General features: G+C 38.9%; 1 protein-coding gene and 1 long non-coding RNA gene across 2 annotated transcripts; both read left to right on the forward strand.

The window, feature by feature from the left end:
- The first annotated feature begins 18,586 nt into the window (after nt 1-18,586).
- On the forward strand, nt 18,587-54,258 carry LOC137183812 (uncharacterized). The gene is made up of 4 exons (XR_010928542.1): nt 18,587-20,051; nt 48,764-48,839; nt 52,541-52,583; nt 53,013-54,258. It is a non-coding gene; the product is annotated as an uncharacterized lncRNA (long non-coding RNA).
- Nucleotides 54,259-64,505: 10,247 nt separating this feature from the next.
- lrrc4ca (leucine rich repeat containing 4C, genome duplicate a) lies at nt 64,506-66,513 on the forward strand. The gene has a single exon (XM_067589348.1). It carries the CDS (start codon nt 64,547-64,549, stop codon nt 66,491-66,493), a length of 1,947 nt encoding a protein of 648 aa, XP_067445449.1. The 5' UTR covers nt 64,506-64,546; the 3' UTR covers nt 66,494-66,513.
- Nucleotides 66,514-72,089: the final 5,576 nt, after the last annotated feature.

Here is a 72,089-nt window from a genome sequence, read left to right on the forward strand (position 1 = left end):
TTTTTCTAATACCAACTTTAACTTATTTTGCCTCTCACCACATTGCTTCACCTTTTATTATTCTGTCATTTGACAGTACAGTACCCAGTGGTCAGTGACAGCAAAAGCTGATTCACTTTACATGGATAAAAGCAGAATGAAATATATAACATTAATTAGCATTCCATGCTACACCTCTGCTGTTTTCTGTTTTTGAACTGCTTTGTTTAGGTATACCTTGGATCTTGTCCAATTGCCAGTCAGTCTACACTTTGGGTGAGAGTAGCTTTGCCAGTTGATAGAAAGACAATGAATGTTGGTCAAACATGGTAAGAGGCAGGCTGAAAGCACTTATTTAATGTTCATCTGCTTTGGCGAGTAGAGCTCTCTCCTTCTTCCCGTGTCTAATTATGTGAGATTTGGTGGTATCGATTTGTAATGCCTGTTACACATAAGGCTCTGGCCCCTCAGGATGTTGTCTGTGGAGTGTTTGCCCACACCATGTAGTGATTATCGTCCCGCCGACTCTGTTGTTCAGGATATGAATAAGTGTCTACACTACAGGTAAGCCATTATCTTCCATGATGTGTCTCTCTTGAGGTTTTGTGTGTGAGCAAAGGAGCAGCAAAGAGAAAAAGAAAGAGAAAATAAGGAGCAGTGAAGCACATTAATTCTACATCGAGATGTATTTCCAAAGGGTTTATATGTTAGGGCAACCTAATCTCACATTAAAATATATAATAGCTACATTGATCCACAGCGCAAAATGTATTAGTATCACACTAACGGCTCTAAAATTTTGAGATGCCCACAATTTTTTTGTCTATTCTTTTCTATTGGCTTGTGTCCACGTCACGTGATTGTCAAGTTTCTGTCTGCGAAAATAAAAAGAAGTGACTGATATTCCTTTTATTTTCAATAGAAAATGCAATTTTTAAAAATAGTTTAGTTTAGATGACATTGATTGTTATGGTGGTTTCTATGGACGCTGCACAATGAAAAGACAATCAAACAAGATGCAACTGCGTGAAACCACGCAGTTGCATCTTGTTTGATTGTCTTTTCATTGTGTAGTTATCTGAGCTGTTATGTTATTTGTGTTATTTTATTAAACTGTTTGATGATGTTCTTTCAATGAAAAAAAAATGTAGATTTTAGAGCACCCCAGGAATGAATTGAATTTGAAATCCAGAATTTGAAGCTTTGCGATTGGTTGACCAGAGGACCCGCTGCCCAGAAGTAGGCTATTTTCCTCACTGTCACTGTGTTAAGGTGTTCTTTTAATCTTTAACATTTCTCAACACAAAAACAAGAAAGTGTCCTTGATAACTCAACAATACGATAGGATAATGTTAAGGCCATTAATTTTAATTATTTCACCTTCCATTCTGAGGGATTAAGTTTTTTTGTCAGTTTTTTATAGCGGTAGGCTACATGAGAGCAATGTGCTATGGGCAGCCTTGGCACGTACAACCATCAACATACACTGTACATGGACGCCACATTGGCCATTTGGCCCATTGCTGCAATATGTCAACAAATCCATCATATTGGTCCGGGCAAGACTGGCCTGTAAACAAGTAAGAGTAAATTGGGGAGCAGCGTTTTTTCTGGATGAAAAGCACTATAACATTTACATTTCTCAACTGATTTCAGTGAGTTGTTTTTATATTCAAGGGCTTATGGTCATTGAGAAAAATGAAACAAAATTGGCATAAAACATAAATAAAATAGTGAGACACTGGCAGTCAGTCTGCTCTTTTTATTTTTAGAGCAGTGAAAGGATACAGATATACACCAAGACAGACAATTACAGACAAAGACAATTATAAGATAAAATAAGATATGCCCTTATTGATCCCCAGAGGGGAAAATTCAGGTGTTACAGCAGTATAACATATTTACATGATATGGTAAGAAATAGAAAAATACTGTACACCATAAATAATATGGAATATAAGGGTAATATTGTAGGACAAACTGATTGATCAAGGACACTCTGGCAAATAACCGCACAACTGACCTGACCACCTTCACTGTATCTTCATAAGGAATCATCAGCCCTCCTTTGTTTTTCAGTGTAAGCAAGTGGTAGCTCTGATCAAATGATGTAGGTACAGCATATGTTGCCAAGCTAGCATGGCACACATCACAGGACAGTTTTCTCAAAATCTGTTGAATAACAAACCTCGATAGTATACAAGGGCATTGTCGACAAAGCCACCAAAGCGCGGTGGTAGGTAGCTGTGGTCAAACACAATTGCAGAGATGTTAGCAAAAGGGGATGGTAGCTCTTCAATTTCCTCTGCTGCTAGAGCAGAAGACATCTCAACAGCAGGTAGGGACATAGTTTCATCCTGTGCTGCCACATTGCCTGAAGCGACTTGGAACAAAGGTTATGATATTATAACCCTAGTTCTATAAACTGTGGAGCTCTCTACTGGACTCTATGGATAATACCCCCCCCAATCAAATACATGAAATTGCCCACTGAAATTTGCATGTATGTAGTCGGCCAGACAGGACAACCAGTCTACCATTAGATGTGTCTCACTTGTCTTTTTGAAGAATGGTGTTCCTCAGCCTCGGCATTGATTCTACAAGTCTCTGAACTCTTCTGGAGGGGTGAAGACCATTCTTCATTTGGTGTTTTGATGATGGTGGTAGAGAGAGCTGTCTAACACGTCAGTCCAAAATCTTCCATATGTTCATGTTTGATCACTGTTACAAGTGTTACAATGTTGATGAATAAATACCTAATTGTTGGCTAATGTTAAGTTTAAGCCACACACAAACATGCTGTACATATAGACAGGTGACAAATTAAAGGAAAAGCCTACATAAAATGTCTTAGTAAGGTGTTGAGCCACCAGAACAACATCGTGCCCTATGGATGGGGGCATTGTTGAAGAGACCACTCCCATCAGGATAGAAATGATTCATCATAGAATAAAGGTGATAACTCAGAACAACTTTTCATTGATTTGCAGTGACCCTTCCCTCTAAGGGGACAAGCGGACACAAATCTCGCCAGCAAAATGCCCCTCAAAGCATAACAGAACCACCAGATCCCTCACTGTAGGGGTCAAGCATTCAGGCCTGTACAGGTTTTTCCTTTAATTTGTCACCCGTCTGTACATTCACTGGATGAAGATTATAAAAAAATGTACATTTCTCACTAGAAATGATATCAAAATGCATTTCAATGCTGAAACTATCTTAAAATATTGCATTTTCCACTGAGAATAAAGGGAATGTCAGCCTTTTTTTTTTCAAAAACAAAAACTTGACAGTCACATGACGTGGACACAGGCCAATGGAAAGAAAAGGCCAAAAAAAAAAACAGGCATCTCACAATTTTAGAGTTGTTATTCTAGAACTAATATGTTTTGTGCTGTGGACCAACATAGCTATTACACATTTTGATGTGACTGGGTTGGTTAGGGAGAGAAAGAGGCACATGAAGAGGCAGATTCAGAGAGAGATAAATTAAGAAGTAATGTAGCATGTAATTCAGCCATATGTTGATGTTCACCTTTGGGGGGAGGCGATATCAGAGGAACATATGTATTTAGATTCTAAAACTGTAGGAGGTGTCTCAATGGACAGAGTCAGCAGTCTAGCCTCCTTGCAATCTCACCCTGTGTATTTATAGTCCAGTTTTCAGTTCGGTCTTTGTCGAGTCATCTGCTTTTGTTCTACATTTATTCCACGTTCCTGGTTAGTGTTCCTGTGTCTGTGTCCTCTGCGTTTCTGGTATGTTCCTGTGACTTTTGCGTTTTCATTTAATATTTCTGCATCGGATCTTGCCTGCCTGCTGTCTCTGCATTTGGGTCCACCTGCTCCACTCACCCACCTTCGTGACAATTTCAACCAATATGTCACCAAGAAAGATTTGCTGAAGTTATTTTCAAGCAAGCAAACATAAAAAAAGATATAGAATTCTTTCCATGTCATGTGTATGCAAACGAACATGCACTTTACAGAAGCAAAAACATTTACATTATGTATTGTATTCCATATTTTTACTTCATCTTCAAAGATTAATAAGACATGAAGAAGTCAAAGAAGTAGAGTAGGAGTTTGGGTTTTAAGTTATTAACACCAAATCTTTGTAAGTTCTTGCTCAAAACATGAATAACCCATTTTTCTTGCCGAGCTATTTTGACATGGAAGTGTGAGGGCAAATTACCTCCTAACAAACTGTGCATGCTCAAGTTGTATTAAGCCACAACAGGACACTCACACACTCACACAAAACAATCAAAGTGTTGGATTGAATTGGTCTTCATAGTGTCCTGGTGATTAAGACACAGTAAGTTTGAGAGGAGATGAAAATGAGAAAATTGTTAATCTGAATCTTCCATCAGTTATCTCATTAGCCTGGTTTTGGTCCCAGCCTGACACTACAGATTGGCTTTAGGACCTTACGTGAGGTCACTTGATATGCAAATTAATTTGCAGGAAGCTTCTAGTAAGAATAATACATTTACATTTGTTTGATGTTTTTTATAGATTGAAAACATATAATTTACATATAATGGTAGTCGACATAGAGCTCCCACCAGGCACGGAATAAAAAAAATAGGCCACAAAGTGCAATTTTAATACTCTTAACGATGGAGATTGAGAAACCCTGATATACTGCATATACTGTATTTCTACTTGTGAAAATAATTGAGCTTGCTCATTAACTTCTGTACTGTATTGTAAGAATCACACTTCATTACATTGACTAGAGCACATTCATGAAACGAAATGCAGAACATTGCCCATGCACATAAGAGGTTACTGAGGCAGTGGTGTTATTGCAGGCTGCTGGATTCTGGTAAGGGAAGGGCCACAGGGCTTCTGTTGCAAAGTGATTCAGCTTGTGACTTGGCAAATGTCAGTTCATTGCTTTGCTTTATATAAAAGCCCTGCATGGCCGCAGCTGTGGCTCTGGGACAACAGCTAATATTAAACAAATCTACTTTCTTAAGTTTACAACGGTTATTGATGCGTGTGTTTGTGTGTGTGTGTGTGTGTGTGTGTGTGTGTGTGTGTGTGTGTGTGTGTGTTTATGTGAGTGAGACAGAGAGAAAGAGAGAGGAACGTTTGACTCGCCTACTGTCAGCTTGGAAGACGGTCTATGTTTATTAATGTGACCCTTTCATGCATTCCTGGTTGCATTTAATACCTTTGGGCCTTGGAATGATGGGAAAAATACCTTGACTTTGCTGTATTGGATATAGACAGTTAAAGATTAACTACACAATAACAGCACATCAGTATTTTATGATAATATTACTGTTGTCATATTTCTGTTAATTATTGCAAAGCCGTCATTAATACAGGTCAGCTGTTATGCATCTATGGGCACTGAGAGCGACAGTTGTACATGAGATTAATTGGCAAGTTTAATGGTAAAACACAATAGAACAACAGCAGGTAATTAATCTTGTCCACCCACATACTGTTACGGAAAACATTGCAGTATAAGGAATACAATGCAGAGAAAATAAAATGTAGAAAATACAAAAAAATATTGCACTGGAAATATACAGTATACAGCAAAGTGTTTTGTATTGCACCTTGGTAAAACTGTTATACACACAGATGAGTGGCTCAAATCAACATATATACTATTTTGACTTAGACACCAGAGACTGGGTTTCACTGCTTTCAAACTGGTAGGGCCTTTTCCAAAGCTGATCCTCCCCACTCCCACTTGAATGAAGTTCCCGTCATTAGGGTGTAGGGTATAAATACAGGGGCAAGCTTTGGGATGAACTTCACTCTCTCCGGTGGAAACAGCAACTGCCCTAACTTTTCATCACCATGGTTTCCAATCAGCATCTGTTGGCAGCATTGACTGTAAAATATTGATATAGTTAAAATAAATCTATATACAGTCAATGGTCAGGAGTGGCAACGGTTGCCATCATCCACCAGCTGTTGCAAGAGAGAAGGAGATTTTCCAGAAGGCGTAGACAATTTTAAAAAAATCTTTTTATTATAAAAAGTATAAAAATACATAGACCACATCAGTACACTCCTTGCATAGTGATCCTTTTGTACAAGTGGAGATGAGCCAATTTTCAGACATGCCATTGAAAAGATCAATTTTTAAAGACCATTTGTTATGCTGCCATTAAAAAAAAATGTTCTTCTAGCTTCACTATTCACATCAAATATCCTGGATTATATTGTCATTTCCTAAATTTCACATGTAATAATAAGTAAGTACAATGGCACAGTGACACTGCAAGTATTACTGAAAGCCTATTGTGCATTAATAGAATATATCTGTGGTAACTACATTTATGTATAAACATTAATGAATGTTTTTCCCCTGAAACAATACATGTGTTTACCTTTTCCTTAATAAGTTTGTGGTCAGAAGTATAGTTAGCTCATGCCACCCTACTTGACATCTGTGCTCTTGCTATAGACTGCTTGGTCTTGAAAAAAATGTACTCAAGTGACAAGGTTGGTGTATTGAAGAGAGAGTGATACCACTTCAGGAGCATAAAATCGAGTTCATGAGCCCACAAACACAGAGACAGTTGAGTCTTGGTTTGTGTACAGGTATCCTGTAGCCACAATTGCAACCTTTTTGTAACATAACCTAGTGGTGTTGTTCTCCTTTACTTCCCTAAAGGTCAGAAAACAATATGGGTCATTTTGGGAAGCATTGACAAACTACCTATTTTGTTGTGTATGTATAAGAACTTGTTGCATCTTGCTGTTACACTGTTTTTCTCAACACTAAACCTCATTTTCCCTTCAAGTATGTAATACCTTTGTATAATGTCTTTACAGCTGCAGATTTGTGCAATGTATGTGTGTATGTTGTGGTTGTTGTTGTATCACTGAAACTGTCACTGAAGATTATAAGTGATTCATCAGATTCATTAACTCTAATCATTTTTAGAGACTGCAGAAGTAGTGTATTTAAGATGTTTGTGTCTATGATGTGTTCTCGATCTCATGGGCTGCAGAGCTGAGAGCTGGGCCACACATCTTGGCACTAGCCAGAAATAAGAGAGGAATGCAAAATAATACAGTGGAAACCGCTTATAGTGATCATATCTGGCCGGGTCAAATTGATCACTATAGGTCGATGATTATTATAACCAAATTTTTTTCTTTATCTTTTTTTCTATTGCAGATTATCATCTCATTGACATTTGTATATTTATTACATGAATATTAAGTAATGAAACGGGCAGCTTCACTATTTACTGAATTTTATTGACTGTTTCCAATTACAGTACAGCTGTTTAAACGCTTGTTTCACTGCTGCATCTCGTTGGCTCGTTTTCGACAGTTTTTTCATATGCTTCAAGGAGACTACCTTTTTCATTGAGAGACTTTCTTTTGCCCATCATGATTTAACTTTGCATGCAGCACCAGCCTCAGGTAACCAGCCCGAAGCAGATGAGTGGTGCGTTTAGGCTGCTGGAGTGAGGGCCTCAGCGGCCTGCAGCGATAAAGTTGAACCAGAATTACCTTTTGGAGAAATGCAACCTGTAACACTGCAGTGGCCAACTACAGCCCGCGATCAGACTGATTAGAGCTGTAACCCTGCAATAAGGGACGACAAAACATTACTAGGAAAGGGGATGACATTTCTCTTTGTTGGATAACGTTAAAAGTAAACTTTGCTTACAGCTTCCCGACTAATTTTAGAGAGAGAGAGAAAGAGAGTGAGAGAGAGAGAGCGAGAGTGGATGAGGAGCGCAAGCAGTGGTAGCAAGAAAACCGGTAAATGAGAGGGATAAAACGTTATTTTCTGATTGTTTCACGGCGGTTACAAATAAACATGCCCACAAGCGAACCTCCACACAACCCTGCGGAGGTGCACCACAACGCCTGATAATGGTGCAGCAGCCGCTAATTGCATGTCATATGTGTATCATGGGAGTAAAATAGAATTACCTTAGTTTTAAATATTTTTTTTTACATATATTTTCATGAGTTTTTTTCGTGAAAAAAATCAAAATGAACACTGTAAGTGGACTACTTGATTACTGTAAGGAAATTATATAAACAGCATTTGTATAGGACTGATTCTGTCCTAAGCTTTTTGATCCACATAAGCGGTTGATCACTGTAATCATAATCACTATCAGCGGTTTCCACTGTAGTCACTTATTTTTTTCACCCAGCACTTCAAACCGACTGTCTAAGACTTGGGAGGCACTTATGTTAGAAATACTAATTTGTTTTCATGTGATAGTTTTTTTCTTTTTTCCTTCCAAAAGAAACCATCCTTTGCTGAAATCAACATAACATGTGACAAATGTTAATTTGGCTTTGTTCTCTGGTTACTGGCATATATGGCTGGTAAGATGATATCATGCAATTGATGTGTAAGGTGAACAGGAGTGTAAGTCCTTGACAGAGACGTCATTATCCAGCATAAGTGAACATGATACATGCTTGGATGGCGCTTATGCTTCACATGTAAACAGCACTAACCTCGGCTCTGAAATAGAGCATGTGATAATGCTTCTGGAGTTGCTACACCGCTGGGCTCTGGATATGGTGGTGGCTTTTTTATGATTAATTTTAGACTTTACTCAGTGGAGTCACCAGCCCATTAATCTGCAGAGGGTGGCAAAGAAAAAATATCAAAAAAGATGTGCTGTGACACGTAGTCCAAAGGGTTTTTTAAAAAGAACATCACAGGTTGAGTTATACACTTTCAGGATGGTAGACCTCTGTAGATTGTGGACAACTCTGGCAGAAAATGTACTTTATTTCTTCTCAGCAGAGGAGTTACTCTTTTTTGAGGTTTTCAGTATTGTACATTTGTTCTGGAGCCTTTGGTTCAGAACATAGTTGACATTTCTCATTAAACATGGACACAGAATTGTTGCCAACAGTGATTAATGAAATTAATGTGTGTGTGCATGTGTGTATACAATTCCCTTGAAGTACTGCCAAGTAGACATGTTCAGTGTGTTTACATGCATACCAGAAATGTGATTATCAGCAGATTAAAGCCGTGTAGGAATGGTTGCAATTGTCATGTATCTGCAAGTCTTCAGAGGAGTAGGTCAGTGCAGTTATTTTTCTCCCTTTTTTTTCTCTTTCTTTTTTTTTTGCCTAAGCTGTGATACTGATGCATGGTCTTTCAAATCAAATCTCCCAGCAGCAGCCTATAGCCTGTAAGCTATAATCTAGTGCTAATACATTTTGAATGGCAGCATAATACACACACAGACTCAATAATATCCTCTTGGTCACCCTTCAATAATGTCTGAGAGCAGACATCACTTTTGTTTTGTATGGCAAAATAAAATAATGTTGTACTGTTAGCATGATCCTGTTTGCTGATACTGTCTGATGTTGACTAGCTGAGAGATCTCCACCCATTACTATTCACTCACAAGAGTAAAATCCACAGCACTCGGAGGAGTCACAATATTCAAATTGTCACTGTAACTCAAGGATTCAAGTCAAACTGGTGTAAGCTTGGAATAAGAGTAACAATTACTACTAAACAACAGACCTGAATTACTAATCAGTCTATCAATAGTATCAATATACTATGCTATGTAAAAACTTGATCTTAAACACTGTTTCAGTGTTTTCGATCTGGGTATGCACCATCTTAGTGCTTTCACTCCACTCTGGAGGTAAAATGAATGCAAAGAGGTGTTTCTACACACAAGCAACGGCATGGCTGGCAGTGGAAGAAAAGTAAAGTTATTGATTTCAAAAACCAACAAAGACCACAGCTTGATTTTCCTTATTGTATTCTGTGGCTTCAATAACATGGTTGCTGTTAGCTACTACATCTGGATGATAACCAGGTTACATAGCAAATCAGAAAATGTGGAAATTGGGTTACTGCAAGCCATGATAATGTTTTAAATTTATCAAGTAATAACTTTAATCTGGTTGATTGCAGTAATTGAGTTATAGTGTAATGTCAATTTACTGATAAATGTAATTAGCTGTTATGCATACATGCATTGTTATCAGAGATACTGTATAGGAAATGAAAAAGACTTGTTGTTTGCAGTATTGTTATAGTTGTTTGAGCACCAGCCATAACTAAAGAAAAGTGAATTCCACAGAACAAGTATCAATTAATAAAAACAGTTTTCAGGTTATCATTAGGGCTAATCCTTATAAAAATAAGTTGCATACAGTTCAGAAAGTATACAATTATAATGTCTGACCTAAAATTAAAGATGTTAAATCTCAGTCAGATCCCTTGCTGCACTTAAGATCAGAAAAAAGAACATGTATGAACATCTACAGTGCAATATTGTAACCTCATCTCTAAAATCTAAAATTTTGCACATAGCTACCCTTCTTTCTATGTATGGTTTTATACATTAGGGTTTATAAAGGGTTTCATAGAAGGGTCATGGTTTCTTCTCAACCCACACAGTACCATGTAATTTTAACATTAGGAGAATTTCCAAGAAGACCAATAATAGTTTACTCTTTTCATTGGTACGTTGCTCAATTAGAACCAAACAAGACATATTTGACCAGTCCACAGTGTCACATAACTGTTCAGAATTTGGACTTTGACATCTCAATGATTTCCATGATGAAAATGGGGCTTTAAATGCATCAAAATACAATCAAGGCATACTTTATTATGGAACAGCAATATCACAGGAGTTACACTTCATTTGCTGGTAGCTCAGTTGGCTTTTGGCTTCCAGAACATTATCAGCAGGGCACGGTTTGGGAAGTTGAGTTAGGGTAGATACTCTTCTGCATGTCAGCCAATAGTGAGTCAGGGAGGGATTATGGCAAAGGGCAAGGCTTAAATTGCTGGCAGAGAGTTGGGAGAAAAAGCTTATCACTGGTGTCTGTGGGCTTTTGCACAATGCTATCCACACAGGGTCAGTCTGAGCTCCTCCACTTAGATTAAATATAGAGCAGAAACTAGCCTGCAGTGTGTGGTTTTTTTGTCTATTACAGAATACCAAGCCTTGTTAATGGAGCAAAAGTAAAGCCATAGAGCACAAGATCATTTTTCTTTCTGTGATTTTTATCATATATGTATTATTATGTGTTTCTGTCTTTACTTTTTTGTTGTTGATCTGTAGCCTCCTCTCTCTGTCTCTGTGCCTTGTTCACACAAGCACAATCCCAATATTAACTGACGTGTCAGTTTAATAAGCACACAAAGCCTCATCCACTGCAATCCAATACAGCCCTGTAATATATCTTATTTTAATGATATTCACCATATTTGGTTTTGTTGCAATTGTGTCAGAGATGTGTTCATACTTTGTGGCATCGTTGGAGTACAAATATCAAATACCAGTAATACATTTTGGAATCCAAATGCATGTTATACATTTGTAAATAGTACTCCACTATAAATGGCAGTTTGTAGACTTGTAGATACAAAGATTGCAGAACAGCAGACTGCAGTTTAGACAGACAGATAGATCATTGCAGCACACTCAAAACAGCTCAAGTTTTGCTTTGCACTTCTGACTTTTTGTGTTCAGTCCCACTCGCAAATATTTTATTTATTTTTTAGCAAAGGGATCTGTTTATCCAGCCCACTTTCTTTCTCTCCCAAACAGAAATACAATGTATTAATATTGTTTTTTATTCATACTGCAAGTGGCAGAGATCAAGTGTTTTTTTCTGATAGCAGCTTTTTTCTTGTGCAGTGGAGCAACTTGTGAGCTGAAGCTAAAAGAGAAATGCCTGAAAGCAATCTTAACACTTCATAGGGAACACTAAACAAAATGCCAACCACATTTCTGGCCACAAACGCTAAGTATTGACTCCAGTTCATCATATTGATTGTCCCTTTGCAGACGTATGAAAGGCAAATTCATCTGAAATACTGGATTGCATGTGTGTTTGAATTAAGTGCGGACATGTATTGCAGGGAGCTTTGAATATATTGGAGGGTGGAGAGGATATCACTTATATTTTCCTCATAGCCATCTTGCCTGAAATGAGAAATTGTTTTGATGACAGAACAATAACGGATCTGTGCAATTGAATTTTATTGTAATGTGTCAAGGAGATTGATTGTACAGTGGGTGTTTTGTTTAGTTTTTGTTGTTGTTGTTGATTTTGTTTGCGTGCCACCACGTGTGTGTGTGTGGGTGTGTGTGTGTGTAATGATGTAACAGAAACAGTTTTTCCTTGGGTTTGAAGTGCATTATACCAGTTACACATATACTATATAATGCGAAAATTGCATTATGCAAAAAAAAGCTGTTATTCTTTATCAAAACAGAATCTTCATAATTTTCTTTCCTCACTGCATTCATGTGCAATGACCATCAATAGCCTTTAGTATCCTCACAAAAACTGAAAAACATTTTAGGACTTTGGCCCATTTTTCTGGATCACATATTTTTGAGGTAATGGCAAATTTAATATGGTTTCAGTGATCACAGTGCTGTGCATTTTTCTCAATCCACAACATACCACACACAATCTTTCATGTCAGGATAAAACATGAAAACCCCCAAAACTCGAGTCACAAGATTTCTATGTAACAGCAGCCATATGTTGTGCTAATTCCAAACCAAATATATTACTAATGCAGATTGACTAAATTCACTTAGTAAGTACCATCCGTTTTGTCAGATTTATTAGAATGGCTAAAAAGGTTAAAAAGTAACCATGAAGTGACCATTTAGAAACTACAGCAAGATGAGAGATGGTGAATTACTTTGCAGTCATCCACTGTTCGATGGCCACAGTTTTTCATGCCATGTCACATCTGGCTCCATATTCTATTCCTCATCTTACTAATCTCTTTAAAATAGTGTTAGCTTGCCCAGTAGACATTACCACAAGCAGCTCTTATGAATGTCATCATTTACCAGTCATTGATTCTTATTGTCCGTAGTTAACCAGACTGTAAAATGACCTTTCTAGGAGAAAGATGATTAAAGTAATCAGGAGTGAACCTTGTGGTGTTCAATTATTTCCAACCTTTCAAGGTGATACCTTGCAGTGGCCAAATAAAGCCCTGAATGAACTCTTCATTCCTTGTTAATGTTGCATTTTGCTTCTTCAAGAAGATTAGGGTATGTGGCCTTTATGATATCAGACGCTTTTGATAGCTGTTGATGTTTTTCCTGATGTCATTTGAGGATGCAGAGGCATGATCGGGTGTCTCGGTAGCTCAAGGACTGCATATGGACCACATCACACAGCCAAATTGAAACCACTGCAGCTAATCACACACACTTCATAACTCACCATGAGCTCACATGCTCCTGCACATTTTAGCGGTTTTGTGATACCAGCCATAAAAGAAACTTAATTTAAGTTTCCCACTAAATGGGAGCAGTATATTTTGCCTTCTAACAAAATGCAAACACAGCCAATGAAATGTGCAGTTCCTTATAATGTTTGGTATTGATTATGTGGCCATTTACGGTTTCTCTCTGTTTATCTGCCCTATGGCAGGCAGGATGTGAATGGATGGCCCACTCGATTCCCTATGTGTCTGAGCAGAAAGACAACCACACAGAGGATTAGAGAGAGGGAGAATCGCCCGTCACATCCAGATGCCACAAATCTGCTCCCTGCCTCACATGTGAATAGGTATGCCATTGTCTGGAGCACTGCTTGTTTTGCATGAACAGAGACACAGCCAAGGAGATAAACAAGCTGAAACGGAGGTTATACCAAGTCTAAATCTGCTATGATACAGGATTACAAGGTTTATGTCATGCTTAAAGCTTTATCCTCTGATTGTCAGTCAAGATTTTCTCAGTAGCAAACTTAGTAAGCCTTTAATGGTTGTGCATTAATAGACAATTCTAGGGGGAATAAGGGAGTTGTTTAAAGAAGTACAGCTTACTGATGCAGAACTATCAGTAGGAAAAGAGATACTGAACTGCATGTGGTCGAAGGGCTGTGGTCCGGGCTCTTTGTCAGAAATTTCATGACACCAGTCTGTTGATTGTTTGCATGTACATCACAATCACAAATTTAACAATGCATGCTCAATAAGACAAGTCTGACTTTATTGTGGCAAAGCATTTTTAAAGAGAATACATTATTGAGGTTATTTCTAAATAATATTTCTGTCACTATGATAAAAACAAAGATATCCATTAGTAAACTTTCTGTGTTTAAGCAATCACCTTTGGTGTCAGTTACCCATTTCTGCAACTATTTGAATGTGATATTTTACATTGGAAAAGATTAAAGAAAAGATGAGTGAATGTATGATGTGAGGCAAGCACGCTACATTTTGAGATGAGCACAGTAAAAATATTCATTGGGGGATGAAAAAGGGTAATGAATGACTGTGGAAACCTCTAATGACTAATAAATTCAAGCTTAATTCCTGAAATCAAAGCGTTGGGGATAACTCGAGCTTCAGCATGATAACATCTCAAGTACTCAATACTTTCTTCGTTTACAGTAAATAGCATTGGAGGATTTTTCTTTGCAATACGCCTCTCATTATGATGAGGAATATGGAGCTTCTGGCACATGTTCAAATCTTTTATGTTCAGACTGAGGCAAAAGGTCTGAACTCTTTTTTGTGTGTGAGGATTGATCTCTCTCTACCCTAAAATGATCTGTACCTTAGAGATTGTGAGTCCTGCTATCAGATTTGGAGCACTGGCTTTACCCTCCTCAGCCAACAAAAATTACATCAATTGTGGTCTCAAAATAAGGAACTTAATAATAAACATTGAACTGTAATGTAATCACTCTTTTCATTTCTGCTATGATAATTTTCCCAAGAGTTTTAACTGTTTTTATCTAATTGAAGTGTGTCTAATTTTATCTGTGTTTTGCACACAGCTTTTTATAAATTGATTTTCTAGACTTGGGATTTTATCCTATTTGAAAACCAGATCTTTAGACTCTGGAGTACAAGTGAAGTAAAACAAAACTACCAAACTTGCTAGAGCAACCAAGCGTCAGATACCTATTTGGGATGGACCCTAAATTGTAAAAAACGAAAAAACAAACAAACAAACAAACAAACAAAATAATAACTCTCCATAGCACCAATATTCTTTTTTTCCTCTGTTGTCTCCTTCTCCATCAAATTTTATACAGTATATTTCAAATGCCTACATCTTCTTTGCATTACAAAATTTTTATACTTGCACTTAGTCATGACCCACAAAAGGAGTTTCACACAGCCTTAAAGGAATGCATAATTTCTTGATGCCCACGCATTTATTCTGTGTTGGGATTTTGAGGCTTCAAAATCATGAATCAAACTTTAATTTTCACTGTCAAATCAAGGCTTGGACCTTTCATATGGTCAAATTGCTTTATGTGAATGTCTGTGCATGGTCAAAACCATATTTAATATCCACCTAAACTGCCAAGCCCCATGGACCAAAGAAAGCCTTGGATAAGAAGTACAGTTAGAGATGAGTGTGAATCAAAGTGCATAATAAACAGGATGGCAAACACATTGATGCACCTAATTATCAAGTCCCTGAATGTAATGGATTGCTTTAAATCTGAGACATCATCACGCAGGTGTTTGTGGAATTTTGCTCAGTGGCAGTGAACAGTTTGATGCAAACTGATTCTGTGGTTAAAATATGTGATTTTGGAGAACAATGTGAAAACAGGGAATAGTAAAGAGGGATATCAAACATTGGACAAGTGGAAAGACACATTCCATACACTATAAAACCTCAGGTGGTGCTAAGACTGATGGAGCAGCATGGGAGTAGGCTCACAGACTTGCTTCTCTGTCTTACCTCTCAAACACCTGACTATGTTTTTTTATTGCCTATGAGCCCTGCAGGATATCAGTAGTGATGTCTCATACCCCCCAAAACAACATCATGAATAATGAATGCCAAATCTCAAAATAAATAACACACATTATTAATGTATTCAGAGCCTCCGTTAAAAGGGGCAGCTGTGGGTGCCACAATACCCCCTTCTCACTCAGTCTCTGAGCAGGTAGATTTAACTATGTGTTTGTGGAGAATATCAGACAGAGTGAGGGGTATTGTAATGTGTGTTTTATCAAAATAACAATGGAGTTCTAAAAATAACAAACTCAAACTGCTGAGATAAAAATTTTAAAGTGAGAGAAGATCTTTTCAGCAGTTCAGTTTGACATTTGTATATCAGATAGAGTAGTGGAGGCTGTCAATTTAAACCAGAATTGTCACTGGTGATGCAAACAGTACGGTGCCATTACTGCCATCACTATAATAAAACATGCATTTCATGGAGCTTTTTGCTTATGTTTGGAATATACGCTCTGTTCAAATATCACCCCTCCTGGTTTTATTTTCTATCTCTCAGCTTAAACTGAATCTTGGCATAATAGTGACGCTGAGTAGCCAAGACTTTAATTTGGTACGTATACTGCATTCCTTGTGATCGCTGGATGAGACCTACATGTCATACCAAACATGATTATTACATTATCTAATTGCATCCCAACACATGTATTATTCAGGCTCTGACAACATAATACTCTTAGATAAAGGAAGAAATATGTGTGCCTTAAGCCATCTCTGAATGGCACTTTACTGCTTTTTTCTCTCTTCTGTCAAAGAACCAGCTTCTTGGGGTGGTTGCCGTAAAATGTAAAGAGCATGATGTGGTGAAAACTGATCATTTTAAGGCCTACACCACCACTCTGTCAGTAATTCACATTGATAATGTCAAGCAATCTTCAGTTTTACGAGGAAACTGAAAGCATAACCAGTAATGTATACTGAAGCATTCCCTTAAATAAGGTTTTTTACTTGCCCCCTTGTCACTCCAGGAATAACTGCCCCCATGAGTCTTGTATGTGTCTTGCCCTTTCAAGGAACAAGGTCGCATTGTTTACAATTGAAGCACAACAGCTCTTTAATGTTCTCTGAAGACAGCGTGATCTATATTATGATGTTTCAATAGTATTGAGGACTCACAATAGGAAGATGTAAATTCATTAGCTGTTGAAAGATGCTGAATAATGCATTCTACAATTATCACATGGATATGTCTAAATAGTGTTTAAGGTGATGGATTCTGGCAACAATATTTAAGATTCCGAAAGCTTCACTTTGAAGAAGTAAATGTATCTACCGGTAAAGATTCTGTGGTCTCAAAAGCTACAGATAGAGGGTAGGCCTCCAGTGATGGTTTCCGCACTGTAAATAAGACCTTAAATGGTAAAAGATGGTCAGAGACTCCCAGCTGGTGAGGTAAAAGCCTTAAATCAAAACCATTAGGCAAGGCTGCTATACAGCAACATGACACAAATTATGGCAGAGAGCACTAAAAAATGACCTCAGCAGTTACATGTGAATGACATGAGAATGCTGTAGATTCAGAGGGTATTATATGAAAACACTAGTCCACTATCTTGAAGAGCAAAGTGGGTTTGCACACTAATAGGTTTAATTTACTCGCATGCTCGGATCCATGGAAAATGTAAGGTCAGAAGAATGCAATGAAAAAGGGAGTATTTAATGATGTCTCCTTCAACAGGGAAAGCAAGAGGGTGGTGCTCTTTACTACATATGCCAGACACACAGACAGGCAGGTCGACAGTTATGAAGACAGATGAATGATGCAACGCCTTCAGCACTGAGGGAAATGAGATCAGATGTTGACAGCTAGATGGGCAGATCCCTGGTCTGGCATTTAAATGTTTTCTCACATCTACTATCACATGGTCTGTGAACACATATATACTCCACCCAGATGAGACATTTTCCCACTCGCCTATCTGCAAATTCAATTTTGTTGCTTCATTATGCATGTACACAGTTGTATATGACTAAGTTTGGCATAATATTTGCTGTGCAGCAGGTTGCCTGAGATAAACACTTCACAAGTCTTCCTCCTGGAGACCTGAAGTCTCCTGTGTCAGCCACCATGCTAAAAATCTGCAACATGTATTTCATACTGCATAATAATTTTACCGAAGCCTGAGAGCATTTAGATAGATTATCAGCACCCATTAAACTCTTCTAGATTCTTGAAGAGCCTGGATTCTTGTCCCAGTCTGCTTTCTCTTTTAGCATGTGCTGCAGTCATTCCATTCTGTGACTTTGGGGTTACTGTTCACCATAAACAATTAGACATTCATGTGTTTTATATTGTACCCTACAGCACTTGAAAATACAAATAGATATAGTATTTATAAACCTGTGCAAACAAAATGTAGTCTATCATGGGAGAGCAATCCTATGCGACAATCGGCCTGAGGCCACTATCATACAGCAAACAGGCGAGGGGGTTCGGTAGGTGGCAGTCGTGTCCCATTTGCAAGAGACACATGGGAGTGCTCTCTCTCTCTCTCTCTCTCTCTCTCTCTCTCTCTCTCTCTCACACACACACACACACACACACACACAGTCTCCCCTCTCTATCTAAACCTCTCTTGCGCACACACGCACACACAAATGGGTGCGCGCTTTAACCAAAATTTGCATTTGTTATCCCCTATTAAAATTGACCAATGAATGAAACGACATTGGTGAAGAATCAATTAATTAATGCCACTCTTCCGGCTGAGATGCGCGCATGGACTCCCTGCGGTGGGGAGGGTGAAATTTTAAGAGCCCTAGAAGTTCTAACTATGAAGACTGAAAGAGAAGGGAAACAATATTTCCTGCCCTCACTGCAGTCCTGCGGCTGATAGCAGCGCCGTGAAGCAGCAGTGACTGGCAGAGCAGACTCATTTGGAGAAAGCAGCTTGTCAGTGGGAGGTAACCTACATGATGGCCCCCTCGTGCACTTATCAATTCCGTGTCCGTCCGTGCTACTCCAAGCGTTTTATTTGGGTAGGCGCATCCTGGGATGAGGTACTGTAAAGCGCACCGATGGATGCAGCCTGCGTGCGCGTATTGGAACCGGGTAATTGGTGATCACATTTGAGGCAGCTTAAAACACACTGCAGTCTGGGGAAGAGAAGAAGAGACGGCTTGGACGATCAGCACTTTGTGGATAATAACCCTTAAGCAATTTCTTACCCCTGTGTGTGTTACATCAATGGATAGGCGAGGCTTGAATTACAGAAATGAATACATAGACGGAGCGAGGGCGCAGAAGTGATGACTGTCATTGGTGAACTATAACTCCCGTCCACACAGGATGATCAAGGCTCGGCACGTAAAACATGTAAGAATTTAGCTTTTCGTGTACAACGAAGGCACCTCACACGTGAAGCTGCTGTCTGAATTTCTGATGTGGTTGTAAAGGCTTCTTGAGGATACCTTCTGGATTTTTTTTCTTTCGATGTTGCATCGCTCCTAGATTTCACGCATTGTTTTCCTCTCGAAAATGGAGAACGGAGACACATGAGAGAAGATAATTCGTTTATCCATGGCAACTTTATCGATCTTCTTCAATTTATAGGATACCCAATCATTAAACTGCGACTTTTTAAACGACTTCTTTCATCGATTTAACCAGGGGGTAAAATAGAAATAAGCATATTGAAATCCGCACTGGGTTGTGAGGTGAAATCTAATCAGATTCAACAGTGTTGGTTGCTAAGAAGTATTAGAGACTTGAAGAAAAGTTACATTTGAAAAAACATAGTGAGCGGGACACGAAAATAACCCAACATCTGCCCCGCAATGTACGGATGATGGTGTACCACACAGTCTAATGAAGGGCTTTTCAGGATGTGTCTACCTGGAAATTGACCACATGAGGTTCTCCGTGGTCTTCATCTTATGGAAACGTTTCCTTTTTTAAAACATTTAATTCATATTTGAGAAGAAATAAAAACAGTATCAGTATACATTCCCCTAACTCATCACTTAGGAGAAAATCTGGGACCACAGTGTGTATCGCTTTGCATCGGGAGAGTAGTTTCAACAATGGCACTTGTGGGTGCCTCCGTGTTATGTGCGTCCTGGAAAAGGGAAATATCGGATGCATTATCATCACTGTGAGAGTTATTAGCTTGCCATCCGGACTGATGTGTGGATTACATACCACGTCGCTTTGAGAGTGGGGACACAATGTGTCTAACAAGAAAGTATCAGCACGGATTCTGCAAAATCGCCTGAGAATTGCGGATGTTTTTTCAATGCAGTTTTTGGGGAGGGAGCGGAAGAAGGATCGTTTTCCATCAAAGCCAGATATCCTGCAGACCTCGGCGTCTTCGTGAACAAGTAAGTTAGTGTGTGTGGTGTAAAGAAAATGTTCGTCTGATTGCCTCACTCGTCCCTATCACAGAGCCTAACTATAGCCTACTCCTTCAGCCTGCTCTTCTTGTTGGATGTCCAAACGTGACAGTACTTGCTTTTGAGGTGACGGCAGCATTATAAACTAAGTCAGAGCGCAATTGTTCGAAAGGCTTCACCCTCACTGATACTGCGGCCTCTATCTAAAAAGATCTCTAATCATGCGCTGATTTGGGAGATAGAGAGAAGATGCGCGTGCTCGCGTGGGTCTGCTTGCTTTTCACTGCGCGCCCTTGAGTGCGCGAGCATCAGGCTCAGACATCATGAACAGTGAAAGAAAGAGTTCATCTCTTTTCCAAAACAGAATCACACAATTAATTATAATTGTGTTGTGGCTTTACACATTGTAACATGTTGAACAAAAGCTAGGCGAGTAGGCAACTGTGATCCATCCATCCAACTATCCATTCATCCCTCCAGTCTATACCTGGCTCAACCTACATTCACTATCTAAAAATCTTCCATATTTGCACGTGTCTTTAGTAACCTTCGAGAAATAATTCATGGTATATGAAATATTTAGTATTAGAATTTATAGTTGAAAGACTGCACCTCTGGCATCCATGAGTGGTTAACTAAATCGTCAGACATTGGTCTGTTATTTCTTCGTCTTCATCTTGGCATGGTTTACACAGAAGGCGCTTGTTCACTGCCTCTGTGGTGGCCTGTGAGGGAGCTGTCCTTCTTGCGTGGTGCTGAAATTAAAATCCGCCGTTTTCGCTATGCCTCCGCTTAGCTGAAGAAGACATGGATGTTGTAGTTCATGACTCGATAATCGGAGCCACTAGTCTGCTGAATGTAATCCTTAACTAGCATGCAACGAAGCAACAGATGACACATTTGAGGGTGTAGCCTATGTCTATGATATACAAGAAGTTAAATGGTAACAAGTTGCATATCAAAATCAATCTGTCTGTCTACTCACATCCTCTCACCTGCTCAATTAAATAAAGGGTATGGATATTCTTGGGTGAGCATTCTCCTGAACAAAGGTTAGTAAAAACACATATGCCTTTTTTTTCATTACAATGCTTTTGAACTCTGTAGCACGTGAGCTTAAAAATAGATGTCTGTCATGTCAGTGATAAACCAGTGTTGGTGGTAAAAGCATAAATAGAAGTGTCTGTCACTCTTCAGACAAAGAATGAATTGCATCTCTCACCTGTGAAAGTGAGAAACATGGCGAACATTATTCACCCACTGAAAAGAAAAGCGCTCTATATGATGGAGTGACATCACCTTGGGGAGACAAATTAGACTGCTGATTTTATGTTTTTGCCCTGTCACAGGGTTTGACATGATAAATCCTCCCTACATACTCCCAAGATTGCAGTTGTTTGTTGGCAACTGGTGTAGGGTGATTCATAGTAATAAGTAGAGAGACTGAATTCCCCCTCCCCATTCAGCATTCCTCAAACCTATGGAGATTTCTTTAGAGATAGATGCAGGCTGTATGTTTGTCATTGACTATATAAAGATCCAGTCAACCTAAGGAGCAGTTTACTTTAAAAACTGTGGATCAGTGTTTGTTTATTTCACTATGCTAGAGTGACAACAGTGGTATCCCTAGTGTGTCCCAATTAGTCCTCCTCAGCAGTGGGAAGTAGCCTTAGAGCAGGTGCAGCCGAGGGACCAAGAGGGACTTCCTGCTGCTCACACAAAGCCAGTCTTCAGCTGATAATGTTGCTACCATAGACATCTGTTTTATGTCCAATTTTACTACCCATTGTTGTCTGACTTATCTATTGAAAATCATTCCAAGCAGCCATGTCAGAAAATTAATGAACTTGTCAGCTGGAAAAGGGCACTCCTGCAATGAGGTGCCAGGGTCTTGCAAAGCGACACATTCTATACCCATGTTCCCTTCCCACACTCCTTTGTCATATTTTTCCTCCTCAGCCTGTGACTCAGTTCAGATCAGGGCCAGCACTTTGTGCCATATAATAAAATGTTCATTTCTCAAATCGGATTAATCTCTGTAAAGCCCAGCTTAGGACACCATTAGCATTCATTTCTTACACTGCTGGGGACTTGTATCAATAATGGAGCTATCCCCACATTTTTCATCTTCTCTGGGTATAAAATCTCTCAAGGGGTTTCATTCAATGAGAAAGGGGACGGTTACAGAGATCTATTATCTACTCCCTTGCCTTTTGTATTGGAGACTAGCAGGGCAATGCAGGGGGTCTGAAGGCCAGATAGGAGCTGGAAGCCCTAATGCTGGAGGTGAAAAAAGCCTTTATATGGAGAAGAGGTTGACAGCATACACATAGAGGTTTACAGATAGTAAATGTGGAGCGGAATAAATATATACTGGTGTTAATTATGATACATACTGAAAGTTTGTTCATGAACCCTCGTTGAAATATCCAGTGTGTTCAATGAAACCTTTTACAATAGCCCGCAGAACAAATTTCTGTTGAAATTAGCAAAGGTTAATGTATACATGAATGAGTCTTTATTACTAGGATATCTTCCCCTGTGTATGAATATTTGCAGTGACACCAGTTTTAAGCGCCGACACAGCCACATACATTTTTCAGAAACATCTTCCATAAATATCTTTGCTAATATTTTCTTCTCTTGATTGCATGCAGTTAATGAAAGAAAACATAATTATCTCAATTCACCATTCAGCTTTCCTTGGAGAAATTTTGAAGGTGTATGGGTTTTCAAGTCAGTGCAGAGGCAGCAGTGATGTTAAGCTGACGTTTTTGCAGGGTGCATCATGGCTGGTTATTGCTGCTTTTATACATTAGTCAGTCACATGGTGATTAATCATGCATAGTTGCAGAGGTAGGCAAGAAGAGAGTGACTTTTTGACATTTCTCAGATGCCTTCATAAGCCAACAGTGAGTTAGTTCTAACACAATGGCTATTGACATGATGTGGCAAGTCTTCATCACAGGCAGCCATTGTGATTGTGATAAAAACCCACCTCAGTTTCTTTTAAAATGTGCTGGTGGATGACGCATGCATTGCTTTGAAGAGAGTGCTGTGGCCAGATTTGTTGGCTGTGAAAATGTAGTAGTTTGCTCACTGTTTGTCACTGCAAGCTCACTGTCATTATAGCTTCCCCATACAGTCTTTATTGAGAGAAAGGGGAGTTGTTTCCAGTCTGCTATACCTCTGTGAATGATCATTTGAACCTGAGACTATATGCTGTTTGTGCTTGTATAATATAATCTACTCTATCAACCAGACAAAAGCAAGCATCTTGGGCACAGCACACATACACAGACAGACATGAACGGTATCTGCAGTAGCCCCACTCATTAGTCATCCTCTCCAGCATGTCTGTCTGAATGTTCTGTCCAGGGAAAGAACAGCTGAGCAGGGGGACACATTCCACCAGTCGATGGATTAATCAATTGGTGTTCCAGCTCAGCCCATCCATCTCAGGGAATAATCTGGGAGACATCATAAAAGTGCCATTCTGTCATTCTAGAGGCCAGGGAGCATTGCTCCTTTTTTCCCCCTATCTCTCTCTCTCTAGTGCCACTCTTATCGTGGGAAAAGAAGTGGATTAAATGGAATATAGATAAGTGTGTTCAGTGTGGCAACATTGTGAGGTGTTTGCTAGTGTTTTCGCTATTTTGAAACAATACAGCTTGAAATAGTTTTGCTGCTGTGACTCAGGGCTGAAAGGGAATTCGTCCAACTCCTTCACTATCTCGCTGTTTCTTCGCTTCCTTCGTAAAATTCAGCCAAGAGCACTGACCCGAATTCAGGATGCATCATTACTCACCACTTGCCTTACATCACCTTGCCAGTCGTGATGATAGTGTCTTTTCGATTTAGTAATCCTCACCTTTTTCTCTGCTGCCAGTTTCTCTTTTCTTGACCTCACTGGAATGTCACATGCTGCTAAAATGAGAGTGACAGCACCCGAGGTAGGACTGATGTGACGGCTCCGTTAATAACAGCTTGCATGAGCACAGCGCAAACATTCACAAACACGTTCTCTCACACAAACACAGGCACACACACATTAGAAGTTATATATACATATGCACCAGAGGAGTCATTCTTCCTGCCTTCGGGCACCTGAGCAGCATCTGTTTAAAGTGATACTGGCCCTGGCCACCACATTAATCCCTGCTGCTAAATTAAAAGGTTAAATGGGCCGGGAAAGGGTGGCGGGCTATCGCTAGCTGCCTCCTTTTATTTTTCCAGATTTATGGAGGTGAGATATTTAAGTCCTTCTTAGAAAAAAAGGGGAAAAAAGCAAAGGACAATGAGAAAGAAAATTGAAGGCAGGGTAGGAAAGGAGATCTTTCTCTCAAGCACTGTCTTTTCAATTTTTTGTTGTTGACAGTGAAATTTAGAGTGAGCTGAGCATGCTAGGTGCTCTGTGCTTTAAACACTCAAAGTTAAAAACGATTGAACTGGAGAGATACCATTCAAATAGGTTTTTAGTGGTAGCATAGCAACAGAGCCGTGACTACCGCATCCAGGCAGCTTATGAGCTGTTACCTAAAAAAAGAGTTTGTCAATGGACACCAGCCCTAAGTGACAAAACTAGTAAGAATGATTTAATTTAGTACTGTAGGCTATTTTAAAATGCACAGACTGTGAGTCTGCTGGAAGTGATGGTTCTTATCTAGGTTCATTAATGTGAATTTTCTTCACATATGTATAGTCTCCATTCCATCAACCAAATTCGTCACTTTCTCAAACGGAGAGGGGTTACTGAATCCAAAGAAAAGCTGTGTTATAGTAGCTACAAGCACGCGCAAGTGTATGCCAGAGGATGTACTGCTTAACTTTTAACTCGTAGTGTTGTTTTTTAGATGAAAAGAAAATGCCCTGCAGCTGTAATGGATACTTGACCTGTTCAAGCTGATGGGCTTCCCCCTGTGGAGAAGAAGCATTTCTTTCATACTGTACAGTGTTTTGTCCTTAACAAATTTCAAGCTTTATCTGCAGGGGGATTTGCAAAGATAATGTACCTCCCACTCCAACAAAGCAGAAATAGCATTTCACTAGGATCCACTTAATTTTCAGTAAAGTTTCCTCAGGTGAAATCATCAAAATACAGGAAACCTAGAAGAAGTTGTACTGAAGGGCAAAAAAATCAGTCGCAACCTTGCAGCTGTTGCGGGAATGTACATGAATCAAATTGAGCAAAAAAATGAAATGAAAAATTCAGCTGCCCTCTCAGAACACTTCACAGAGCTGTAATATTAAAAACCAATGCTTTTCAGTAGCCTTCACCATGGTTTGACCCTAAGCTAAAACCGGCAAGAGGAGACTAGTCTCATGTTGTGTTTTAAACATTGACTAATGAAATACTTATTCATTGGGTAAGAAAAAAACATAATTTACCCGTGGGTGTTGTTACATGTACACTGTATCATTTTAAAATTAAATCTAATAAGCACAGCTTGGAGAGCGGCAAAGATAAGCATGGGTCCACTGTAATTAAATCACCTTCACACCAAGTGTAACAAGGAAATGTAAATGGTAGTTTTTGCCTGTATGACTGTGAAAGTGAATGCTTTTTGATTATTACAGTATGCACATTGAGATAATGTGCTCTTGATAGCCAAGTACATGCATTTCTGTGTCAAAAGCTATACAGTGTTGTTTGGAATCAGGAACATACGACTACAGTTTTCATAAAAAAGAAAGTAATTTTGTTAGCACACAATGAATCCTAATATTTCTGTTGAATTTCACCACAGCGCACGCACGCGTGTGTGTGTCAATGCACGCATTTGCAAGCACATCCGTGTGCCCTCCTAAACCAGTGCCTTCTGCAGACCCAGAGGTGCAGAATGAGTGTCTGGGATCTGGGCATCTGGGTCAAGCTTTGCTGTCTGTCTCTTAGATCTGTTTTTTTAACTCATAAACCCAATCAGGCTGGCAATCAGATGGTAGCTCAGCTCACTTTCACTGTAGGAGTTTGGTCATCAGTCAAAGCCCTGCAATACAACACAGCGTGGTCACACCCCAGCTAGCAGTGGCACAATCTCTGACTGTTAAGCTATACAGACGTTATGTTTTTGATAATTTGGAGGAAAAGAAGCCCCCTGTGTCTATGAATGCAGTTTTTCACACCTAGAGCACACAAACACACCAGCACTCTAAATCACAAGGAAACACACCTACTGCTAAAACACAACAGTAAAACCTTACACAAAGGAATGCACTTATCTCAGGACAGACTTCATACTCTGTGCTTTGTGCTCACAATTATGTATATCTGTTTTCACTCATAAGCATGCATGTGTACATCATTTGTGTGTTTATCTGTGTGTGTCTCTGCATGAGTATCAGTGTCTTGATGTATTTCTCTCGCTACCCACTCACCCTGTTAGTCTCATGACCTTAATGTGTCACTCATCCTGGCACCTGCATGTAGGCAAGGCTGCCCTACTATGATAGTTTTGATCTGACAAGGATAGACTTACACTTGATTTAATCCAAGTTGTCTCTATGGAGTCTGTTGAGGTACCAGTCTATTTCACTGCTCAGGTCAAGGCCTTGTGACAGGGGCTGTCAGTCCGCTCCTCTACTGGATGTGTGAGAGAGAAAAGAAATGCTTTGACCAAAACACTAGCTGCAGAAAGGCCTGGGTAAACTAAGAGAGCTCATGCATGTCCATTTAATGGGTAATCTCCCTAAGCTACAACAAGAATGAATGCTGAACAGATGCCACCTCATGTAATGAAAACCTTACACTTGTTTCCAAACAGCCATCTTGTCAGCAATTAAGATGAAAAGCTTTATTTTCATATTGATGACAATTGATTGTAAAAGTTTAAATATCATGGCTCCTTAGTTCTTAAAACTTACTCAGCTCATAATAAAGCCACACTATAGGGCAGTATAAATCAAAACAAATACAGATAATTAAATAAAATTAACACATTTTCACATAATAGCAACAATCAGTGGCACATGTTATTCTGTGTGTCAGCTGATAATATTTCTCATGAATGAAAACACAAAAATGAATTGGTGGGTATAAGTAGTCAAGAGAAGCAGTAGAGAGGTATCCAATCATGCTTGACAGGAAGAGGGAAATGCGCGCATATGTGTGTGTGTGTGTGTGTGTGTGTGTGTGTGTGTGTGTGTGTGTGTGTGTGTGTGCACGTACAGCCCAATGGCTAGCCTTCTGCAGCCTGTGCCAGACTCTTCAGCATTTGGCTGCAGCCCGTCTGTCACTGAGGAAAGAAAATAGTCACACAACATTCAAGGCCTTGTCACATTTCATTTCCCTTTAGTGGATGAATTAACATAATTTAAACATTGGCAGATATGTTTAAATGAAAACATATGTAGGTATAGTGTATTGCGTCAAATCCAATGTATGTACTGCGAAAACTATGAGAAGAATAATGCAATACATTTATTTGAGTTAGTTTGACCCGTTTTGAATGTAAAATGATGATCTATTGCTGCCTAAGCAAGACTACCTGACTTAATTCAAATAAATGCCTCTTGATCTAAAATGTATTTATACACACACACACACACACACACACACACACACACATATATATATATATATATATATATATATATATATATATATTAGCTGTACAGTACTACTACAGTAGGTACAAGACAGACATTTATTTAGCAGTCTTGTATTTAATAAGTCTGTTAAATACTGTTTGTTATAGTGCCTTCTGTTACCAAGTCTGTTAAGATGCCTTTTCTCAAAACAAGTTTAAGAATCAACCAGTGGAATTATAATTATCATATATTAAAATGCACTTTTTTAAGAAATGTTTCATTTTTTACAAGATAAAATAAGATAGATAACTGCACTAGAACCAAAAAATAACTCTTGAATTTAAACAAAATTTGCTGCCTTTTAAGAGAAAGTAGCTTTTATACAAGAAAATGTTTTAAGAATTCATGTTTGGTTTATGTATAGTGCTGGAGCCACACACTCATCCACATAGCAGAGACCAGGGTCAGTTCAGCAAGCAGAGATACAGATACTTTAAGCTTAGATGTACTGTATAGTGTTGTTGGCAGTGCACATGGGTGGGAAGCCAGTGAGGGATCATGACCTTGTTGTTGCATTAGCAACTTCTACAGCTCTGTTGGGTTGCCTACGCAGATGAGGGTTGGATCTAGCAGGGCAATATGAACCTGTATGAGAGGGAGTAAAGAGGTGGAGGAATTTATCTCTTATTTCAAACTTTTCAGATTCATCTTTGCACTTTGCACAATTGAAAAGTTGAATTCAGAAACAATGAAATGTGCCCTTGCTCAATTCAATACACTTAGCTGTTTTGCTGCTTAAGTCTTATTTGGTTTAGTATAACCTTTGGCTTATGATGGCTAAAGTTCGCAAACTTTAGATAGATATTTCTGTATGACCGACATTACTGAGTCACACTACATATTAATTATTGTAATTGTCGCTTACAGCCACAATGTTCAGCATATACTTCATAGTCTTACTGTAAGCTATTAACTAAATGAAACTTTATTAAACTGAGCTGAATTAAAAGGTAAAACAATCATTTATGAAGAATCAGCTTGAAGGTCACTGCTTATCTTTAGCTTAAAAGTTTGAAATCTTTTATTAATAAAATAAATTTTATTAGTTTTTAAGTAAGATTTTGTTTTATACTGACTAGACTTTCAATAAATCATACCTCGTCATTTTGTCATAACCAATTGGAGTTTTTGCTTGATACTAGCAAATTTCACTACATTCCTTGATATTTCTTGCTTGTGATTGTGTGGTTTGATCCTCCCCTGCTCTGGAGTCTGTCGCAGTGATATAGTGATTATGTATAGTAACAGGGGAACATTCCAGGCTCTACGTTGACTGCTAATTGGGCTCCAGTGTAACGACTGTGTCATATTAATGACCCAGATCCAGCTCATTGTAATATTCATGAGGTGTGTGGATTGCCTCCTCTCTCTGGGACTACATGGTGCAGAGGTTTATGATTCTGTATGTGTGTGCTAGAACGATAGATGGTATGTTGGTGTGTATGCGTGTGTGGGTGTAGGGAACAAAGGCTGATCACTGTGTGCCAGCTCTTCTTCAATTTAGCCTTTTGTGTTCCCGAAAAGTGGGTACAGCGTCTACAGCTTTGTTTCTATGATGTGGGTTTCCCCCTTTCCCCCTGCCATTGATATAAAAAGGTGTGTGCTGATTTAAATCTGCATCTGATCCACAAACAATGTTGTTGGGTAATCAGCTCTCTTTTTGTCACATTACATTGAAAAAGAGACAGGGAAAAAACAGACTTGAGACCAGGTGGTCCATGTTAAATCATCCATTTCAAAAGTAAATCCAGAATGAGCTGTTTGTGTTAGGCTGCATTGCAGAGAATGACAAAGCCCTTTGGGAGATGAGTGTGGTGTGTTTTTTTAGGGCAGTGTGGACAGGTTAAAAGGGTCTTCTGTGCCTGATGAAACAGGTGGGACCCCTACAGTCACTGGCATGCAATCCTTCCTCTTCCTCCCCTCACCAGTGTGCTCCGCATTTGCATAACACTAATCGGAGCATAAAAGAGAGTCGTATTCTTTCTGTATTCATTAGCTTAATCTCTAGGTGTTCCTTTTTTCTGTACAGGCCCTATCATGTCCTGGCCATCATATTGCATATTTCTCCGCTCTAAGGCATAATTCTGCTGTGCTATTTCTTTTTGCGTTGCTTGAATTGGAATCTGGAGTTTTATAGTTAAAAGAGGTCAAATGAATGTGAGGTGTCCCTTGCGGCTAAGAAGGCTAAAACACTTAAGTAAGGAATCAGAACAGAAACAAGTTCCTCCTATTGTAGTCTGGACCAGCAAGATCACAATGGGCACGCCTGGTTGACTGATGAGACAGGACAAGGTCTTTTGAAGGACAAATGATTTTTACATCCAATTGTCAGATGTGTAAGTCATGAACTGCTGCCTCACCATTTCCTTATCTCTGTGTGTATTGAGGACAATCAACCACAAACTCCACTCTACTCTGGACTTTCTACTCTCCCCTAATTGGAATTCTTCTTTTTGTTTCATTTGAGTGTTCAGTTTTGAAAGATGAACCTTAATGGCAAATTGTTTCCTTGTACAGAGCAAAATGATGCATAAAAAAGCAGGGCGTGTTACACTGTATTTTGTCTTCCAAAGACAAATTAGATTTTAATGAAGAATGAAAGTGGCTCTGTGGAGTCGTTGGCATAACATCAGATCCTGCACAGTAAGTTCTGTGCAGTGATGAGGCATTCATTATAGCCAGTTAAGAATGGCAGCTATCAATCTGTAAATGAGCTGTATAAGTCTAATAAATTATACTGCAAGTGTAGGAAGCATACCCATAAATGTCAAAAATGCAAATAGGCTTCAATTGATGGTTGGGCAAACAGGGAAAGTATAGAGGATGGTTCTCTTTTCCCCCCAAAAAAGCTAGGATCCTCCATCCTCTCATTTAACGTGACAATGGAGGATTTCATCATTGTGAGGGAAGAGATTCACTGACTTAGGGGAGATCTAGTGTTCTTTGTGGTGAAATAGGAGAACAAATCTTCATAAGACTGTTCTGCCATTTTTGTACTCATTTGTTCAAACATCAAAGGATCGGCTGCATTGTGATTAAAGCCTCTGTGAAGTGGACCTTAATCCAAATTAATTGATGGAGCAATGTTGGAACATGGTAACATGAACTGTATAGTTTTGTATGCTTCAATGGGAACACTTGAATTGCTTGGGAGCTTGACTGGAAGTGGAATGAAATTTTTCATACACTGTTTCATTTTATTTTTCATCTGTCAGTCAACATGTGTAGAACATTTTATATAGAACAGAGATTCTAATTGGCATTTTTTTTTTCTTGTTTTAAGTTTTTAAATGGACTTTGTTGAGTAGATATTGCAACTTTGAGCACTTTGGCTCATGAACACATTCATTTCTGTAAAGTATCACCTTTTTATATGGATCTGATGGAAATATTGATACACATTCTTAAAGAGGAGACGTATTATCCACCTATAGCAACATGGATAATGTGCCTGGGAAAATCTAGGACATGTAAGCTTTATTGGCTAAAAATGTTAATTTAGAGGTGGAATATTTGTACCACAACTAATCCATGTATATCATTTTTTGTGACATTTATAGATTTTAACCTACAGTTTATTGAGTTAAAAACAGATGTTTGAAGAGTTAAGTCACTAACTGATATATATTTTGTCTGCATTCATTTGAAATAGTTTGGTACATCGGCCTCAATTCAAGCAACAGTGGACGACGTAACTCGACATTATATATGCTGGTTCTGGACTGATTTGCAGCTGGTCATTAGGAAACTATCTTCGAGGCACAATAGTGTATTGTGTGATATAAATATTATTTCAGCAGTAAATATCCTTCCAAGCACCGTGAAATTAATCACAGAATTAAATCAAAGAACTTGGACTGTGCTCAGGCAATTATGGGCGAGGAAGGGGAAAAAATTATTTAAAAATGAAGGTGCATTAGTTTCAACTAAGGGGGCATTTACACCATAATTCACCTTTGTGGAACCGGGTCAGCATTATTGTAGCTTGGCACTGAATAAATGCATGAATAGAACCTGCATCATTATCTATTCTATTTAATTGTGAAATGTATCACCCATTTGGTTTAATGCCTCCCTCACCTTGAAAATGGGTAACAGGCCAAGAAGACTGCTGTGTGCTCCAAATGGCCTGGGTGTTGATCGTGGTCACTATGGCTTTTCGTGTGTCAGACCTGCTCGTGAACTCAGACAGCAAGTAAATGTCCACTTGCCAGATGCCTACTAACCTGCTGTCGTGTGTGACATTGCAGTCCCACTTTCTAACTGTGTCTTTGGCTGTCATTCAGCTTAGCAGCATTGGGAAACCTTCTCTCTCTCTCTCTCTCTCTCTCTCTCTCTCTCTCTCTCTCTCTCTCTCTCTCTCTCTCTCTCTCTCTCTTTACTCAATCAAGGAAGTGTCGGGCATAATGATGCTCCTGCCTCTGGACTTTGCAGTAAACAAGTGTTTTGAATGACAGTTTGGTTGCCATTTCTAGAATGCTAGATGAAATTTGCAGAAGCCACCACATCTCAGACATTACCCGCATTTTATGTCTTTAAATAACCTCTAGGTGCAGGAAGAGAAAAATACAGACAGACAAATAAAGAAAGCTTGAGGGAGTGTGTTAAAATGGAGGATTACACTTTGACATACCGTGGGGGGAGCCCTCCCCTTTTCAGTGCAGCTGAGGTTCAATGTAATTTGCCATGTTTTAAGCTTAATGCCCATGGGCTGTTACAGGATTTAAAGACCTTACGAAATATGCTAGACCACATATGCTTATAAATATGAAAGAAAATACAGGGTGTAGGACTGAGAAAAACAGAGATAATATCCTGGCTAGTATACATTTACAGTAGAGTAGTATTAATACATACACATTTATTACCCTTATTAGAGAAGGTAAATGAGGATGTGTTATTGGAAAAGCAATATACAGCAGCATAACAAGTGGCAAAACAAATTACCTCTACAATCAATTATCACGTAAAGCTATAAATTATGTTTAATATTTTTACTTTTGAAATAAGCAACCAATACTGGTAATTAGTATCATACTACAATATGAATAATGAGGGCAACATGGTGCATAATACACTATGCAGAGATATGTGTTTCAAAAAAACATTACAGCCCAATCTTACCAACTAATTAGATTGTATAACCAAGACTATACTGTGAACTGTGGTGAAACAATATTTGGATATATAATATTTGAAAAAGTCAGGTGAAAATTAACTTTTCTTTAGAAATCATTAAAAACTGAAAACAGGGAGCCCTGTCTTTCAGTGGCTTCTGTCATTTGAGGTACACTGCTGCTCAGTGACTGTTGTGCTGGAAGTAAAAGTTTAAAAAGAATCTGTTTCCACATGTATCACCATCACTATGTGTGTTTTTCTCAACACATACAAACACAATAGCAGTTGTTGCATCATGTAATTCAGATCTGTATAATTAAATTCAAAATATTCAAGTTTGTAGTTTGTTTTCTGCTGACTCTGATTATTCTGAAAAGTGTCCCTGTTGTTTTGTCTGGATCCTGTGGTCTCTTCACTCTCTCTCTCCAAACTATCTCATCCTCTCCACTCTGGTAAACATTAAGTACTGCATCTTCCTCTCCCATCTTCCTCCCACTGTCCTGCTTCACATTTTTCTCTTTCACTAATCTCTATGTGCTTTATGCGAAGTAATTGGTTTAGAGAAGTGTTTATCCACATGCTCCACATTTCTCAGCTCATGTGATGCTGAATCCGGTAACCTGTGTGCCTTCAATCACACAGTCATTCCAGGGGAGCAACAATACCCCGGCTGATTTCAGCTCCACTTTTCCCTCGGTAATGGGAAAGCTAAAGACGGCTGGCTGCTGGGGCATCGCACAAACAAGGCAGGCTTGGGGGGAGTAAAGCACCTCCAGAAAGCAAGCACATCAGCGCTATTGTTAGCACATAGCGGGAGATTAGCGCTGATGGCTGTATGTGAGCTAGCAGGCTTGGCTGGTGTTCTGTGTCGGATGCTAACCCAGCCCACCCTTGCTGCCACCACCATGTCACAATTAGCCTGAATAGCTGCAGACATGATTGCTCGCCCTGGTGGCAATGCAGTCAATCCATCTCCAATCACAGATATATCACCACTCTGGAGATCAGCATAATGAATACTGCACCCGTTTTCACCTAGTAGATTATATACTTTGCCAGAATCAGGAGATACACTATCCATTGTTCATTGCTCTAATTTCTAAGACTAAAACGCTCACAATAGACAGTTATCTAGGAGTGAGTCATCAACACAAGATATTACATAGGTGTTGAAACAAAAAAAAAAAAAAAAACATAATGAAACATGAAGTGGCATCTGTACTATATGTTCCTGAACAGGGGAGAAACAACAATGCAGAAACTTAAACTAAAATTAGCTGTATGTTCTATAAATGTCAAAGCCTGATTTTATGATTGTATTAACAGCATAGCCACAGACAGAAACACTATAGCAGCAAATAACACACAGTCTGCCTCCTTCATTTTTCAGCGTGTACCTCTTTCCCAAAACACATGATAGCAACACAGTTGCACAAACATGCACACATGCATTTTTTCCGTGCCTCTGACTGATTACAGTGCAAGATTAATTAGCAGGCAGATTGCTAAATGGTGGTGAACATGGTTTGATGTGCAGAGGTAAAGAGTAGACTCTCCATGGAATACAATAATGTCCTCTATGCCTCCTCTCTCTTTCCCTCTCATCCTTCTCTCCTATCTATTTCTTCCTCTCTTTCTATATTAAGCTCTTCTGGGTTAATCATTCCTAGAGGACGACAGCACCACAGTGCTGCAAAAGTGACACACAGTTGTGTGCAATAGGGTTCTTGTGCACCCACTTCCAGTGATTACGGACTCTTTAAAGGATAACCACAGATCTTACTGCCACACTGTGTTCAGCACTATACACTTCAAAAGAGGTGAAGAGTTTTAACACTTGTGTTGGCTTCCTCTAATTTTCCCAGAACCAATTCACTTGACCTTATTCCTCATTTATCCTTGTATTTGCCTGTCCTTTACTTTGGCACCACAAGAGGGGTTTCTAATCTTCATCTTATTATATGGCATTCCTTCACCTCTCCTGACATCCTTGCACCCTATTTCGCTCTGTTGTGTTGTGGGCCCCAGTGGGAGGCGAGTGCTCCAATTCATTTGTTTGCATATGGGGGATATGTCCAACTCTGACGGATGTCTTTGGCTCTTGCAGTCCCTCTGTAGCTCGTGGTTTACAATAGAATTTTCTATGAGTCTCTCAAAGGACCTTATCCTCAAATAGAGAGATAAATAAAACACCCCCACACACATACAGTACATACTGACATGCAATTCCCTTCATGTAACCACACAGAGATATGCACATGCACACTCACAAAGAGACTGATTACACATGTCTACATATACATAATCACACATGTGCATATAGTGTGCATTATTCACTAGTACCCACACATGCAGGACATGAATAAAATAATTAAAGGCTTTGTTAAAAAAACATAAAAAAAAATACACAGAGTATAGTGATGTACAAGTGCAATAACCATTAAAGTCCTCTGATGTCTTCACATGAAATCAGTGGTTGCCAGTAATAGTCTGCTCCATGTCCAAATTAGTCTGCATGGTGACTCTCTTAATCAATGTGGTTGCAAACTGTGATGTGATGTGACTGCTAACATGAAGTCGCTCTCTCTGTTTCTCACTCACACACACACACACACACACACACTCCCGAGGTCTCCTGCTAAAGTTAAATGTCTGCCAGCTGAGTGTGTCCCTCAGTCAGGCTTTTGTTCATCTCCAGCTGAAGCTCTGTAATTTGTCTGCCAGTAATTTGTCAGGAGAGAAGGTTTAGGGTTGCCAAATTTGCCGGTAGCACTATATAAAAACACACACTTTGAATTTTCAATCATCTTACATTTTACAGCACTTGTATTTTTGAAAGAAGGTCAAGACATGCAAATAATTAATATGTTTTAACATAGAGAGTGAACTTATGTGCACAGAGATCTGAAAGCACACCAGAAGGTATAAAGCTTCTCTGTCCATTTCTAAACCAGTCACATAGTTATATTGTGAGTGTGTCTGTGAGGTTGTATGCGTATTTCTGTTGGGTGTCTTCACACATGCAGTATGTAAGAATTCATTACTGGCTGAAGTCACACTCTTTGACGATGCTTTGGTGCAGACACAGTTCTGAGTGCTGTGTACAGCTTGTAGTGCTGAGTGCTCCAGCATCATCTGTAATGGGATATGTGTTCAAGTTCAAACTGAAACAGCACCCTGTCTCATGAGCAAATCTGAAACAAAGCTGTGTACTCTGCCGTTCTGATCCATGCTTTTTGATGCCAAATTAAATTGCACAAGCCCTGGAGACATTTCTGCATCTGTAAAACCGCAGAGGCCAAGATGCCCGTGACTCTGCAGGGTGAACGGCAGGCATGTGGCAGGGGAAATGTACTTCCTCGGTTCATTTCATCTCTCCACTTTCTCTCTCTCTCTCTTTCTCTCTCACTATGGCTCTTTGCCTGACTCATTCTCAAAATAGAGCTACAAACCTGAGTACCTTTTCTTGGTGGGGAGCACCGGTAGTATTGTGGGTGAGTATTCGCGCACTTGTTCTATTATTAAATCCTGGTTATGTAAGCTACCAAGAGACGACACCAACGAATAATGATTCACCATAACTCAATTGTATAACAGGCCTATTTCGACAAGGGAATCAGAGGTGGTGCGTGTGTATGATAATGTGTAAGGGGGAGGGGGCTGCATTAGTTGATTCATTTCCTGTTGAAATAGTTTCTTTAGTGACTGCAAGCTTTAACTACAGCATGTCTGTGACCAGCACGTCTACACAAGAAACAGTATAGGTCTAAAATTCAGCCGGCAAAAATGACCTATAGTTACATTTACACCATCTAGCAGCTGTAGTGATTATGACCTGGGGAGAAAATGCAGTTAAGATGACGTCAATATAAGGTGACAATGTGCCTTATTAACAAGAGGAGGTGGGTTTGGTGGATGGCTGGATATTTATATAGCAAAAAGTGGATTTAGCTGCAGGAGACTGCTGTTCGCTTCCTGTTTCCAACCACGAGTCAGGACATTTTTTTTAAAAACCGTAACAACAATTGTCGTAGTGTTTCCTGTAGGCTGTGACAACAAAGGTTGCATGATTTTAAGGAAGTATAAACCACACTTCAAGTGATCATTTTAACCCAAACCATGATCTTTCCCAAACCCTAACCAAATTTACCTTAATCACAGCATTGTCACACCATAATAGTTTGAGGTTTTTTTTTAACAGGGATTTATAACGGTTTTGGAAAGCGGCATATTATGGTCCTTTGGGTCATTCTGGAGTGCAGGTAGAATCGACCTATGTGGTCGTTTAATTATGAGAGATTATTGCCCTGACAATAATCTAAGTGTCTGTAAAGGGTTGATGGTGGAATTACAAGGATATACAGCATCTTCTTAGCTCATAAATGAGTCATTTAGATATTCTCTCTGACCAAATTGGATTTCACATGGGTACTGTATAGCTCTACCTATTATTAATCTAAAAGAACCTACTCATATTGACTTCTATCCAACACCGTCCACCCCAATACCCCTGTAATACAATAAAGTACAACTATTGTGTCTTTATTGTTCAGTATTTGTCAAGACTTAAAAGGTGCTGAATCCCTAACCCCAATTGTTTTTAGTTAGTGGTGTGTCTGTATTAAACTGCATTGTAAGCTATTTCTGTTGTCCACCCTTTCTAGCCCCTGAATAGAGTAATTCATGTGTAAAGTTTGTTTAATCTCAATTAGAAAATAAAAACCTTTAATATCTGCACGTGGAAGCAGCTTGTAAACAAGGATATTTCAGTGGGCTTATCTGTTGACCTACAACACTAGACTGATGCCCTATTTTATCCTCTCATCTCACACCCTCTTAAATTCTTTCACTCTTATTTTGCTTGATGCCCTTGATATCCTGAAGTGCTCCATACTGATGAAGCCAAATAACTTTAATCATTGCATGCACCTTGACAATCTTTGTACAATCTTGTGATATCAGACTAGCTATATACACAACAGAATAATATCTAATAATCTTCAGTTTTTTAAAGGTTTTTTTTTTTCTTTTTTTACTTATAAAGTAATGCAGTGCCTTTTTTAGTCAAGTGATGCCTTCAACCATTTTATTTTATTTGCTTTGTACTGTATTGACACCTTAGTGTCAAAGTAAAAAAATAGTAGATTTGAATGAAAGATTGCTTTTGGCATTCCGTCCAGACTATCCACATATTTTTCAGTGCAGGTTGAAATTTAGTCTGCACACTTAAAAGAGAAATATAAAACACTAGCAAATGGTAGTAGCATTTGACACAGGTCATGTATTGCCATGCCATCTGACCTGGCAGCCCTCCCAAAAAAGAAATAGAGGGGAGTCACAGCTGCTGTCTCACACCTCCTCTTCCCTCTCTGTGTCTCACTCTCACACACGTTACCCCATCTATCTAATCCACATGGGAGGAAACACAGTCTTAGTTATCATGTTTAATTTGTTTCCCACTGTGTCTCTAGTGTTCTCAGCTGAATTATCAAAGCGATTTGATCTCTTCTGTTACATGCAGTGTGTACGCCAACCAAATCAGAAAAAAGAACAGAAGAAAAAAAGCAACAATAAAGGGATTTTAACAAGTGTGACCAGCTTTTTATAACCTCATACATTGTTAAATTAATATGTAATGCTCTTATAACAAATTAGACTATCGCTTTATTGAAAAAATATGATTTTCTCTGTTGATGTGTATAATTAGAGGCTGTTTCAGTGGTGTTGACAAATACAGACTGTTTATGTGAAAACTAGTGTTTTGATTTGTTGGACCATATCAAAGGGAGCAGGGGATTTACAAAAATGTGATATTGGACCAGGCAGGTTTTTGCCATTAAAAGTGATATTGTGAAATTTACCTTTCTGAGCTAATGAAAACAGTGGCCCCTAGCCAGCACATGTGCTGTGTGGAAGCACACAGTAAACTAGAGTGTAGTGAGCAATGACCCATGCTGAGGTTCTGCTTCCATAATTAAAGTTCATTGCTTTTCCATTGCGCTTTTTTATTTATGGTGTAATTTAATTTGGCATGAGGGGACAAAAAAATAAAGTGCACTTTAGAGTCTAATTGATGCTGGTTTCTCCTAAGTCCTGCATCCTCAGCATTCTTCCTCTCCAACCAATGAAGTTAACTAGGCGGGGGATAGAGTGCCGAGAAAGATAGCGGGGAGGGAGAAACGCGTAGGGAGGGACAGGCAAAAGGAAGAAGATGAGAAAAAGGAGGTTATCGCATGGAGGGTGCAAATTTGATTTCTTCTACATCCATTGTTAGCTCGTGGCTTTGAGAGGCGGCGAAAGCAGAGTCCATTTTCTTGTTACTGTTGTGAGGGAGATTAGCGGAGACTGGACTTGTTTCTATTTGAGGAATAATGAAGAGTGTGTCTCTATACAAACCCCACTCTACTCTTGCAGCAGGTCCTCTATTAGTCTCCCCCTTCTCTCACTCCACTTCTGTCTCTCTCCATAGAAATGTAAAGCATGTGATGGTTCACCATTCCTCTTCCTGTTTTCTTTTTTTTTTTTTTAATTTAAATTCAGCTTATAAAATAAGAGAGCAGATCATATTTGTATTGTAGCATGACAGTAGGAATGTGGAAGAAAGTCATGTGGAAATGGCAAACTCCTGGGGTACCACGCTCTCACCAGGTGAGAATTCCTACAGAGGAGCTTTGCTGCCGAGGAGCACTTTACTGTAGCAACAATGTCATCTTAATTATGTTCTTGCTGAAAACCTGCTCTGACACAAGGCTTGGATCCCTCCCTAGATGGTAGAAAGGGGAAGGGACTACCTCACATCGGTCTGAAAGTATGAGCTCCCTTGCATACTTTCTGCAGCACTCTTATTTTTAGTATCTTGACTTTTTGCAGCTATGGGGAACCTCCCAAATGACCTGAATGTAAGGATGCATTTGACACCTTTGTTCATTAAGAAAAATAAGGAGTAGAAAGGCAGCCTTTCATGGGCTCCCATGACAACATAAGAATGCCTGGAACAGGCCATGGAGAGGCCGCTTTACAAAGCTTATGTAGCCCCACTTCTCTGCCTCCCAATAATTCACTCTGGTCCTGGTGGAGTAAAGGTGTCAGCCAAGACATTCACACCGCCGGTTCATCTGAACAGAGAAATGGAACGATGAAAGGAAAACACCAGAGGGGATGGAGGAGGACAAGTGGCTCTTTTAATGACTCTGGAGTGTGATGGGAATGCTGTTAATGAGGAGGGCTGGGATAAGAAGCTATGCTTCCCACGTAGACACAGACAAGCCTGGGAGGAGCCTGGAGAACAACTCGGCTCAGCTTTCTCAGTGCAGTTACAGCTGAGCAAAGCCAAGCAGAGCTCTGCAGACCACAGGAGTGTGGGGTGAATAGAGTTTGACTGTAAAGCAGGCAAAGATGGCATTGAGAATGAGCTGCTCCTCTTTCTTCTCCTATGCTCCCTTCTCCCAGAGAGACAGTGGCAGCTTTCCGGTGTAGATCACAAAGGTGGGAGATGGAAAGTGAGCGGGAGTGGGAGGAAGAGGGAGAAGAGAGAGACAGTAGCCCCAGGAGGGTACATCTCCAGTCAGTAATTCCACTGGGGCTCTCCCCACCACTCTTCAGTTTCCATTGCCAGATGAAAAATAAATAACCTCTTCAGACGGCCTCCCTCTCCTCTGAGAGAGAAAGCGAGCTTTCCCAAGAGCAGTGTTCACTTTCCATGTAGTTATTTCTCTGTCTCCCCTCTTTAACTCCATCTTTTTTCACACACTGTCACATGTACAATCTGTCCATATGTACTGTAGATGTACATTACATTATTTCAACCATATTTTAGCTCAAACACATACATTGATGTGTACCCTTGGTAACTACAGTGTAGAGAGACTGACTGAGCAGAACAAAACCATATTCTCATGTTAAATGTTCTTCCATGTAATTGTGTTCACTATCAGAACATAATCCTCTGGTTTGCCAACAATACACAGTCACATACAGTGACTAACATTCTGAAAACTACCATGCATCATATTTTTTTTTGTCTTTACTCCTTCCTACTTAAGCATATTCAGCTTCATTATGACTCACATACTGAAGTATTAGATGCATCACTCTGCTTCCGCCCTCTGAGTACTGTCTGCTACATGCCTGTGTTATCAGCCTGTGTCAAGCTATGTAGTACGATACTGCTTTTGTACAAGGAATAAGTAACATTTACTTATCTTTTCCGCAATGGAGCATTGACTCCCTGTGCAATCACGACTGGCAGAGCATAGCAGTTGGTGCTGCCAGGCATTGAAGCTAAAGGCTAGTCTGGCGCGAGATTGTTCTGGAAAGCGCTGTAAGGCTGATGGCCTCTTCGAGAGAGACTTGTGGCCGATTGTGCATGACGAGTGCTCCCTGCTATCTGACGCTTTTCCTTGGGCTTTCATGCAAAAAGCTGAGCAGAGGAAAGGATGTCTCACATGTGTATATGTCTGGTAATGGAATAATGAATTTTATTATTCACAAATAATCCATTTATCATTATTACTTTTGTTATGGTCACTGGCACAAAACAGTGTGTGAACATTTTCCTTTTCCACATGGCTTGTGTAATTATTGCAATGGTTTGGTAACTTGTCTCTGGGAAGACATGCATTAACATATACTCAAATATACACATGCTCACTTCCTCTCTTTCCCTCTCTTCCTTTAGCATGATGATGTCCTGCATTATAATCTGGCCTTCATATTGCCTCTTTTTTGGTAGCATGTCAGCATTTCTTTTCAAGATCAACTTTAACTCCTGATACCTGTAATGAATGCTCTGCTTAGCATTGATAACTTATCCGTTTATCTGTAACTGTAAATCCGTTTAGGATCCCAAGCCTAACAGGGCATGGCATAGCTACACTCCTGTATGATCAGTCTTTTGTGTGATTTTGCACATCACTGTGAAATGTGTCCACAAGCATTTTCAGAGCTGGGTGAAGAATTGTCTCTGTTTGTGGAAATAGACATGCATGCAGTAAGAGGTTGTTATACTGGGTTCTCCCATGTGAGGCTGAAAAAGAGTGAGAGGATAGATTTTTCAAAGCAAAATTATGGCATTTATTGCAAAAAAAAAAAACAAAACCCAAAACAAAACATGGCACTTTGAAGCACAGATTCAGACAATATATAGACACAAATGTACACACACATGCACACATAAAACAAACAACACTTAAGTCTCAAACCCTGCAGCTGTCTCTAGAGTATGTAATACTTATTACACCATAAAAAAAAAAAAAAAAAAAATGTAATGTAAAGCTTCTCCTGATGGTAGCCATAGGGTCATTACTACCAATTAGAGTTGCAATGTGCCTCATTTATTATGAGATTTCTTATTTGCAACATTCACATTTGCTCGGGGTGGCACAACAGGAAAGGCCATGGGGTCACAAATCACAAGGTTTCATCCTCTGGGGAGTACAAATATGCAAGTAAAGTAAATGTTGCAATCTACCCATTATGATTTGATATTTTCTGAGTACAAGTGGGAATATCTGCTTGATTAAGCTTTATTTATTCAGGAAGTCTCAGTCAGAGAAACCTGAGAACAGAATTCATATTCAGAGGGCCAAAATAATCCGCTGCAAATTACATTATAATGATTAGTTTCAAATATTTTGTTTCTGAAGTTGACAGTTTGACCACGTTGTAGTGCAACAGGAAATGTTATGAAATGTCCAAAATGGAAATGGTTCAGCCTCTGGGGTGGGCTGAATGTGCTCTGATGTTGACACTAGAGGAAAGATCATTGGGTCACCAAAAGTATTAGGTTACATCCTTTTGGTGCTGTGAATATCCACATCTCATTGTAACCAGTCGAGCTAGACAGAAGGTTAAATGGGTCAGTAAAATCATCCTGAATCATTCCCTGGGGACCATGAATATCAATAGTAAATCTCACAGACATCTAGCCTGTAGTTGGCTAGATATTGGACCAACTGATTGACTAACCAACATTACCTTGCATAGACCTTGTGGATATCCAGCAAAAAATCAAACCGAAGTGACAATGCTTGTGCTGACACAACAAACTATTAAATATTTTATGCAGTTTAGTCTGCACACTCTTTACTGCTTACACACTTAATGATCCATATTTTCAGAGCTGGTTTTATAGCTATAGTTACATACAGGCATTTCATCATAAAACAGCTTAATGTGACTGTACCAAGTAGTCAGCTCTTGCATCAGATGGCATGCCCGTTGAAGCTCCTATTTAATTCCTGGAAGAAAGTCCAAATGAGTAACATCTGAAGAAAGAACAGAGGGGAAAATGAGAGAATATCTCTCTAATTTGTCAGTTGTATGTTCCTTTGATGGTGCAGCATGGTAGCCACTTCAGCTGCTGCTCTCATCTTCTACTAGAGACAAACACACCCAGTGACTCACCATGATGTCCATCACACGAGAAATGATATGAACGGTAATCAAAAAAATTCTACTACCCTCCTCTGTCCTCTTCCCATTCCTCCACAAGTGTCTCACATTTTTTGGTCATATATCACATCCATTCGCCCAAAGATTTCTATATACCGCTTTTCATAATTTGTATTCTCCTGTTCTCCCACTCAGGTTTTCATTTCTCAGTCTTACCTTCCTTTTATTTTCTGCCCTCTCTTTTGACCTCACTCCATTTATCTTACTCTCTGTTTTTTAAATGTTTCCATTTTCTTCTTTATGTTGAATTGTGACATTTATTAATAAGCAAGAAACATAAGCTGAGTCAATTGTAGTTTCAAGCTGCACATGCAATTTACCTTCATATTGTACTATACCAGGTTGCTTTGTCATTGACGTATCACTCTGTGGCAGCAGGACATCTGTTCTCATGCATTTTTCTTCAGCGGTTTTTGCCAGCCTTTCATATGAGAGTCAGACATTTAGAGGAAGATATTTCATGTTGGTAATTTACTCCTCTCTCTCTCTCTCTCTCTCTCTCTGGGACTAACCATGCAGTCCATGTCTTTCATCTTCCCTGCTTCTCCTCAAACTACCTTTTGCCTGACTTTTCCCTCTGCCTTTTGATTATTGGTATTGTTTCCCTATTGCCTCCATCTGGATATTCCCCTTTGTGTCATCCTTAATGTCTTATTATCCAATTAAGCATCTTCATGTAGCTCTCGTATCCCTAATGACAGGGTCTTCATGAAAACAGATCACAGAGTCTTCAAAGACTCTAACATTTTTGATGGGGCCAAACCAGTTACCTCTCCCATAATGAACAACTGACAGCTGGTGAAAACCAGGAGGGTGACTATGAATCCATTTCACAGTCATATGAGTAGAAGGAACATTTGCTTGTCAAAAATAAATAATCAAAGAGACAAGACTGGCTTGAGTGAACCCAGGATCCAAAGGAATGTTCTATGCACCGTAAAATGCTTCATATCACAGTTATACCTTTGCTCTCCCCCTTCGTCTTTGTTACTCTGTTTTCCTATACAGCCCAATCAGTTAGCCTTTCTTCCTCTTTCCAGAACATAACCTCATCCCTCTCTTCTGCTTGAAATCTCTTTAGACTTCAAATGCTAATTCAGTCAGGCACTTAATCAGACATATTAATTCCATATCTCCCCTGATTGCACTAATTCCACTCTGCAATGTTTCTCTGTGGCATCCCTTTGGTGCAGCAGAATTTTAAACTGCGTTGCTAACTGAGGTCTGCAAAAAAGTATTTCTTTAAAACAAACGTGTTGACAGAAATGTCAAGGACAATAAGTTGGGCATGGCTGTACATGCTGCAGTCTGTATTGTATCATGCTTTGATGTTATCCTTCAGCCCTACAGCAATTTCAGCTCCACTGGACTTGTATATTGCCATGTTTTGTGTCATTCTGAAAAGAAGTACATGAAGCCATCCTATTTAAATACACAGACCCCATCCTGCACCAGCTTGGCAATTATAAAACAGGAAATTTGGCAACAATAGCCATTGCTTTTTGAATTACTTTGGCTAAGCGACACGTTATTTTGAAAGATTTCAAGAAAGTCTTGTTGTCAGTGGCAGTGATTATTGACAGTCAATTCATTATACATTACAGACACAAGCTTCTCTGTACAGACGCACACACATTCATGCACACATACATGCACACAGAGATAAACACAATATGCCAGAAATCCTGTAAGCCCTTATATTGTCTACTGACAAATGGTTTACATAGCTGAGACGTGTATTAATTAAAATCTAAAAGTACTGATTCAGCCACATTCTAATTTAATTAAGTCACAGATCATGTAATTGAGAGAATTACAAAATTGCATTCTTTGTTCCAGATAATTTTATTCCATCTTAATTCCTATTTTAAAGTCCGTTAATTTATTTTATCTCATCACCATCGCTTTCCTTAGACTTTTTTTAATGGAAAAATATGGATTGGAATCCTAGTGTGCATCCGCGTCATGTCAAAGCAAACCGTAGAGATTTCATGGATCTTTTGAAACTTCTTGATATGATCTTTCTGCCTTTGCCAGCAAAATCAGATGGAATAGAGCCATTACATAGTCTTTTAACAACACAAGAGTATATTTTAACATAAACAATATTTCAACATTATCTATCTATCTATCTATCTATCTATCTATCTATCTATCCTTCTTTTCCTTCCTTTCCTTCTTTTCCTTACTCTCTGGTCACTTAGTGATTTGGCCTGGCAAGAGCCCTCTACCAGACACAGATGGATTTACCATTAGATAATGACAAATGACAGGCGCAGCTGAGCTGATTTCAGCACTTACTGCTCCTTTGGGAGCCTGTACTCACCACACTGCAAACCACACTGACCACCCCCACCCAAGATCTTAATTGAACGAGTGGCTGTGCAGCCAATTGATTCAACCTGACATGCATTTCTGGTCATTTCCAGCGGGTGATGTAGTGTGACCTGCAGGTCAAAATATGCTGGGATCTGGAGCAGAAGGCACTGACATTAGTCTTGATTTGTTGGACTACTACTCTTGGAGAGAGGGACTTTATCTCTGTGAGTTCATGGGAGATAAAGAAAGAATAAAAAAAGGACAGAGTAGAACTTCAATATCTTGCAGATCTGTAAAGATACGACTAGAAATTTATAGTACTGACTGATGTTGAAGTGATATGATGAGACAATAAATGCTGCCCTACCATCTGTATGGTGACAATAAAATGTTTCTTGAAATGTAATTACTGCCACACAGTTGCTGACCTGTGACAATATTTTTAAAAATATAGTTTAACCATAGCAGGTAAATGTTTGAGATTCATCGTTTTGAGATGCAGAAAGTCCACCCCTATCTGCTCCAGTGACCAATTCACTGTATGTCTGCATTGGGTGAGACTCTATAAAATCAGTGACAGTGTCAGTGACATGCTTATGTTTGACAGTATTTGCAGTAACATAACCTTGCTGTTTTTTTTGTTTTTTGTTTTTTTCCTCATCTGGGGTGAATGGCACATGTCCTTTCATCTGCATTCAGTTGAGTCAGACACATTATTTTGTGTAAATAGGGATACTTTTTATCAAGATGAAAACACTGGATATAATGATATGTTTTTTTAAAAGTGATATTTTTTATTTAAAAAGTTGTAAATTGCAATGTTTGGCGGTTTACTCTAATAAAAAGTATTACAGTACATGATCAGAGCTGTGGGCTTATCTGCAGACCTGTAGTTAAATACCAAAAAACTGCATAGGTACAAACTTTCTCTTATATCTTTTCTTATCCTTGAAAGACTCAACAATCCCTAAAGGAGCAGCTGTCTCTGATAGGCCAGACTGTATGTATGTTTAAGTTCTGAGTATAGTTCTTTCCTCTTAATTAGAGAGAACATACATCTTTTGGACACATTTTTAAACACTGACTGGAAACATAGTTTGGAAAATACAATGATGTAGTGTTTTGTCAAAGAAGGAGGAAAGCCAGAGGGTGTTTTGAGTGTGCGTGTGTGTGTGTGTGTGTATGTATGTGGGGTACAATATTGATGTTGTTGATAATAACAACAATGATAATGATTACAACGGCAAAGCCCATATCCATCATCGCCATCATCCACTTTGTGGGCATAATTTGTCATTCTTAGTGATGATGTTTCTGCTCCAGAGCATTGGATAGTTTTTTCCTCAACTTGCTGTGCTGCATTGTTGTGTTGATTTTGTTTTACACATTTGTATACCTTACATTACTGGGTAGTCCAGTCAACCTCTACAGGTTTTGAACAATTTTGAATTATTGTGTTATTATTGTGATATGTCCATGTATGTATACTGTAGTAGCAGAACTCAGAGCTATAGACTTGAGACTTGGACCCGAGTCAGGAGGATAAATCAACAGTGAATTAATAAGTATTGTCTGTGTACAATAACTAATGCCTATTTGTCTTAGACACAGATCATTATTGTTGTCCAAAAACAATCATAAAAGCACATCAATGAGCCACATTGTTGCACTGGGTGACATGATCATTCATTATGATTAACACTAGTTTATTTTGAGTCAGTTTATTTTAGAGATTTACATCTTCAGTTGGAACAAATGGGTTTCAGGCACTGTGCCTTAGACAGGCGGGGGTGGCGGAAAGTATTGAGAGACGGGAGTCTTTATATGGGATTTGTTGAGAATAAAGACTTGTCACACACATCTGATGGAACTTATGTTTTTTTGTAATTAATACAGCTGTGTACACAGGCTGTTGAGCGGCTCATGTTTTCGCTGCATGCATGTAACTGCGACTAAGTCACTAACTACAGTGATTATGTTTTCTGAGTGCTGCCAAAATGTGGGTGACCTAAACTTAATACTGTGCCTGAATGGAACCTGTGTAGAGACAGACAGAGGTTGTTGCTGCTGCTGTTGTTCTGCTAACATATTGCTTTCACTACATACGCTGTGTAGACATCGTGTAACAAAAATACAGAATATCGCCAGCCTTATGGCCACCACAAAAATGAGGACTTGAGACTTGACTTACTTGAGCCATGACTCTCTAAAGACTTGAAAGCAAAAATATTTAAGTCTGGGCCTATACACTGCAAGATCTTAATTTTTTAATAAACATTATTAACACAGGAACAAGGAACATATTCAATTAGTATTCAGCAACTGAGCAACTGAGTTGAAATTTGCTTATGAAGACTTTTGACTTGAAATAGTCAGGATTAATTTGAAATTTTGGTTGACTTGTTCCGAACGTCTTAGAAACAGCTCTAGCAGATCTGATCCATTCCAACTCTTTTATTCTATTTTGTCATCTGATGCACATTAGATGTGTGCAGATCTGTTTGCAATAGTTTACGGCCATTAGCTAGCAGTCATCTGGATGTAATACAACTGTAATGTGGAAACAGTGCTTACTGGCTATGCTGCATAAATGAGACAGAGACAGCAAACCCTTATCTTAAAACAAACATCCACTGGATCAAACACACACTTATTTGCACTCACTGTTCCTGTGCTGCACTAATGGATGGCGGGCAAGATGGAGAGCTTTATCTCCGTTTGCTTTTGTCCCCCATAATTTATTCAGCATGCAGGGTCTGTCCTCTGTCTTGTGTATACATATCTTTGTGTGTACAGGATATGCATGTATGGTGTGTTTGTGAGGCTTTATGGCGTTGACTCTCCCCTCATCCCTGGGGAATGAGCTCTTTGGACTTACAGTAACATACTGTAAAGCCTCTCGTTAGATAGTTGTTCTCCACAGTACTAAAATATCAGCATCAGCAGAGAGTGCTGAGGAAGTGGTTGAAAGGAAAACTAACAAGATGACTCAATGATTATTTAGAAACAGTAAAGAGAATTTTGAATTAGATGTATTCTATCCTGGGGGTTTAAAAAATTGCACTTTTGATAGTTGAGTAGATGCATCATAATCTTTCCAAAACAGTGCATTATTCATAGACTGTACTCCACGGAGCCCATAAAACAGTGTACACATATCACTGCAAATTTGTTATCTATTTTAAAGTATCCTTACAGTTTCTTGTTGTCTCTTATATTTTCAGGGCCAGCATTATACGGTGGATTGGAAGTTAACATGAGGATGACCAGAACCGCATGGAATTGTGATTGAGTTAGCAGGTAAGAACTCAATTTAACAGAGGACAGGAGCTAAACTGCTATCCTCTTTTTTATCTGGTGAAAAGGACACATGCAGAGTGGCAGATACTTGCATAAAAAGAAAGAAATAGAAAAAAAGGAATGTATGTGACCAATCTGTACTCAAATGATGGTACATGAGGACTAATGAGTTATTTCAAAATGACTATTATAAGCAGCAAAGAAACGAGACAATTTCACTGTGCCAGCTAAAATAAATTATCTTTAATTTCTTAGCAAAATATGGCTTGTACACTTCTTAAAGATCCCCTCCAGACATGTTTTAAGATGTATATAAAATACTCTACTTTGATTAATAATTTGTGTCTGATATAGTTTTTCCACAAAAGCAGTTCAATTATCTTGTTAAGTTGTTCCTTAAAATTAAATCTACTCCTTCTCCCTTATTAAAAATTTCAGAATCTATAAATATGTAAATATATTTAATTTCTAAAGTTGGACGCTGTTGGACACAAGATGTCTCCTACTTCACTGTAAAGTCCATTGTCAGTGTATGTGAACTGGAGGCTTCAAGTTTCCACATCACACTTGACACTTGAATATTGGACCAGGACTGGCTCCAAACTATTTGTGATGTTGTAAATCATGCTTGTAGGCCCACAACTTAAAATTGGATTTTCAATGAGCACAGAGAAATTTTAGACTTTTAGCAGATTAATGTGAAAACAGACTTCTAGTGTCAAACTCTGCACATATATCTTATATCACAGTGAAGCTCAAACGTTCAACTTTAAGGAACAAAAGGAAAAACACATTTTTGAGTGGGACATTGAAGAGTGGGAATATAGAAGAGATACAGTATATAAGAGTGGGAAACTACAAATCACTAGCATGTTTCTCTCTGTTTGTCTTTTGCTCCATTTATGCTGGGATTAGCCTTCAGCCCTGTGATCATGAAAAGGATGAATTAGGTGAAGTAAATTAAAGGCTGAATGAATAAACTGCATACATATTTCATCCTTCCAATTTACTGGAATTGGCTGTATTGAATACTTTCAGTGTAACATTACGTATCTTACATGTAGTCACCAAATTTGCTCAATAATATCCTGTGGCAGTGTGCAATGTAAGAAGTTGAAGCCTTTGCCTCCCAGTGTTTTTTAAATGTCATCGCAGAAGCCCTGGAATGTTTTAATGGGGAAAGCCTCCTGTTCTTTGAGGAACCTTTGCAAGTGTGTTATTATTCAATCTGTAAAGACTGAATAATTTGTAGATCTGGTGACACCATGCTAGAGTTTGTTCAGTAGCTTGTCTGAGGGAATAATCATTTTGGAAAATACTGACATTATGCGGGAAAAAATATTTGCACCATAGGGTGCACTGGGTCCTTTAAAATAGCCTCACATTCTTTGGCTGTTTTATAATCATTTGGAGCAATTATTGAACATAATGACTTCCACAAGATGACTAACCACACCATTACATATCCACAGCCATGATTAACAGGTGGAAATTTGATTTTGGGTATATTGTGGGGCATTATTTGACGTTTCTCAGATTTAAATCCATTTATCTGAAGGAACAACAACTATCTATCAACAGCTATAGATTATTTCACTTTTTTATTGCTTTTTATGTGTCTTTCTCTATTAGCCTTGGATACAAGCTGTTTCAGAATGACAAAGGCACTTTTTATCCAGGACCAGAATACTCAAAAGCATTGTATATGGTAACTTTGTGACACCCCGAATGTAATGTTTTTGTTAAGTCTGTGTCAGAGCAGTGTTGATTATTTGGTGAGGGCATAGTTTTGCATTTTTTAACCATAATTTGAAGTTCCAGCTTACACCAGGCACAGTTGCTGTATGCAGCAGATGCAGTCACCCATGTATTGTATGGTGCAAAGCATTTCCATACAGCCCATAGACCAGCCAGCTATACAACACTTTTGGCATTTCCGGGTGCAATGGATTTTGCCTAAAATACACTGTCCAATTTAAAAGCAACTTTTTGATTACTGTGGGAATATCTTATTAAATATCACAGCAATGAACAGCAGCTCCGTTGCTGAGGGATTAGGTATTTAGAAATATTTTGGGATAGATGGGGATAGATTGGTAGGTCTTTTAGGCTTAACCCAATCTCAGCGCAGTACTGAATGAGAAATTACATGTGGTGGCTTTGATGCATGATTAAGGTTGTGGAGAAAATGGAAAGAAAGTGTGATATGAAGTTACTGAAGTGGAAAAATAAGAAGGACTTTATGACTCTCAGCAGTGTTTCTGTGCTGCTACTTCTGCTCACATCATAAGATCGGTGTATTTTCACAAGACATTTCACCTTTGTGCCAGGCTTTTTTTTCTTATTTTTTTCTCTCAAAGAGGGCTGCTGGACCGCACACAGAAATATGCCTCTGGTGTGAACAGCCCTTCAGCAACTCATGCATGTAACTTCTACTACACGTCTGCTCTACTTTTGGTGTGAGCTACTGTCGCAGTGTCAGGGCGCTTTTGCTTGCAACCGTCGCTCCTCTAGGCTGATGATACTGTTTGTCTGTGTTCGCCATATGTTTTCATATATTTTAAGTCTATTATCCCTGCCACAGTAAAAAGTTCTGGAGTTTTTATGGGTGATGCAGTAAATCAGACTCTGACTATCTGGCCTTTTTGAAACTGTGTTAGTTCCCTTGTGTTGCTTTGAAAACTCACATAGAAAAGTGGTGATCGTCATGCCTCTTTGAAAGCTAAATGGCATTCAACTTATTTGATATGACTCGCATGGATAGTTGCTTTTGTGATTTACTTACTTCAAAGCTCCTTTTCATGTGGTGTTTTTCTTATTTTATCCATATTTTATACCCATCCTAATGGGGCAGGAGATTGGGTTTCTTTATGGATACTGAATTTGTGCAATCGAATCAATTCACATGTTTTTATGTATCCTTTCCCTGTGGCAACACGTTTCAGAAAAGATAACTGGTGACATACAGTACCAGTCAAAAGTTTGGACACACTTTCTCATTCAAGTGAATGGGAAGTTGTGTCCAAACTTTTGAATGATACTGTACATCTTCCCAAGTGTGTGTATTCACGTGTGGTGATGTGTTGAATCAAAAACATCATAATTAGTCTAATTTTATCACAGGACAAGTATCACTCTACGGCTTCTCACAGAGGATTTCTGTGTTTTCTAAATCTGAGGTTCACTGCTACTTTAATCTTGGCATGATTTAATTAGAAAACAATTTGATGGATTAAAACAAAATAAGACAAAGATAGTCTGAGATAGTTTGTTAATTTAATATCCTGCTGCAGGAAGTGATGATGTGGTTAGTTTTAAGGAGCACTGTCTTTTTCCTGCATTACTAAATAAAGTTGCCTTTGAGCAACTTAAACCCAAACTGCTCCAGTTTATTAGTATAAGTTATCAGATTCTGTCTCTGAATTGGCATTTTTAGTGACACACGGACAAAAAACACACACACCATATAAATCTGAAAAGCTGAAAATCATTTTTAAAATTTATTTATCTTACTTAAATATTTCCTCTTTATCTTTTTTCACCTCATTTAGTTGTAAAGAACTGTTTATTGTAATGACATGTTTGCAAACCACCAGAGGCCCCCCCACTCTCAGTCTTAACATTGTAAGATGTATCCAACATATTAAGTTGACATGTGGCTTTACTCATTGCTTTTCTTACTGCCACCCTTCTCTTAACAGATCCTCTGTAGAGCTGACCTTCAATCCAACCTATGTTAAAAAGGTATACTGACACATCAATCAAGGAGACATTACAAGTATGTGTCCTTGAGCATGTCAACATAGAACAGATCTTAAAATCAGTCATATGTTCAGAGAGGGAGGACAGAGGGTTTAGTGTTTCTCCAAACATCCACTTCTGCCCTTTTAACTCATTGACTTATTCTGTATTTCACTCTACATCTTGCCATAAAACCACAACAGTTATTGATTTTGTTAATCAGTCATTAGGCTCCTGCTGGATTGTGTCAGTCCAAAGAGATTATAAATGCACAAGAATGAAACTCAACACCTGTTGAATTAATTTACACATTCAATCTTAACAGACTTAGACTCTAGAATTTAATACATTTTCAGAAACTGTAGCCTCCAGTGTTTTATCTGGTTTGTCGATATCATCAGTGTGCTCTCTATCTCCCTCTTATCTCACAAGTTCTCTCAAGCCCAAACTCAATCACAGGGAGACCATGATGCCTGGATGTCCGGGTTCACAGCCTCAGAATGACCTCTGCGTGGATTTGTCAGACTCAAAGTGATGCATGCTAACCCTGACCTCAACCAGACACCGGAGTGACAGCAGTATTAAAGACAGACTCCCTCATCCTACATCCTTGAAGAGTAGTTAGCAGCCATTTTCTGCCCACAGCCTCTCTGAAATGTTCGCAGGGTGAAGAATGATTTTATCTATACCTCTTGTCACCCACAAGCCCCCACCACCAACACACTGTGTGAAACAAGAAGGCTGTCACGTACATAGCTTGGGAAAATGTGCACGTGCTAAAAGCACACACCACAGACACTCACATAAATACACACCTTCTGTTGAAAATCTGTGCTGTTATGTGTACAAAGCCCCTCATTTTTTACCAGAAGTAATAGAAAATCAAAACATTGTGCATTGTACATTACTGTATTGTAACTTCTGTGTCAACTTGGATGTGTGTGTGCAAGCTCATGCAGATGTATGTATCACTGCATGTGTTTTCAAGGTCAGTGGCCTTAAACGGGCTCTTGGTCGAAGAGGCACTTCTGTCCGAAGAGGCCGATTGAAATTACTGCAGCTCATTTATCAGGAAAATGTGTCACTCCAGGGGTCATCCTCCAACTGAGTTGGAGGCCAATTGCTCTGTCTCTGTGTAGAACTGGCCAGCACCTGAATAGCAAGTGTGATGTCCTGCAGTAATGATACACTGTCCTCATCAAGCTCCGGTGACACACTACTCTCTCTCTCAGATACTGGAACGTTTACTCACAAGTAAGGTGTTTTCACCAACACTGGCCTAATTAAAAACAGAGGAAGATGCATCCTTGTGAACAGAGACGTATGATTGCATGCGAAAGCACAGATAGAACTTGCAGAGACAGAAACTTATGATTTGCCCTAGGGAAAGGTCACCAAAGTCAGTAAGCTTCATCCTACTCCTTGATCCAAGTTCCATAACCATCTAGCCAATAGTTTTAATCAAACTGGACGAAAGAACTCTGTGAGAGGGTTAATAGGTGAATTGCTTCAGGCCAAGAAAGTAACTCTCTTGATAATGCTTTAGATCACAGTGTTGGACAATTAGACAGTTAGAAGTAAAGATAAGTAATTATAAACATAACCACCACTGTGTACCCACAATATGTACAGTGAGTTTAACAGTGACTTGAAGGAGTAGGATATATATATTGGTATACTGGACATACAATAGTTAATTTTTGAGATTCTCAGAATGTGGCTTATATATATATATATATAAGCCATATATATATATATATATTTTTTTTTTAATTTAACTTTATATCTGTCTAAATAATCAGATGGCGTCCGCTTATCCATTTTTTTCATTCACATCTGCAACACAAGGTATAATATTTTATTCAAAACAATTTTTTTTTCATCCCTATTCTGTGTAAGGTATTAGTGTGGGTGCAGACTTTTCGTTTGCTGTACGCCGCCTTTTGGAACGTACTGTAGATGCATTGGCCCTTCCTCAACTCCACCCGTGATTCCACCTCCTGCATGTCAGATTGCCCACAGACTACAGACACATGGTAGAGCAGAAAACAGTGCCCTTTACTGTGCCTGATCAGTGCCCAAGCATTACTAGTTACTAGTTGTGTAGCTCATTATACATAAAATCTTTATTGTTAGAAACTTAATTGGTAAAAAAAAAACCTTTTCTGATCCCTCCCTTGACATACAGAACTTAAACTGTGCACAGAGGGGATGAAACACATGCAATCTGAGCAGAATTAACATGATTGATTAGTACATGCACTATCCCCTGAGAAATAATTGCTTGCCAAATGGGGCTAAATTGATATATACTGAATATCTATGTTTATTTTATGTAATTTGTCTTTGGATTGTCAAACTAATTTATATTAGTTTGATGGTGTTAAATTGTGTGCTGTTTTTGTTTGTTTGTGTTTTTTTCCATTATGGTAACAGATTTAGAAAGATAATACAGACAAAGGGATTCACTGGTTTATTGATTATCATATTTGTCTCTGCACATGTACTTCCAGATCACAATGTAATGTTTGTATACTACCCGTTTTCCAGTATCTAAGAAGCATAACAATGGTTCATGTCTTTACTCAGGAGTGATTTATTTACATGCATTCTGTCAATGAACATATTTGAGTTTATCTATACGAAAATGACAAATCAAACAGGGAAGGCCTCTGAGCTGCTTCACATGTACTGTAACCTCCTAATAGAGTTTCATGCACAGGGATTGCTGGTTAAATCAGTGTTTGTTAGATGAATGAAATTCATTTCACCATCTTGTTATGGATGAGACAGACAAGATGTGAGTGGAAAGATGTCAGGCTGTGGGGAGGGGAGCAGCTGTCAGTTTGTCTCACTTGGCTAGTTAGTACCAATTCAAAGTACCCTGCTTGTCCGTTACGCTTGGATGGTTAAAACAAAAGACACTGAAAAAGAGCTACAGTAGGACCATCTAGTTTATTCTTCTTCTCAACATTCCTGAAATGTCATTCAATAGTGGCTTAAAATCAGTGTATTGATGTGTATCTTAAGCTATGGAAAAGCAGGGCATGCGCAATACATACACTACTGCACATGATGTGATTGAGAGTCCCTGTACATACAGTACTGAATACTGCACTTAGGATATAACTTTGCATGTACAAAATGTACAAAAAGATGCACATATGATGAAAATATGTGATGGACAAAGATAACCTCAGCCTATCAGAATTTTACAGTAAAGCCAATACTGACACTTGCAGTTAGGGTTAGGTTGTGGTAGCTAGCAAAAGTTGATGTAATGCTGTTATAACACTGTTAACACTGGACAGGTCTATATTAAATATGTTCATTGATTCAACTGTGAAACCCCTACAGAGATCAAAAGCGGTGCAAAAATATTGAAAAAAAAAAGAACTAATCACAACTGCCAGATGATACACAGACAGCTCAGTTGCACATGACAGCAGTCAAACTGCTTGCACATGGAGTGAAAAACTATCACATATCTTCATAATTATGAAAGTCAAATTTGAAAGTGGTTACACTTTGTCATATATGCATAATATTAGCAAAGAGACAAAAGAAAGAGACACAGAAAAGACAACCATATTTCAATGTTTAAAATTACACCCAGTAGTGTATAATGATTTGTAAGACACAACCCTCAATGCTGACCAAAATAAGTTGTAATAGCGTGGCTAATTAGTGCAAATTGTGTGATCATATACAGATAAAATACAGCTTACTAAGGTAGGTAGGTGGTGCTATATGAAAGAGGACAGAGGTTATCTGCAGATGACCCTTAGTTATTATTAATAGTTTGTGTGTATGTGAAAAGAGCTTAAGATATGCTTTTTATGAGAAATACTTGTGTTACTCCTCATTTCCATTGCTTTCTGCTGTGTATTAATTACTGAAACCCACCTAAATAAATAATCATATATGTTGTTCATATACAGTATGCTGTTAGGAGTGTGCTGCAGGAGGTAATTTAAAATAAATTACTTTAGTACAAATGGTCAGTATGTTGCAATCTCTAAATAAACTTATTATGGGGTATTATAGAAATAAATAAGTAAATGAGAGACCAACAAACAAAAGAGATGGATTATTATGAATACAGACAAATAAATAAAAGAGAAATACAAGTCTCTTTTATCATCCCTACTATTTTACCCTTTGTCATGTGGAGACAATTTATGCATAATTGTGATGATAATCATACATTATTTTCAATTAGATTCTAGGACTGAAAAAGTGTGTCATCTAGACGACAAATAATGTATTTTAATTACAAATAGAAGCAAAGCAGTTGAGTAATACAGAGTAACACACTGTTATCAGCTTCAAAATATTAACACAAATGTCTCGGTAGACACACAGCAGCCACTGATAATAGCTCAAGGGGAAGATGGTGTGTCCTGTCTTTACCCCATGAAATCCTAACACAGTGGTTAAGATAAAGAGTGACAAAACAACTCTTGCAAAATATGACCATATGATAACTACAGCCTACCTCCATCCAATCTATTTATTACACCACTCATTGTGTGTCTAGCATGTTTATGCTGTGAGGTAGAAGAGAAGGAAAAAAGGAGAAGGCGTGTGATGCATGTGGTGGGTATCCCTCCCACACTGGAATCCGTAAAGGATTCTGGTTTATATTTGGAGCTGTTGCAAGATTGCTGGCATTAGCAAGAAGTGACCTGATTTGATTTATATCTCATTAATCTCTCTGTCTTGTTCGCTCCCTCTCTCCCTCTCTCTCTCTTTCAAGAATAGAATACATGCCGACCTTCCCCTGTCAAACATGTCTCTCATTCTACAATCTCCCATTATCCTCCCCCTTCCATGCCATGTAGTGTGAAAGCCAAAGCTTCTGTCAGTCACTCTTCATAAAAAAGTTCATAATCAGCAGGCACTCAAGCATTAACTGAGTGAAGTTAGTCCCATCTCACTTTCCTCACTTTTCAAATCAAGCCATGAATGTGTTTTTAAAAACAAAAGACAGGAAGTGTTTGTTGACCATGGAAAGAGAGCATAAGAAAATCACTTAATGCTTCTTGCCAAGCAGTGACGTCATCAGACCTATTTTAGGGGGCTTTAGCCCCACTAGAATTTCCTGTAGCCCTGCTAAATAATTCATTCAGCCTTTTCTGGCTGATTTATAATGCAAAAATACGATACAGACTCCAGAATTACAGTACTTATGAAAAGGCCTGGGAATCGGACCCAGTGGAAACTGCTGTGTGCACTGGTGAAACCATCGACAGGATTGTAGCTGTGCATTCAGCCACAGAAATAATGGTAGAGTGATATAATGAAACCTAAGACAGACAGACAGGCAGACAGAGACATTAAAAAGGGGTAAATGCTTTGTAGCTGGACAGCAGGACCAGCAGCTTATTTTATACAAATAAAAAATCTCGAAATAAATTTACTAGCTTCAGTATTGTCCCAGTTATCTGTAGGTCGATAGGCTTACGAAAACAAATCAAATAGTCATTATGATTGTTTTTCACATGTTTGGAAACCTAGTATCAATTTCCTTTCTGATATGTCCATTTTTCTTTGAGAAAAACGTGTCCTGTCCTCTGACAAAAAATGACAGCATCAGTCATTTGAGCAAATCCCCCCAAAAACATGCTGTATGTGTAAATTCAAGTGAAAAAAGCCCTCTAGCAGATATAGGAATTATGATGCTTTTCAATCAAGAGCAAATGAGGAAATAGTGTGTTGTAGAGTAAAAGAGGGAGGTCAGGGTACATGGATGGAACAACAAACCATCAGACTTTTAGGACAGGAGAATGCTGTTTGTCTGTCTTTAACAGTCAGCTGTTTGTAGTTTGTAGTTATCCTTCTATATATATACATTTTATAAACTAAACATATCCATATTTTTCTGTGCCATTCAAAAAGTTGAGCCCTTGTTTCTCTGTGCATAACCAGAATACATCTGTATCTGTTATATATGTTGTTAAATGCAGCTGGTGTGAAGACCAGGAAGTGTGGTCATTGCTCTGAAAGACACAGAGAGCTGAGCAATATAAGAAAGACAGCTGTTGTATTTATGCAGTATGGGTATTGATTAAGTGTGTCATGCAAAAGGATTAGTCTCTTGTTTCTATGGCTGCCAAAGTTAATTCCCATTGGTCACCTTTAAGTGGTCTGATGGCAGATCCTCAGGGAGGCTTTGAGGAGAAGGGAGTGAAGAGCTGTTTGCTTGACGTAACTAAACCATTATGTGAGAAACAATGTGGCATCCTTTACAGGCATATATAAATGTGTCTTCTTTAGTTGATTCATACATCTCCAGGCCTGTGTAGTAGCATAAACATTCAACAATGTTACTGCATTATAAAAAAAAGTACTATATGTTGTCGAGTTTTTGATCATGTATTATGCATTATCATAGTAAATATCAGCTTGTGCCACAATAGTTTGGCATTCTTTAAAATACATCGAACAGATGGCCCATGTATGCTCACTATTGAAGCACTTCTTGAATAACAAATGTTTACTGTATATATGTGTATACCTGCATATACCATTATCATTTACTAAAAGAAGTTTACTTTCTTTTAACTATTTTTACAGAGTTAAATTATGAGTCATTGAAAATGTATGTCTCCATTTAGATGCTCCTTTGGCAACATAACCTATTTCATACATACATACTATTTCTATTGATTTTTATGTTGACTGCACACAACACCGTCCTGCTAAAACTAAAACAGACTGATATTTTCAGGAAGTCCTTTTGTTAATATTTTAGATTACAGCCCACGACATACAGCCTAATTATTCCCAATTTACAGTGTACTTTTTTGTAGTAATGGTGCACCAGTAGAGTACTGTAGGTATTTTCTAACTAAAGGGTACCTATTCTAATATTACTGGGTATGTCTGACCCTCTGAGAAACAATCTGGCATTTGGGAGGACTTAGGCCTCAGACTAAATCAGGTGGTGTGGTGTTCAGCCGCAGGGTCGAGCAGAGGTGTGTGGGGGTAGGGGCGTGTTTATTTGTGGTCTAGAATGTAACCACTGTGAAACAATCAGAAAATAACATTTTATTGATCTGATTCACTGGCTTTCTCTCTACCAGTGCTCCCTCTCTTCATTCACTCTCTTGCTCGCTCGACCATATTATCAAACTAAGAGAAATGTCCTCCCCTCCTCCTAATGACGTCTTTGTACTCCCTCATGGCAGAGTTTACAACTCTGATCAGTCTGATCTCTCTGATTGGCCACCACAGCCTTCTGCCGCAGTGACATCAGGTTGCGTTTTTCCAAAAGTTGACTCTGGCTCAACTTTCCGGCTGCAGTCCGGTGTGGCGCTGTGGCGGGTAAAATGGCTGCAGCCAAAACGCACTACCCTCATTCAAATGAATGGGAGGACTGGCATTTTTGCTGCACCACCTGATTTGGTCTGAATACGGCCTTGTACTATGGTACTTATAACCACCAGGTACCTATTCTGTTATTACAGGGTACAGTATGACCATTACTGAGCAACAAAGCTGGAAGATGGCATAATGTTCTGTAGCACTTATATATATTTGATAACGAAAAGAGGTAGGGAAACTACAAAGTAGTGTACAGGGAATGTCAGATGCCTGAGGTGGTACGGGTTTTTGTGGATAAATTGACACTGTTATTGCACAGGTTGCTGTTTGTGGTTACAGAGTACAGTAAGAGTACAGTTTTTTATGATGAGGTTTCTACAACTGAACTGAAAACCTGTCATGAATATCCAGCTTTGTTGCTCAGTAATGGTCATATTGTGCCCCCTAATATCAGAATAGGTGTCCTGTAGTTAAAAATACTTACGGTATTTCAATCAAGAGAGTCTTCAATTTTTTAAGTGACAATAATTTTATTGAACATACATAATGAGATGAAAATGTGAAAAGTCTTTAGTGATTAGACCCCATCATGATGTCTTCATATTTATAAGGGGGACATTAAGGCGAGAGTAGAATAGGATATCCCACAATGGAGTCTAGACACTGATGGTAGTGATGAATAAGGGAATATTGGGATCTGGATGATGAGATGAGGGGTGGGCTTCTGGTCATCTCGGACCTGGCGCTGACGTGATGAAGTGGAGGTGAATGGGGTGGCGGAGGGTCGCAACGATTCACACTGAAATGACAACTGACAGCAACAGAGAGAAGAACAGATTTAAAGTTTGGCAGCTAAGATATGATAGGCTGATAGAAATCGTGGCAGGATTGGATTTGTTAACTAAGAGTAATGCCCCTAATCAGCTGATATGAGAACAGGAGAAGCACGGGGAGAGAGAGAGAGGAATGAGAATGAATGAATGAGTAATAGATAGCCTTCCTGCTTGAACTTATGCTAAGCTCCATAAGTTATCTTTAAATATGCCTCCCAAACAGCAGATTGTTGCTCACTATTCTAATATGCCCAGTAATATTAGAATAGGTACCTACAGTTTAAATTATTAAGTTCCTATTCCCATTTGTGTCACCCTTTTATTCCCTAACTTCACATCTTGTTCCTTATACCTATATGTATGAATTGGTATGTACTGTACTTTGCACAATTACCACAAAACATTACACAGTAAATTTTGAATAATTTTGGTATACATTGTGGGCTGTAATCTAAAGCATTACCGTTCTTTTTTTTTCCTCAGTGGTACATGTTTGTCTCTCCACTACCGCAGCCATATCTGGGCTCTAATAGTCTTGCATTTTTTCCAAACATACTACAACAATGAACCAAAAGCACACCCTCGTGGATAAAATAAAACATTATCAAATTACAACATAGGAAATATTACAAGCTATAAACATTACAGCATCCATATAATGATATGTACTGTAGTAAATAATGCCCTGATTAAAAGAATGTATAAGGATCATATGAATTTCCATTATGGCATTTTTTCATGTGATGTGCAAGATGTTAAGGTTTTTGTCATCTGAGAAGGTATATTTTCATTTACAGCTGTCTGTATATGAGCAAGTTTTTCTATATGGTTGGCTTCAGTGTGAATTGTGTACATTTTATAAACAACAAATAATTAAAAAATATTGCAGATCTTGCTCTTCAATTGTCTGCAGTTCTGCTAATCTGAGTCATGCGTTAGTACTCTCTGCCAGACAAAGTGTTAACTTGCTGTTCATAATCTGTTAGGACAAAAGTTTTAAAAAATGCTTTCTTTTCTTAATCTCATTTTCCTTATCTCTTTTTATCTAATTCCTTCACTGCACTACGTAAATCCAATTTCGCTGCTTTCATTGTCAGTGTGAGGACATATTGTTTTGCTTTGTAAATTAACTTCGTCTTTTCCGCTGCCATAATTTAGATTCTGTTCTGCTGATTCATTGTTTATCTCTTTTTGAGGTTTGATGTTGAATGGGAGGATGAGTAAATAGTGGAATAAGATACAGGGATTTCTTATCCAAGGGATAGTTATTCACAAATCTAAACTGTGCAGCCTCTTTTCTAGTTGGGCATATTATTGATGGAATTTCACCTTCAAAAGCACTGTACTTGTCTGAATAGTAAGTGTATATATTCCTGGAAATGTTCTGTTTTACCACCAAAACTCACTTCTGACAGGGCCAGTAGAACATGCAAGCAGAAACCTCATATTGTGCCCTGGATTCTACCAGAGTCAATTGTTTTGTGCAAGGTTTTAATTCCTAACAAATTAAAGCCACCATAATGGATTGTGATTTTCAGCCTGGTGTGTGATCCCTCTCACATTTGCCTGGTCCCCAGCATGAAAACACACTGTTTCTCTACCCTCAGGCTTTGGCTGCTTGGAATTTGAATTTTGTAATTGAAGAATTAATGGAGTCAGTAATCAAGCAATTAATCAGTAGTTACAGTAATAGCCTGCTCGTTCTTAAGTGAACAGCTTTCTGTTGCAGATTATGCTGTGTGTTGAACGTACCGTATAGAGGGAGAAAATACTGCAATCCCACAACAGTGTTCATGTAGCTGATTTTTTCTGTTCTGTTCAGAAATCAGCTGTTTTAACACCGCAGAAAAGTGAGGTGGTGAAATCTGGGATTCTTTTTGTGTGTGTGTGTGTCAGCACATTCTTCTCAAGGGTTTCTAATTCAACTTTGAGCTGTCTGATGTTCATGCATGTCTTCATGTAAAGTATTTGCTTTTCAACAGTGAAAAGAAAAAAAAACACTCTGATCTATTTACAGTATATCTTATCATTTTTTAAAATTCCATACACCATTTATGAATGAAATCCAATTTTATTATTCTGAGCACAAAACTCACAGTGTCAAGAACAACTGACACAATGACAAGAAACAACAATGTTTCTTTTAATTACCTTATTGCAGTATGGCAGCTTTGTCACTTTGTTCATTGAATATGTCCCAGTACGTCTCTTAGAACTCATATGATTACTCTTCTTATTTGTGTGACAAGAAAGGGTTTTTTGTTATGACTGAGTGTAACATCAGCCATAGCTATTTGTAGCTACAGTTCACATGCAGCACATTTCACCACAGGTTTCTACTGTAACTATAGTGCTTTCTGTGTGAAGTTCAAATTTTTTCTTCATGTTCGCATTGATTTTCTGAATGTGCTCCAGTTTCCTCCCACATTGGAAAACATTCAGGTCAAATAGATTAGAGACTCTATAAATGTTTCTCTTTATCTGTGTTAGCTCTCCGAGTCACTTCCAACCTGCTCAGAGTGTTCCTGTCTTTCACTTGGTGAGAAATAAAGCCTTGCCTTCCATGACAGTAATAACCGATGTCATTGCAGCTCTGAAATAGTGATGTTCAGTATGCATATCTAGTATTTGCATTCTACAATAATTATATGCATTAGTTGGTGAACACTGCTGTTGTATATCCATGTCAGTTGCCCTCTAGTAATGTATTGTCGCAGTGATATTTCACTTATGTAGTATTGCAACAGGAAAGTGAAGCCTAAATGACACATATTTCATCAAATGTATACACAATTTCATCTCCAGCACCACATACCAGCACCACACAGGAAATAATATTTTACCCATTCACACAGTGTCCGATAATCTTGACAATTCAGAGCCATGTCAGCCAACCTCCAGTAGTGTTACCATGGTTGCCATCTTCCCTCCAACGCACGCAAATTATTATTTTTTCCACACCTTGACAGTTGTTTTTTTATTTCTTGCTTCATGTTAGTGCTTGTTTACCTTTCATACTGTATAAATATCAACTTTTTTGCACCAGTATTCACTGTGCAACCATGACAACATGAACAACGTTCAGGTATATTGGCAATATTAAGTAGAAAGAGGAAGATAGCATAGAAAGAATAAACATCAGTAATTCAGTCATACTCATGCCATTGCGTCATTGCTCTTGCACACAGTAAATCTAATGCATTGTTTGTATTTCCGTATTTTTTTCTGGTATGATATATAAAGAGTTACACAAAAACAAACTCTGTTTCCATTTTGGCTCGCTTGTTTGACATTTCAGTCACATACGTGCCTTTGAGGAACTTGGAGTTGTAATCAGACGTTTCCAGATATCTTGACTCAATTGAAGGACTGGTGGGTGGTGAGCTTCCTTATTATTTATGTCCCCCCAGTCTCAAACATAAATCACACAACACAGCAGTCATAGCTGCTTTTCTTCTTTCCCTTCCTCCTCCTGCAGAGATACTGCACAGAAGTCGGCAGCTTCATTGTGATTTTGTTTTATGTGACTGAGATTGAGAGTGCGAGGAGGACAGTGCACCCAGAAACGGAAATGGATATAAGGCACTCCATCAAGGTTACAGTTTATGTGAGTGGGTGTGTGTGTGATTATTAGTGGCTAGTACCTACAACAGCTACACAAACTCAGAGAGGATTTTTAACTGAAAACTTTCAAATCTTATGTTCTTATTGGACCTGTGCATTATCTAACATAGCTCTTCTTTTTCATTTCAGTGGGCCCAAATCCTCTTTCCAAAGAGTGGAAGACCAGTCAATGAATTATGAATGTTAAACAAGATGACCTCCTCTCAGCAGCAGCAGATGATGCGAGGTCCTAGGTGGAACCGGGCCTTGTCCGACCCTTTGTTTGTGCTGCTCCTGGCCCTCCAGCTGCTGGTGGTGGCAGGGTTGGTACGTGCTCAGACGTGCCCCTCTGTCTGCTCCTGTAGTAACCAATTCAGCAAAGTCATCTGCACCCGCCGGGGCCTGCGAGATGTCCCTGATGGAATCTCTACCAACACACGCTACCTGAATCTGCAAGAAAATCTCATTCAGGTCATCAAGGTAGACAGCTTCAAACACCTAAGACATTTGGAGATCCTGCAGCTGAGTAAAAATCACATACGCAAAATTGAGCTGGGGGCCTTCAATGGACTGGCCAGCCTCAATACCTTGGAGCTTTTTGATAACCGCCTCACCACCATCCCAAACGGAGCATTTGAGTACCTGTCCAAACTAAAGGAGCTTTGGCTGAGGAATAACCCCATAGAGAGCATTCCCTCCTATGCTTTCAATAGAGTGCCCTCATTACGACGGTTGGACCTTGGGGAGCTCAAGCGGCTCTCCTACATATCTGAGGGGGCCTTTGAAGGGCTGAGCAATCTGCGCTACTTAAATCTGGGAATGTGCAATCTGAAGGAAATTCCCAATCTTATTCCCCTGGTGAAGCTGGATGAATTGGAGATGTCGGGGAACCAGCTATCTGTCATCCGCCCTGGCTCTTTTAAAGGGCTCATCCATTTGCAGAAGCTATGGATGATGCATGCCCAGATCCAGACCATTGAAAGGAACTCCTTTGATGATCTGCAGTCACTAGTGGAGCTTAATTTAGCCCACAACAACCTTACCCTCTTGCCCCATGATCTGTTCACTCCTTTGCATCACCTGGAGAGGGTGCACTTGCACCACAACCCGTGGAATTGTAACTGTGACATCCTCTGGCTAAGTTGGTGGCTTAAGGAGATGGTACCAGCAAACACCAGCTGCTGTGCCCGCTGCAGCTCACCAGCTCACCACAAGGGGCGATACATTGGTGAGCTGGACCAGAACTACTTTCACTGTTATGCTCCTGTTATTGTGGAGCCCCCTGCTGACCTAAATGTAACAGAAGGAAGTGCTGCAGAGTTGAAATGTAGAGCCAGTTCTTTGACATCAGTGAGCTGGATTACACCCAATGGTTCTATCATGACACACGGTGCATACAAGGTCAGAATCTCAGTGCTGAATGATGGCACTCTGAACTTCACCAATGTTACCATGCAGGACACGGGCACGTATACATGTATGGTCAGTAATTCTGCAGGTAACACAACAGCATCTGCCACACTCAATGTATCCTCTACAGAGAACAGCAGCTTCAGCTACTTCACCACAGTGACAGTAGAGACCATAGAAACACCACATAATGATGTCGTCACCACTACTGTGCAACAGAAGGTGGGCCCCACCCCGTCTGCTGGCACATGGGAGTCTGTTTCACCCACCTCTACAACCACCACCACAGTCCGGACCCCACTTTCCACCCGTGCCACAGAGAAGACTTATACAATCCCTGTCACGGAGCTGGGTGGGGAGGGCTCACTGAATGGCTTGGATGAGGTCATGAAGACGACCAAGATCATCATTGGCTGCTTTGTTGCAATCACACTCATGGCAGCTGTCATGCTAATCATCTTCTACAAGATGCGTAAACAGCACCACCAGCAGAACCACCACGCACCCACACGCACCATTGAGATCATCAATGTGGATGAGGATTGTGTAACAGGAGGCCCAGGCATGGAGGGCCACCTGACGCTGCCTCCTCTCGAGCATGAGCACCTCAACCACTATAACACTTATAAGACTGCATACAACCATGCCTCTACTATCAACTCCATACACAGCTCAGCGCACGAACCTTTGTTAATCCGGGCCAGCTCAAAAGACAATGTACAAGAGACCCAAATCTAATACTTTTTTTTTTTTTTTTTCGAAATGAGACATTATAAAACTGATGGAATTACATAAAGACCTTACTGACAGGACATTGCTAACAATTGATTTTGAGGACTGTGGCTCAAACATAGAAGAACAGACTGTGTGTTTGGCAAATCAGTGGTTGGTGGTGTTTATTCAATGACTTTGGGAATTAGGGTATGTCTACTGTTTCAAAAAGTGTCTTTACAAAACAGAAGTTATTTATTTAAGAAAAAAAAACTATTGTGGTTAAATCAAGAAAAACTGTATTCTGCAATTATTTTTTCAGCACTTAATTCATGATTTTTTTTCTTCCTCTCATTTCACGGGACTGGTTTACTTATATGCTTTCAAACTCTGAAGACCCCTGTCTAAGCAGAACTCATGAAGCAAATTATTGTTTGTTTTATTTTATTTTCAATTTTTATTTTTTGTCATTTTTGGTAAAATGCAGACTTTTGATCAGATGGGATAGCAACCTTATTTTCCCCATGTATCAAAGGAATCTAGAGCACATTAGTGATTTTCTCCAGTTGTGGATTAAGTGATGAAATATTTTATGATCACCTGTAACTGGGATGGATTAAACACTTGTTCATTATTTTACAGTGAGTGACAGAACTGTCAGTGATGAAATTTGATCAGAATTCAATGTTTAATTATATTTGTCACATACATATTAGGCACTCTCTGCTCTGTCATCAACAGAATGAGGAACTTAAATGAGAGAAATACTGTATGTCCTATGTTCTGCTATTGTAAAAGTCGGGGATCACTATTAGAAGAACATTTTAGTTAAATTAAATTCTATTGATTAACTATGAAAGAAACTTAGCTACATTTGTCTTTGTGTTCCTAATATATGCATAACATAATTTTATCCCTAATTGCAACTTGTCTGTACTCAAGTTTCTAGCTTCCCAGGGCTGTCTTCAGTTTATTATAGAGAAAATGTAAACACAATAAGCAATTCTGATCTTGGTAGGGAAAAGCTGTAAAGATCAAAACTCTAGTGAAAAATGTAGATGATCTAAAATTCTGGCTCTTCAAGTGCACTGCCTCCAAACATTTCTAGTGTATCCTGGCCTCACCTTTACCTTACAGTGCTTTGTACTGTTGCATATGAAGATGATGCATTGAAGCCACCTTTTTCATGTTGGGACCCCTTACCTCATCTGCAGCACTGCAGGACTGAGTGCTGTAAGAAGTAGACTTGTGAGCTGAAGAAGAGCTTAAACCCTTTATACAGCTGTCTGATCACATTGCCTGTCATCTGTGTGCCACATTTCCTCATGGGCAGTGCCTGGCAGTCCCAGATTCACACCCTGCCCCTGCCAACCACAGGACTTGGCCCTGAGCGGCAGCGCTTACGCTGCTAGAGGCTTTAGGGGTGAATGTGTGGGATCGGGCATCAACCAGATGTTTGTGTTGCACCTGCCTATCTCACCCAACACAATTTACATTTTAATTGATGTGCCCATGGGCTTTGGATGGGCACAGTTCTGCAGGCACCATACCCTGGAAACCATTTCAAAGTCCCCACCGTGAAAAATGGTGCCAGGCACCATAAATGCAGAGGTCAGGCAAGTATTTGTCAGATCCAATACTTAGGAAAATGCCCAAGGTTTACTTTTGGTGAATAAGTTCACTTTTTGCTCCCCTACGATGAAATATACAAAAAGGTCAAGCCTCTGTCATGCTTAATTCAGTTTTGCCTTTACATCACATGGAGGTGTTACAATAAGTTATTACGCTTCACAAAAACTGCTGTTTAAGATTGTGTAAAGTATGTCTGTGGAGTCACCATGGATGAAATCTGTACTATGCTGTAAGTATCAAACACTCATCCTCTGTAGGCTTGAAAGGTGTCTGTGAAAAGTTTATGATTTCCCAAGTTACCATCTTGTCTATCCACATGTTCAATATTTTTGAAACAATCAAATTACAGCAAAATAAGGGATCTCAATATACGTATGGTTGAACACATTTGTGAGAACCAATTCAACCTAGCTCACCAATTTGCCAGCCTGGCACTGAACTCCATTAAAGGCTATGGTTGATATTCTATGTTTGGTACTGGCAGCAAATTCAAAAAAGAAAAGACCAAAACCAAGTCAATTCATTGTTAATTTTGGTCTTTTCATGGGATTTTTTGAAAGTAAGAAAAATGCAGTCAACAGTCATATCCTTTAAGAAAAACAGCACTGATGAGTAATAGTTTTTTTTTTTATAAGTTTACTATAATGCATTTAACAATAAAGACTAATTAACTTCAGTACATCTAATCAGGTGGAGATTGCTAAAAAAAAACAAACCTTTTACAGCCACCTTGCAAGCCTACGAGGGCCTTTGATTGTTTTATACTCTAAAAGACAAATTTTTAAGCTCTTCTTAAGATGGATATGGAAGTACTTCATCTCCAAAACATCCTCATAATTAAATGACCCGTATGAGCGTAATATGCCACTTTCCAAAACTGTCACAAATCACTCATGTTTTATGGTGTGACAATGCTGTGGTTAAGGTCTTGTAAGGTTCAGGCAAAACCACTTGGTTAGTGTCAGGGAAAGATCATGGTTTGGGTTAAAAATGATCACTTGAAACGTGGTTTCTACTTCCTTAAAGTTACACAACCTTTGTCGTCATGGCAAGTGTAAACACCACTACAATCGTTACAGTTTTTGAAAAACTCATCGTCCCGACTCGTGGTTGGAAACATGACACTTGCGGTTGGAAACAGGAAGTGAACAGTTGTCTAAGTCCACTTCTTGTCATCTATCTATCTAGCCATCCACCCAACTCACCTCCTGGCAATAAGGCGGGTCATAATTACAGCCACTAGATGGCATAAACGTAACTATAGGTTGTTTTTGCCAGCTGAATTTTAGCCCTATACTGTTGTTTTTCTTGTGAGGACAAGCGGTTCATCTCTGTATCCCTTGACAAGGATATGAAAAGAGAATGAAATTAAAAGAGATAATAATCTAAAGCCCTTTTCACACAGGACTAGTATTACCTTGGGTCCTCCTTTGATTTGTAATAACTGCATAGATCATATGGGTTATTAATCCATGTCCATAATCTGTTAAGTAAAAAATCCTCGGCAAATTATCTTTTTTTCGCCTAACACAGAGGTAATTTGATAATATTAGTCCCGTGTGAAACAGCATAATTTTCTTTTGTATTTTCCATACGTTTTTCATGAGGATTATGAGAGCTTTGATACCATTTGATGTACAATGCAAGAAGCTAATTTCCCCACTTAGCATAGAGACCCAATGTATCGAGTCTAAGTTATATTGATAAGGAAGATAATTCTGGAGATATGGTATGTTCAGCAAATTTGAGTGAAACACCAAACTTTATCTATTAAGTATGGATGTGCACACAACACATGTGTTGTGTGCACATCCATGTCTTATGTGGTAGATTCCTAAATAATAAAGGTCCCCAGATCATTTTTATCCAGTTTGGTTTGGGCTTAGGGGACATAATTAATTACCCCGTATCATGTTTTTTGCCATCCAGACACTATTCATCACATAATTGCACTTCTGTGGAGTTTGGCACATTTGTAAACCATAGAATGAGCTGGGTGTGTGTCATTTAGTCCGTGTTTGAGTTCCTAGTGGTGGGATGTCGATCACAATTCTACTCAGTTTATGAAAGAGAGTGTTACCATCTTCCCTTTTTGTCTTTAGTTGGAGGTAAATCGTCTGAAAATTTAAATGGTAAATTTGTTGCATTTTAGTCAAGCTGTCTCATGTATGTAAGATATCTAAATATTTTTGGTCAATAATCTTTTTATTTTCACATTATGTTCTTTACTCTGAGAGGGAATGCTGTTCTAGTGGTAGATTTATATAAAAAATACATTTTGAGAATAAAACAAAACAAAAACAAATTTTTTTAAATTTTGATTTTACATGTGCCAACGACCTGTTCTAAAAGTGAAAATGAGAAACATGCTGTAAAAGAATAAGAGATTGATTTTCATGTAAGCATTCTTTCATGACCTAAGATATGGAGATCGATTATAGAGACCAGAGTTTGTAGTACATACACAAAAATATGGTTAAAATAAACTATTGTTGTTTTTCTGTATTGTCTTGATTCTTGTTTTCATCCTGTGCCACAAGAAGATTCATAGAGATATAACCGTATTGGCAGGCTCATACTTTAAGAGGCAAAGCTGTAGAACACAGGGCTGGACTGGTAATCTGGCATAACCTGGTGGGCTGACTCACCTTGGGACCGATACATTTTTAAGTTTTAATTTTAATATTATTGCTAACAACCAGCCCATAAAGCAGGGACAGTGGCCCTTTGGTTCATTTGTCCCAATCTCATCTCTTACTGGGCCGGCCCCACCCTTCCCCCACTGTCCTCTCTGTTTCTTCTGTCAGATGCCATGGCTCAGAGCCAAACATCTGTGGATGAAGGAGGGTGTCTTTGTCAATTGTCAAGACAGATAAGCAAAAACAAAAGAAGGGGAGTGCTGGAAAGTTGCGGGCCAAAAAAAAGTACGAATCTTGATGCAGATGCCGCCAAATGTGCAAAAATCTGAGATATGTTTGCTACAGGTAACATCTACAGTGACAGCAGTACCTGCCATTATGCAGCAACAGGTGGAAGGAGGAGAAGTGGCTGGCCATGGTCACTGCCAGACAGAGGCACAGGCAGAGGAGCAGGAAGATGAGCAGGTGTGTGACAGGGAAGCTGAGGAACAGAGTGAACAGGTGGAGAATGTAGCTGAAGCAGTAAGCAGGGAGTAGCATGCAGGGAAACAGGGACTCTCATTGAGGGCACAGGGAGGTAGTGTTTTTGCCATGCCATAATGACAATGATGAACGATGATTAATTCAATTAATGATAATGATAATAAGATAACATAATTGTAATGCTATCATAAAGTGAGACCGTCAGTTACTGCTGGTGCTCACTCTGTCAGTCATTGTTAAATAGTGTAGCATAAGCTATTTGGATGTTATTTGGCATTGTTTTTGTAGCTTAGCATAGTTCCCTAATGCTGTTGCAACTTCAGCTGACTGTTCTAACATTAACTAGCTAATGTTAACATTGGCTAAGCAGTGAGTGACCTAGGTCCATATCATATCATAATACAGTGGAAACCACTTATAGCGATCATGTCCGTCCAGGTCAAATTGATCACTATAAGTGGATGACTATTATAACAATTTTTTTTCTTTTTCTTAATTTCTCATGGAGATTACCATCTCATCGACATTTTAATATTTATTTATTTATTGAATATGAAGTAAAGAAACAGACAGCTTTGCTATTACAGTACAGCTGTTTAAACGCTTGTTGTTTCGCTGCTGCATCTTGCTGGCTCATTTTTGGCAGTTTATCATAAGCTTCAAGGAGACTACGTTTTTCATTAAGATTACTTTCTTTCTCCCATCATGATTTCATTGTACCCGCACCACCAGCTTCAGGTAACCAGCTGGCAGCACACGGGTTGTGCTTTGTGTGTTTAGGCTGTGGGGGTGAGGGCCGCAAAGGTGCCGCAGCGAGAAAGTTGAACCAGAATCAACTTTTGGAGAAACGCAACCCGTAACGCTGTACA

The sequence above is a fragment of the Thunnus thynnus genome, chromosome 5 (genome assembly GCF_963924715.1).
Source record: "Thunnus thynnus chromosome 5, fThuThy2.1, whole genome shotgun sequence".
Lineage (NCBI taxonomy): Eukaryota > Metazoa > Chordata > Actinopteri > Scombriformes > Scombridae > Thunnus > Thunnus thynnus.

Excerpts from the sequence above, each read along its gene's own strand:
- lrrc4ca (XM_067589348.1), top strand. The coding sequence starts at position 64,547 with ATGTTAAACAAGATGACCTCCTCTCAGCAGCAGCAGATGATGCGAGGT.